Source organism: Dermochelys coriacea, chromosome 10 (assembly GCF_009764565.3).
Source record: "Dermochelys coriacea isolate rDerCor1 chromosome 10, rDerCor1.pri.v4, whole genome shotgun sequence".
Taxonomy (NCBI): domain Eukaryota; kingdom Metazoa; phylum Chordata; order Testudines; family Dermochelyidae; genus Dermochelys; species Dermochelys coriacea.
In genome coordinates, this window is record NC_050077.1 from 30,013,641 (window position 1) to 30,085,729 (window position 72,089).

A 72,089-nucleotide genomic window follows, 5' to 3' on the forward strand; every position below is an offset into this window, starting at 1 on the left:
CACCCTAACAGTGAAAGGGAAACTGAGACATCATCAAAATTAAGCTCCTCCCACCTGGTATTGAAAGGAACAGTATGCGCCTTCTGACAGAGGCTAGCAAACACACAAGGGTTTGGGGATGCAGACATATCTGAAGCCAGATTGCATTGCGTTTCGAGAAGACTACTACTGCAGGAAGCATTCAGTCTGGATGGTGCATTGCTTCTGCAGAATGCGCAGAGGCCAAGAGAAAATGTTCTTCATATCCATCGTCTTCCTTTGCAGCATGCAATGGTTATTATGATTATTTACTATTTGTGTTACCATATCTCCTACGGAGTCAGGCCTTTAGTCATAGACCAAGACCATTGTGCTAGGCATTGTACAATTGCAGCCAGCATTTTGTCTGTCATATGTGCTAATGATATGCACATCTGAACTTCTACTAAGGCTGTATATTAAAGCCAAAAGCCTTATTTTAAAATATGGGACACATCACATTTATTCCCTGTATATTATAGGACTAAATGATACAGAAAATGTAGAAAAATAGCAAAGAAAAATTTCACAAAATCTAGCCTTGATCTTTATTAATTTTAAGAACTATACTAATAATTGGGATATAGCCGACTACAAATTCCCTGGGGCTACTTAGCTTGTAATGGCCACAGAAAATGACGTTATATATTAACTGTGTAAGTTATCTAATATTTTAGTGATTATTACATGATAGATATATCAGTAAAAACAAAGCAGGCCTATGTTAAATACAGTAACAAAATAATCTTTAAAATCAAAAGTGTGAAGTTTGATCAGAACGATAGGAATTTCTGGCTTTTTTTAAAAAAAAAGGTTATGGAATTGTGTGCATCTTGCTTATATAACTAAGGAGATAGAAGGGATCAAGGTTTGTTTATTTATTGCTTTAAGAGGTCTAGTTCAACACCATAATTTCAAAAGACTGGCTGAGTCAGCTCTCTATCTCTGGTGTGTCTACACTGTAATCAGAGGTGTGACTGCAGGTCAGGTAGTCATACCTGTCTAGCTTTAATCTAGATAGTATAGCTCAAAATAGCTACAGTGGCACAGGCTGTACAAGCCCACCCAGAACCCTGGGAACGTTCTCACATTGCTAGTCCGTATCAGGTTCAATACCACTGTGCCTTCACGGATATTTTTAGCCATGCTACCTAGACTTAAGATAGCAGGGTATGACAACCCATGCTGCAATCACACCTCTGACTGCAGTGCAGACATATTCAAAATTAAACTATATAATTTCGTTAAGGTTCAATTTATCCAGTATTAGAGTTGGATGAAGAGTCATTTTTCCCCTTACAAAAAATTTCAAATGAAAAATTTTTGTTCAACTTTTTTTTTCCAAAATGTTTTGCTATTGTAGGAAATTTTGGAATTAAAACATTCACTTAATTTTCATTTGAATAAAAAAATTCCAGACTTTTTGTTATATTCCAGTTTTTGAAATCTGAAACAAAACCAAAAAGGCAATTGGAAACACAACAAAATGAAAATTACCTGTCACATATTGAGCCAAACACTCCTCTTAGCCAGACCCCCAACAGACGATACAATGTAGTTATCTCCACATGCTCCTCTCTGTTCACCTAATCCTGCAAGCACTTACTTGACTGAATAGACCTTACTTTAGCCTGTCCTGGTAAAGTAACTAGAACTGATGACATGGGAAAATCCAGCTAAAATCAGGGGCTGATATGGAACTGTCACATGGAACTGTCTGCTGCCTTTGGTAGAAGTTTTATCCACTAGATCTATTTGAACATTTTTTTTCTTACAGAGGACAGTGGGAAAGGACAATCCTAGTTGCAACATCTTGTGACTCATCCTCCTAAATTTTGTCTTTTCTCTCTTTATGGGTGGTACTTGTGTGTTAATCTCTTTCTGCCCATGCACTTGCTGAGTCAGGAGGACTAGTTAGCTCTGGGAATTAACAATGTGATATGGATCTTTTTCATCTTTACTGCACTAATTAAAACCCCACTCAGGTTTGTAGTGACTGTAAATTGCTTAGATTGTTACAAACTGCATATGGAAATAGTTCAGAAGGTTTACCAGAAAACTTGCTATCCTGGGGACAAAACCTGCAGTGATTGTGCACACAACACTCCCATTGAATACAATTGTTTTGTGCGGTGTTGTTGTAGCCAGGCTGGTCCCAAGGTATTAGAGAGGCAAGGTGGGTGAGGTAATATCTTTTAATGGACCATGCTGGTCCCAACGTATTAGAGAGGCAAGGTGGGTGAGGTAATATGTTTTAATGGACCAACTTCTGTGGGTGAGAGAGACAAGCTTTCGAGCTTACACAGAGCTCTTCTTCAGGTCCTTGTCTTATGGAATACGACAGCTGTGTGCACAGTGGTTGCTGGATCATGCTCATATTTGGTGATGATGTCAGCTCTCAACAAATGTACTGACTTTGGAGACTGACTAAATCACATCCTCTCAGGGCAGGGCTGAGACAAGAGGAGGGGAATGACCACTGCTGCTTGTGTTACACCTTGTCTGTAGCTGTGCAGAAGACTTCTGTCTCCCGCAGTGTTAATATGGTAGACTTCAATTCAGTTTTGGGGGGAGAGGGTGAAATATAATGTTTCATTGGTATTGTGACAGTGCACTCTGTGATGTTATTGACATGAACTGTGACTGTGTAGATCATTGTTGCAACCAAGGTCCTATAGTTGCACCAAATTTTGTACAAAGGAGGTCAAGTTAGGTGTCTGTGGAAAGGTTGTAATTTGCAGGTTATGACTGTGCTGTCTGTATGTGTATCATTTTTGTATCTGAAGTTATGAATATTAGCTATGTATTTGTATCTCAATGTGTTTGATTCTACGTAGCCTCAGTGACACATTTGTTCATGTTCTTGAGAAAGGACTATTCTCAGTAAGTGCCCAATCAAGAAAAACTTAACTGACAATGGATTTTGAGAGATGCCAACCCACATCTGAGCTTTCCTGGGAACGTTCAAACTAACATGTAAACAATGGTGTCAGCCTGCAAAAAGCTGAATCATTCATGAACATGTGACTTGCACAGGTGACTACAAACTCCATCTTGTTGCTGTGATTTTGCACAGGAGAACAAAGGGGTTTCCACCCACAAGAGAGAGAATATAAAAGGCCCTGGAAGCCCCTCCATTTTGTCTTCAGCTGGCTCAAGAGATGGCCTCTCCGCCCCGAAGAGATGCCTGAAAGAAACTGGAACAAAGATCTGTAACTATGGGGGTGTGAGTGATTTCTGGACCCAGGCCATAAGCCACAATGTTGATCTGAAAAGGATTGAGTCCAGACTAGGAAGGAGTCTAGTCTGTGAAAGAAGCTCATTGAGACGTCTCTGAGGGTGAGAATAACCTGTATTCAGTTTCCTACTGTGTTAGGCTTAGACTTGCATGTTTTGTTTTGTTTTTCTTGGTAACTTACTTTGTTCTATTTGTTATTACTTGGAACTGTTTAAATCCTACTTTTTATAGTTAATAAAATCACTTTTGTTTATTATTGAACCCAGAGTAAGTAATTAATATCTGGGGGAGCAACCAGCTGTGCACATCTCTCTATCAGTGTTATAGAGGGTGGACAATTTATGAGTTTACCCATTCTACAGAGTAAAATATAAGCTTTATACAAAGTAAAATAGATTTATTTGGGGTTTGGATCCCACTGGGAGCTGAGTGTCTGGGTGCTAGAGACAGGATCACTTGCTAAGCCATTTTCAGTTAAGTCTGCAGCTTGCAGGCATGAGTCAGACCCTGAGTCTGAGTTGCAGCAGATTAATCTATCTGGCTCAACAAGGCAGGGTTCTGGAGTCCCAAGCTGGCAGGGAAAATGGGCTCAGAAGTAATTTCAGTATGTCAGGTGACAGTCCCAAGGGGATCTCTGTGACCGAACCCATCAGAGGTATATCCTCTTAACTGAATTATTATCTGTGTAATCTTCTGTGTCTAGTATAATTCTCATGAGTCTAATAAATTGGAGGCACTTATGTTTCCAATGAAAATTCCCCTATCTTTTAAGTGTGTGTGTGTGTGTGTGTGTGTGTGTGTGTGTGTTTATTCCATTTCAAAAAAAAAGGGCCAAAATCTACTGTCAGTTTCACCCATGTTTCCATTTATGAAATTATATTTGGTAAAATTATACAAAAACAAAGGCTTCTATGAAGAAAGCATGTGTATGTAAAATTTTGTGCAGAATGTCCAGTAGCCACTAAAACAGGCTGTTAACTCTTCATAGAAACTGGGAGTGAGGAAAAGGGGGGAACCTTAAGTCAAAACTGCCATAGTTAAACTTACCTTAAGACAAGTTCCATTGCAACATGCTGCCCATAGGTAACTCACATCGTGATCAGCTTCAGCAATGGAACCCTAAGACAATTATATACAAGAAACCCAGAGATCACCACAGCAATCTTCACAGATCCAGTACCCTCCCCAAAACACACCAAGAAATCTGTTATCAACAGCTAGGCACTCAGATATGATGGAAATTGCTCTGAGGAGAAAGTCCAAGATATACCCAGGGGAGGGCAAACTATAGCCCGCGGGCCACATCCAGCCCATCAGGGCTTTCAATCTGGCCCACAGGATTACTAGCCACGTGGCACAGCAGAGGCTAAGGAAGGCTCCCTGCCTGCCCTGGCCTCACACTGCTCCCAGAAGAGGCCAGCACCACGTCCCTGCGGCACCTGGGGAAGGGCAGGGAGGCAGAGGGCTCCATGTGCTGCCCTTGCCTGCAGGCCTTGCCCCCGCAGCTCCCATTGGCCGGGAACAGGGAACCGTGGCCAATTTGAGCTTTGGGGATGGTACCCACAAGTGAGGGCAGCACGTGGCAGAGCTGCCTGCCTCACCCCACCCCCAGGAGCCACTGCCAGACATGCTGGCCACTTCCAGGAGCAGTGCAGGGCCAGGGCAGGCAGGGAGCCTGCCTTAGCCCTGCTGCATACCACTGCCAACCTGGAGCCACTCTAGGTAAACAGCGCCGGGCCAGAGCCCGCACCCCTAACCCTTCCTGCACCCACCTCCCTGCCCTGAGCCCCTAGCCCCCTGCCTTGAGCCCCCTGCTGCACCCCCTCCTGCACTCCAAACCCCCTGCCCTGAGCCCCCTCCCACACTCTGCACCCCCTCTTGCACCCTAACCCCTTGCCCTGAGCTCCCTCTTGCACCCCAACCCCTTGCCCTGAGCCCCTTCTTGCACATTACACCCCCTCCCGCACCCCAACCCCCTGCCCCAGCCCTACATTCAATTTCCCCACACAGATGTGGCCCTTGGGTCAAAAAGTTTGCTCACCACAATATACACCTTAAAACACTTACAACTGCCTTCACCAAACAAGGGACATTCCACCACACGATGGCATATATCACATTGGTAGATGTTCAGATGAACGAGCCTTTGATAGTGTGGCTGATGTGATTAGACCTTATGATGGTGTCCCCTGAATAGATATGTGGACACAGTTGGCAATGGGCTTTGTTGCAAGGATAGGTTCCTGGGTTAGTGTTTTTGTTGTGTGGTGTGTGGTTGCTAGTGAGTATTTGCTTCAGATTGGGGGGCTGTCTGTAAGCAAGGACTGGCCTGTCTTCCAAGACCTGTGAGAGTGATGGGTCGTCCTTCAGGATAGGTTGTAGATCCTTGATAATGCGCTGGAGAGGTTTTAATTGGGGATTGAAGGTGAAGGCTAGTGGCGTTCTGTTATTTTCTTTCCTATACCGGAAACCTACTGACTGCTATACTTACCTACATGCCTCCAGCTTTCATCCAGACCACACCACACGATCCATTGTCAACACCAAAGCTCTACGGTACAACCACATTTGCTCCAACCCCTCAGACAGAGCAAACACCTACAAGATCTCTATCAAGCGTTCTTACAACTACGATACCCACCTGCTAAAGTGAAGAAAAAGATTGACAGAGCCAGAAGAGTACCCAGAAGTCACCTACTACAGGACAGGCCCAACAAAGAAAATAACAGAACACCACTAGACATCACCTTCAGCCCTCAACTAAAACCAGGCTCCAAGGAATATTAGAACTGAATGATCTACAATAATACAATGCTTTGTGTGATAATACAAATACTGTAAAAATATATCTACTGAGTGTAAAGTCTTAGCCTTTTAGTGTTAAATTGTGAATCACACTATACTAACAAGCCATAGTCTACAAAATATTGTGGAATAGAAAATAGAAGAAAAAACTGCTATTTATAGCCATTGTGTGTATTTACTATTAATAAATGTTAATAGGAGCCGGTGTGACTTGAAGTTTGTTTGAAATTGTCTATATCATGCACTCCCTTAAGGGTTAATGGGAATTCTGAAGGGAAGTTAAAAAAAACCCAGCCCAACAACTGATGAAGTTAAAGGTGCCTTTGGAAGTAGATCAGACCTTAAATGTGGAGACAAAATTAGAGTTGCCTTAAGGGGTAGAATTGTATCCAAGAAAAGGACATAAATAATGATAAGCATGGAATTACTACAAATCTTGTGGCATTTGGTAGTACAAGGAATAAATAATTCTCTATGAATAAATTTAATCAATGAATTTTGCCCTTTTAAAAAAAATTCCATTTAGAAGTTATCCACAAGCTGATTGCAAAAGTTCTCAAATTCCAATTGTTTGTGAATTTCTTCACTGGATGATTCTTAGTCTGCAACTCCTTGAAACTGCTAAGATTACAGTTAATTGCACCATTTGCAATTCCCCCCCTCTAGCCATATGCAAATGGCCTACGTAACTTATCAATTAACTTGTATAACTTACTCAATTAAGCAACCCAGTATGAATTCTGAACTGTATACACAGCTGTAATAGCCACACTTTGCCCTGTGGCCAATAGTTATACATAACATCCTATCAGGAAACAGAAAAAAATATCTTATGATCTTCTCAATTAATCTGTACAGTGCAAACTGTGTATGCTACAATCAAACATGCATGTCACAAAACATTGACAGGGGAGCAGTAGGGTTGCAGTACCAGGGTTCCCTTAGTTTCCTTGGGTGCTTTTGAAAATAGCCTGCAAGTACAAACTAAAAGTGAAGAGCTCACAGGATGGTGGAATTTATGTCATCACTTATGAACGACACTTAAACATATTGCACCAGGATTCTCAGCCTGGGAAGTCAACAACTTAAATAGAACTATATCAGAGCTACAAAGCTACTGGCTTCGGCCATGTGTTCATTGCTGCCTAATGAATCAACTACTGTACACAGGACAATACGCACTTCTGCTGCTGCTGCATGTACCAGTCTGTCATCATGAAAATTTAGAACACATCAGTGGCCTAAGGCAAGATGAAACAGGTTGAATGCTGTGGGACTTTTAACAAGCCCCAGTTCTGTGACTGTGCCATCACCCTAGCAATCCACATGCAGACTTGAGGCCACATATATCTGGTGGATGCAGGTAACTGTAATCTGTTCTTGCTGAAACAACAGCAGAACAAAGCAGCACAGATACTGCAGGAAGTGGTTCCCCTTCCTAAAAGAGTTTACTCTCTAGAGCAGGAGCCTGGATTGGACCCATTTCACTTCCCAAAAAAATGTTATGGAGCCTATATTGTTTAAGTAGGACTGAAACTCTCTGGAATACTGTTCTCATGCCCTTACTTCATGGAGAAATCCACTACCTACTCTATCCTTCTCCTAAATGAATTCATCTACCACAAGTGGAAATATAGCTCCCACAGGCAGTAACATCAGTGTGAGTATCTGCCTTGAATTCAAGCCAGTAGCATCATAAAACCATGTATCCTTTCAGAAGCTTCCCACCTGTATTTTAAACATTTTTAACCTTTAATCTGTAACAAATAAAAGCATTAAGCCTGTTATAAGATTTACGAGTCTGATGTTTGAATTAAAAAAAAATCTGACTGTATTCAAAGAAGTCCATCACATTTATGAAAGCTGAAAATGGGCTGCAATTTAGAAAATAATATTAAAACAACAACAGCATTTGTAGTCAGGAATGCTTCGAACTGGAGGGCTCTGGTGGTTGTTAACATTCTACTGTGATGTGCGAGCCTTGGCAAAACATAAAGAATTTTTAAAGACTGATTATACATTCTTTTTTATTGGTGCCATGTTTGTAATATTTGTTTGTCCCCAGCTGGTGCCACAGTCGGTGATATAAAAAGATGCATGAATAATTTATAAAAGTAGTCAAAGAACATTGCTCTAATGATGTAGTACACAAGAAGGTCTTGGATAATGGATTACAGTCAGAGATATTAAAGGGAAACGTTTTGGTTTGTGTTTTTTATCATTACTTTTTTAAGTCTGGGCACTTCAGTAGGCTTAAAATGTGAAGAGAAATTTTCTCTCTCCTAGTCAACTGGGAAGCATCCTTAAAAGTCTTTAAATTGTCCAGGACCCTGTAGAACAATGGGCTTTCTGATAGAGAAAGATCAATGATTTCACAGTACCTGCTGTCCTAAAGGGCTCTGTGTATTTTACTCCAAGTTATGCTCACCATCCAAGATCTTTAGATAGCATGGCCAAAAAGGAGTAAATCTTGTATGTAAGTCAATATCATCTGTGGGTTAGCAATGATAATTCATAGTGGAACAGGTTGGAGCTGGTTCTTTTTTCATCTGCCTTACCAGTTTAATTTAAAAAAGGAGATTCAAACAAAATATCATGTTGGGCTCAGTTCTGCATCTTGATGCTAGTAATTCCATTGAACCAAATTCTGGTCTCATTCAAACCAATGACCATGAGGACTGTGTTTGGCTTTTGGCTTACCGACAATAATAGAAATGCTGCTCAACATAAGGGCTGCAGAATCTGGCTGTATGTAGATCTACCCTGTGTTGTAGTAAAGAGGGTCAGAAGTTCTATAGCACTGCAGTCCTGCTTCCATTTCACACAATGAAATACAGCCGCATGCCCACATGTGCAAATACACATACAGCCTACTAGTATATTCACCATTTCATAATCTAGAGTACCAGAAAGGTAGTCCTAGCAATATGATTTACCAACAGGAACTGCATTTTAAAAACCTTTTATTCAAGTCAGACACATCCAGAAGATGCATTTTAAAAAGACGCTAATATATAGCAGCATGACAGCTTTGGTTACACAGTCATTTTCCCCTGAATGCATCCGATGAAGTGAGCTGTAGTTCATGAAAGCTTATGCTCAAATAAATTTGTTAGTATGTAAGGTGCCACAAGTACTCCTTTTCTTTTTGCGAATACAGACTAACATGGCTGCTACTCTGAAACCAGTCATTTTAAGTAGGTGACACTGATGAATTGCTAATATTGCATAGAGATACTACATGCATACCATTCCCCAAATGCATTCCTGCAGGACATATACCTGAGGCTGTGATATTCCTCTATCAGAACATACTGTTGGCCTGATTTGAAAAACAAGTGGAGTGTGTCCAACTCCTGAAATCAAGAGGAGCTGTGAACCCTCATTACTTCTGCAATCAGGCCCACATGGGTCTGTTACACTCTGAAGTAGAAGCTATAGGTTGCCACAGGAAGCACATTGCAATATGTAGGTAGGGCCTTATTTTCCCTCTGTTACTCCAGTTTCACATTAGTGTAACGCCACTAAAAATCAGTAGAAATCAATGAATGAAAGCAATGGCGCTTCACCACTGTGGTGTATCAAACCTATAGCGTTTTGGCCATTAATTTACAATTATTCCATTTCATGCAAGAATAATAGATACTTGCCCATGCAATTCAGTCTTCCAAATATTACAATTCTGTCTGCTTTAAACGCATTATCTTGAGATACAGTGCAAAATATTAAAAGACAAAGCACTCTCCCCCCACAAACTCTTCAATGTGTTTGTTTTAAGATTTAATTATGAGTTTCTGATGCTTTTATTTTAATTCAGTTTTCAAAATAATGTGCTATTTCTTCCTAGAGCTATTGGTCTAAAAGCAGAACCTCAAATGGCAGAAGCTGGCATAGTTTCACTGTCTACTTCTAATATTTCCCTCCCAAAAAGACAACACCCCACATTGAGAGAGCATCCTCATTGCCATATTTGACATGTATTTTTTCTGTCATGGGCCAAAAAACTGGCTGGGACAGGGAAAATAGTTGATCTGCTTCAATATCTCCCGATGGAGAAAGAGCTGGTCATAGATGGGTGTGGAAGCGGTCTGAAGGTAGGGGGAACCTTAGCGGCCAGCCAGCTGTGAAGGTGATCTCAGAAAAGACCTCACTCCTTGTACTATATTGTGATTGAAGTATGTACGTAATCAGTAGTAGAGATGGCAAAAAAACCGACCTTTTTAAATTTATATTTATTTTTACTTTTTTAAATTTATTTATTTTAAAAAAATGGCTTTTTCAACTAAAATACACATTTTCACATTGGCCAAAATACCAAATACCTAATCATTTTTGGTATAATCTTTTGTTTTCATTTTTACCAAAAAAACATTTTCAAACGTTCATAACATTTTTCAAAGAACCCAAAGTTGTTTAGAAAGGTTCCTGCCCCCCGGCCAAAAAAACAACCATTCAACCAGCTCTAGTGTCTTTATTCAAAGAGTGGTTCTACTCTGAAAATCTCTAAGGTATCTGGCCATTGATGCCAATGGACCTATGGCAATTTACACCACCTGAGGAGCTTCTAAATGTTTCCTCATGTTTCTAAATATTTTTCTTGCTTTCTGGTTCCTCACTTGAGTCAGTTGTTTCAGCTTCTCTCCCACTAATACGGACTGCTTGGGGTAGCTAAATTTGTCCTTTGAATATGCAGCAAACCACTCATTTAGTTGCTTCAGTGAGAATTTTGTTTCTAAAGTGCTGGGCTCCCCAGATTGGACGTCACAACACAAATCCAAAAGGAATTGCAAGAGGATTCCATTAGTCCTGTATAACTTTTCCCAAAATGATCTAAGAAAACATGGTCTAAGTCCACTATTTCCTCAAAAGCCCGCAATCTCTCATTTCTGCCAGCTTAGAGATTTGTTTTTCTCTGACCCTTGGTACATCATTTTATAGCAACAGTCTCCTTTGAGTCTCACTGAATTGAAGCTATCAGCCCATTTCCAGAGAGCTGGCCATTGTTCTCCAGAGAGTTCTTTACCACTAGTTTCCTCATATAATCACATTTCTGCCCCTCATATCCCATGGTTAACACAGTAAGTTACAAAGCTGAGAAGTCAACCTCTTAAAGCAGCTTTGCTTTGTCTGAGATTTTCAAGTTTTGTGATATCTCTCTTGAGCATTTCAGTACATTTCCCTTCTCCCTGAAGCAAAATATGTGGTTGGAAGATAGCAGAGCAATGAAATCTTCATTTCAGGGGAACTTTCCCACAGTTCCTCTGAAGGAAGCACCACAGCTGGCCTCAACTAGGGCCCAATCCTGCAAGGTGCCATGAACCCTCATTTTTTCTTGCAGCACAACAAATAATGGTTTTGAGAGCAATGAAAAAGGGTGCATTTCTAATCACTTGTGCTAAATGGGGGAGAAAAATAAATAAAGCATGTTTGCAATACACTGAAGAAATTGCTTAACAATTAATTCATTCCAAAATAGAACTCTTGTAACGTTGCCACAGATAACAGTACCTAGAGTGATCTGCTGGATAAATTCACAGTCGGGCCAGTCAAAGCTGCCCAGAGGCAAATTTAACTTCTGCATACCTCAAAATTTCAAACACATTTTGCAGAAAGAATACCTGTGGATTGCTTGGATAGTTCACATCTCATCTTCTATTGCAATTTGAATATGTGCTTCAAGTTACGAACGTCCTTAAGTACCTTGCCTGCATGTTCAATCTTTCCTCTCAACTAGGCAATTCTTCTCAAACTGAACTCCCACTGCTGCTCTAAATTCAGCTGATATTTAAGGAAGCCTCTTATGCAGCCCTTTCCCTTTCAGACCACAAGGAGTAGCTGAGTTATGCAAAGCCCAAGATGACTGGACAATTCCATTCTTTAAAGTCTGTTCAGATTTGTTGTTGTGGATGGTGAGGCTGTGGGGAGATTTCTTTCCACCAGCTATAGCTCTGTATTTTCAGAGGAAAAATACAATCCCTTCATTAATGATTTAATGTGGCTACAGCTATTTTGAAATAAATCAATGATCTTTGAAAAGTGACATTTGGGCCCTTAAATTCAGGCAATGCTCAAAGTTAAGTTAAGGTTGTCTTACTGCTTTCATTCAACAAATATTAAGGAAATTAGCAGACTCCTTGAATGGAAGCAGGAGACAGAACTATATTTTAAACTTTATAAGGTCAGTCCCACTAACTTGAGAACAGGAACTAAGCATTATATTGCCCATGCACTCTCTCTTTCTCCTGCGCAAATATAATAAGAGCAAATTATGGATTCTTATGAACCTGCTGCTAAAAATTTATTTTTATCAGCATTTTTCTAAGGCATCTACTTGAAGCATAGTGATCTTCATCTCACTGGGGTGAGCTAGATTATATACATGACTAGTTGGCACCAAAACAGCTTGTATACATTACTGTCACCTTGTCCTCCTCCCATATCCTCACCCCTTTATTTCGTCCATCTCTTGCGTCTTATTAACTAACTTTATATGTTCTTTGGAGCAGGGAGTTGCCTGATGGTGGAGAGCCACTATAACTGGCTGATAAACCTGTGTAGGGGGTATATACTGGACAGAGAGGAGTGAGTGCTGATGAAACGTATTGCACTGCGGCTGTCCCCAGATGGCTTTGTGGGAGCCATTAACAGCTGGTGGAACTCAGCACAGCCTTCAGCTGCTCTAAACTTTGCTAAGGCCTGCAAAAAGCCAACCTAAGGGTCCAGGAGCTGTAACCAAATCCAAGACAGCCACTCCCCTCCTCACAGCACCCACTGGTGATGAGCTGCATCAGAAAACCTTGGCCAACATTTTTTAGAGATGAGCAGCTGGGGATCCACCTTAGCAGCAGTGTTCTGGCCTAATCCCCAGCAGCACTGGCAGCAGCCCCATGTTCAGGAAAAGAAAACCACTTTAAGGGGTTGTTGTTGTTGGTACTACAGTGATGAGCACAGTACAAGAACCTATACAACATAGAATAGTTACTGTATTGCGTTGATCTGGAGGAACAGGGGTGCTGGAACAATTTGTGTAGTGGGGGTGCTGTGAGCCTTTGAACCAAACTGTAAATCCTGCATATAATGGAAACCACTTCAAATTGGGGGTGCTGCAGCACCCCCTGCAACCCTAGTTCCAGCACCTATGGATGGGTCCAGGTATTTTAGTATATTTTTAAAAAATCATCAAGGCACCCAGAGCATTAGTTGGGCTGTTCTTGTTTCACTTTTATAAATCTAAATAAATAACTATCCCTTCCTTATCTATAGCCATATTATTGATATTTGCATATTGATATTTTAATTAACAGGTTGTAAATAGACACTGGACTATCAAGAAAAATGACTCCAATTTTTACTGCATTTTCAGACTCAGCACTTCCTTAGCACTTGAGATATAAATAGACAGGTTTTATTTACAGATACTCAAGACAACTTCTCAAGATAAACAGAAATTATTCCCTTTACCTTTTTATTAATGTTTAACACTCTTATTAGAGACACTACAGTATCCTGCAGCAATCATCCCAAACTTGCAATAGTATTGCTGTCATATTGGAGAAAACTGCCAGAAAAAAATTCTACTGGATTTTTTTAACAAAAAGTTACTGAGATATATAAAATCTATTCTCAGTGATTTGACATGGCAATGCTAACTTAAAAGATTATTCCATCTTCCATGCAAACTATGAGCAATCCTGAAGAGCTGGAAACCTTTCAAAGGAAATTACAGAGAGCCACAAAATAATGCCGGTGCAAGACTCTTGAAGTTACATTGCCATGTTTGAATTGTGATGTCACATCAACATCACCCTATTGCGATGCAGCACCCACGATAAAAATGGTAATGCAACATTTGCATTTAAGGCTTGATCTAAAGCCCACCGAAGTCAATAGATACTGTCCTTTTCCTCTCTGTTTACCCTTCTTCTGCTTCTTTCCCCTATGCACCCCAACTTCCTGGCTGCTTGAGGATGGGGAATGAACTTGGATCACTTTCATCCACTGACATCATTTAGATATGTCTACACTGGCACTAGAAGTGTAATTTTCAGCTGGCACTGTGGAAAACAGCCATAAGGCTGCCCCCCTCCCAAGGACCACCTCACAAGCCCTGGTACAGAGGGCACATAAGGGGCAGGACTAAGGCCAGGAGGAGCATGTTGAGGGAAGGGCTGCAGTACAAATACTGCGAAAGATTCCAGGCAATGCTGTGACCCATAGTGCAGCCACAGAAAGCTGTTGTGATGTAGACAGGTGGCCAGGGTTATGTTACACCACGGCCTCTTGCACCGCTGGAGCAGCCTAGGAGCGGGAGGGCTCCAAAGTAGCTTAAAGTCACCCTAGCTTCTCCTTCCTCAGGGCTGAGAGTTTTCTGCTGCCCCAGTATTGTGTGCACAGTACAGAATCTCACCCCAGAGCATCATAAACTCCAATCAGGTCCATGGATGCCATAATGAGGGGCCCCAAAATGCCACAAGCTGAATATCATGGCTAGAAATAGGGGCCTTTAAAAAAAGGCACAGGAGAAGCCCTTCCTAAATTGCAGCTGGGTTTGTGTCACCCTGCTTAGGTTTCTTCCAAGCAATATTATTCCAAACACATCTCTGATTCAGCTAACAGAGTCCAGCCCTTAATTGTGAGAATCATTCATAACCCATGGTGATGCTTCATTTTACTCTTTTGTGCCACCTCTGTCCTGTCAACAAAGCATGGCGTGTTCTGCATTCTGCCTGACAGTGATGTATCAACAGCCCTATTTCAGTTGAGGCGGAGGGCTAATGTTGACAGATACTTGAAAGCAATTTCAGAATGCAAAACTCATTTGGATACAATGTGCAGGGAACTTCTCTGCTCCCTCATGCCCAATGTCATGCATTCATTGGAAATTGAAGCCCATTAGATTGAGGCTGCATGATTCTTTACTCCAACTTACCCTACTCATTTTTCAATTAATAGACCATTTTAACAGCAGCTATGGACCCATGGTCTTTCTACTCACATTTGGCTCTAGGTTTCTCATCTCTACCTTGCTCAAGTGCAGTTGCAAGGCTGCATCATCCTTCCCTCGCTCTCTGAGAGAGAGAGAGAGAGAGAGAGGCTGGTACCACTACAGTAGGGAACAGGGGCATTGCAGAGGCTGGGGATGCAAGGGAAAATTTCTCCCAAACTGATGGTTCCCCAGCCGTTCTTGCAGGGGTCCCTTTCCCATCCCATTCAAGCCCCTTCCCCATTAATGCCATCGTGGCTGATCTACATGCCAGGCTGGTATTAGTTCTCATAACTCTTTTCATCTATTCCCCGCCAATATGTCCCTGTGTGACAGAGAGGGAGACTTAACGCAGACACATTTGCTGCACTAACTGTGACAGTCTCTCCCAGAGGCAAGCCTCATAGAGCAGCTGCTTGCAAATTCCCCCACCCACTTTCATTTTGAGACATTGTAAAACTGAAGTCCCCCACAACTGATCTGGAAAAGATGCTGGGACTAAGGCTGGATGAATAATTCATAATGAATGCTTTATCCAACCATTTTACAGCTGTTGTTTGCAATTGGCCCACAAGCAGATGTCAATTTTCTTGAATTTATTTGCTGAATCACCTCCACAAATAATTCTTGTTTTGAGGATTATATACAAGCAGTTCAAGGGTAGTTGAAATTCAGGCTTGTTTTTTGCTGGACATGCAAGTCACATAGTGCATTCCTGTTCCCTGATTGGACAAGCAGAACTCTTAAATTCAGGTTTCCTCTGTGTGCTTATGACTCCAGACTTTGCTTTCTGGGAATATTCATGACAAGGAGCTGCTTCTACAGGCATTCCTGCCATACAGCTCGCTAGCTAGAATATTAGAAGCAAGCAACATGAAGAGGAACACCCTCACAGCTGAAGCCAATTGGTTTAAAAATTCAAACCAGTATTCACAGGGAATTGATCACAGTATTCACCTCTGTGAATATGTATTCAGCTCTGTGCAATGGGGGAATAGATACTATTTGGCTGTATTTCCTCCCTTTATACACTCCCCTTTCCCATGGCACCTTTTACACCAGATGTATTGTGTGTTTGTCCCTCCAGGCTTTGTAAACTAGAGAGAACTATAGGGGCCTCATTTAGCTATGGTGCTTGAGCTCTTATTTTTAGACTGAAAAGGCCTACTGCTTTAAGTCCATCACCCTGACAGTTCAGAGCTTTCATAGCAATTGGCCTCTGAAGATGGAGCTCTCAGGATAGATCAGGACTACTACAAGACTTGGCACCTTCAGAGTAAAATGCAAACCTCACTTTGCCAACCTCACAATCCCACAAAAACATAAAAGAAGGAAAACTCAAATGAAACCAAGTCCTTGCAGCCTGGAGAGATGAGAAAAATAAATCTTTATTTATGTGCATGCTTCATAATTTGGAGAAGTGCTCAGGTACCATAATGATGGATGCAATAAGACCCTAGATAGATAGAATCCTGCATTTGTAATATCAGAATCATTTCCTCCTTCACTGACCATGCTTTCACAAAAAGAAGATAACAGGTCAAACTCTCCCTTGTTTGACCTCACTGCAGTTCCAATGCTATAAATGAAAGGCTGATGTGAAATCATGGGTTTTGGGTGATGGTAGTAGCAAAAATAGGTGAACTTTTGGAAAACAAACATTCTGTTTCCATGCCAATGTCCCAAGAAATTATTTATTTTAACTGAGAGATGAAGAAGAAAAGGGAACATCATTTATAAGAATTGTCCTTTAGCTGAATGTTTATCTAAGTTTTCTGAACATCAGAAAGTTTTTAGTGGCTGCTGCACCTGCATTAAATATTCCAGAGCATGTTTACTTCTTGTCTGCTAGTCTTATTTTCCTTACAAAGTGTTCTGGATTCCCCTTCTCCAACCATACAGACACTTCCCCCACTCCTCTCCCTACCTGTGCAAAATCTATACAGGTGAGTTTGTTAAAGGGAGCTGGTAAATACGGTCTCCCCAATTTTTATTTTTTCAAATACATTTCTCTTCTCCACCTTAAGATCCTTTTTCAGATAAGAATACAGGCTTATTAGCTGTCCAGGAGAACATATAAGTGAATAGCAATGATAAAATTAGTCTCATTGCCAGATTGACTAAAGTCCTTTAACTCACTCGCTCTCTCTGCTTAACCAGATTCTTGTGACTAGTTCTGTGGGGCTTAGATTCTCAACACACTTGCCCCTCACCAACTCAGTCTCAGTTAAAACTTTAGACTCTGAAGGAAAGAAGGAAGTACTAAGTATCTGTTCTGCATCACTAATTTCATCAAAGATTTCTCATTATTCATTGCTGGCAGTTTCATTTTTTTCCTCTCTCCTTTCCTAGAACAGCCACAGCTTTAATTACTGACCTTCTCATCTTCTGAGAACTATGGTTTTCCTCCCTGGCTGGGCTCTCCTGAAGACTCACTCAGCATATTATTACTGTGGCTAGTCAGTTATTGGAAGGTAAAGTTAATCTGAGAATCCAAATCTAATGGCAAAAACAAGGGATCAAATTCTCAAAGGGCTTGTAAAAACATCCCTGTGCTATTTGTTAGTGTATTCCTTTGGGGGCGCAAAAGCTGAGAGTATCTTATGTTTGGGGACTTCTGTTGCAGAGTGCTCCCACTACATTTTGTAATACACAGGCCCCAGGAGGGTATTATGTAACCAAGAGAACCTGGCTAACATAAAGTCCTTGGGTTACCACAGAGGGGAAACTGACGCAGGCCACCACAGGGCCACCCCAGGCCATGAAGGAGTGCTTAGGAAGTGGCCAACCCTGCTACAGGGCCTGGTTTTCAGAAAGTGCTGAACACACGTCCTATGAAAACCAGTCCCCTTTTTAAGAAACTTAGTCAGCTACCCAGTGAACTGAGGCACTTCAGAATCACTAATCACTTCAGAAAACCTTCGCCCAGATGGTTTACTTTAATAAATCCATACGCTGTCAAGGATACAGCTTTGAACAGGTTTATCTGGCTTGAACTTTGTTCTCATCAACCACCGATAAGAAAGGAAGAAAAGCAGGAGCAAAAACCTGGGCATGTTATTTCTGTGCTTTGAGCTCTCTCAGCATGAAGGCCCTTCGTTCTCTTTTGCTTCTGCTCATCCTCCTGAAGCCGTTCACCTGCCATCCAGCTGGCAGGAATGAGAAGGAAAAGGGCTCTAACAAACTCCTTCTGGTTTCTTTTGATGGATTCCGTTGGAATTATGACCAGGATGTCGATACCCCAAACATGGATCTCCTGGTGAAGCAGGGAGTGAAGGCTGAGTACATCACACCGCCTTTCGTGACCATGACTTCCCCATCGCATTTCACAACCATCACCGGTAGGTCCCATTCTGCCAGTGCAATCTGCGTTCTCTTCTCTGCTGTTATGCGTAGCAGTGAGAAAGTCAGATATAAGCAGCTTGAAGGCATTGTAAGGTTTCATTAAAAAAATTTTGAACAAGGCTTTAATGTTTAATTGTGTTAGAAAAATGCACTTCCCAGCGCCACCCCTGCACACGGCCCATTAGAGAAGGCATTCCCACAGAATCTAAGGAATTTTCACTTATTTTTCACTGTGCAGGAATTGCATTTACTTCTGGAATAAGCTACAGTTACATTTAGTAACATCTATCAGCTGATTTTCGTATTTTAATTTTATTTTTGGAGCATTCTTTAGCACAAGCTAAACATTTTAATTATGTGTTCATTTCACTTGCACTCATAAGGTTTAAGAACTTGGCAGCTGAGGGAAGTAGGACTTTTATCTCTATGTAAGAACAAACCGACTCCTTCATTTTCATTCGCTCTCTCTAATTCAGTCCCTGGGACACTAATCTTTTCTGACCGAGGGTGATCATTGTGAGCCAAATGCTGCAGTTCTCTTAAACAATGTCCCACTGTTCCATCAACGTCCAAGTGCATTCATGTACCGTTGAGGTAGAAAAGAGACCATTGCATTATCTGATCGAGATAATTTTGAGTGGCAGAATATCACCAAAAGGTGATACTTGAAAACAATCAAGCCCAATTGTGATTTTTATTAGCTCTATTTTAGTTGCACCTGTAGGCTGGATTTAAGCATGGCTGCACTGTTGTCCACATAGTAAGAGTAGTCTCTGACCCAAAACTGATTACAATCTAAATTCTGCCCTCAGTAATACAGCCATGCAGCCCTCATTAAACTCCGCCGGCACTGGATGGGCTCAAAGGAGGACAGAATTGTACCTTATTAAATTAACAAGCACCAAGAAATAGAAGAAAAGACTGAGAACTGAAGATTCTAGAAAGCAGCATAAATATCACAGACTGAGGTTTTCTAATCAGTTTACAGGATTTAGACATACTCTTCATTACTGTTATTTACAATCAACCATCTTCCTTCACTATGGCTGCAGATTTTCATAGCAGTCTAGGGTTGTAGACGGCTAACTGCCCTGAAATTTAACAGAATTCACCCAAAAACTAAAATACTTAGCCTTGTGCACCTGTTGATCTACATTTCCTTTTAATATTACATTAAAGTTTCTGAAGCCTTGGACTTTTGTCCAGGTACCAATTTTTTTAAATTAATAAGTTACTTGTATTTCTGCAATAAGATAATGATGATGGAAAGCTTATCAGAATTCACTGTTATGTATGCTGCGAACAGACAGTAACATGACCCGGCTGATCCAAATGTGATAAAGAATATCTATGACTGGAAAATAATAAAATAAAAATATTGGCAGTGCCTTTATCCAGAGGATATTCCTGATATAAACCACCATAAAATTTGCTCTTTAGAGTCAATTACTAATTAACAGATTTGCTTACAGTGAACCTTCAGACGTGTAAAAAGAGAGGACAAAGATGGGATTGAAGGGAGATTGTATTTTGGCTCCAATCCTACACCAGGTTCTGCTAGTGCTGACCCTTGTGCATTGACCTTAGCTGGGATCTGCCTTAGTGCAGAAGAGATGCTAGTGAAGGATGGGGGGGATTATTAATGACCAATACTTCTCACCGATGAGTTAGATAATACAGAGCAATATTGCAAATCCACAGTGATTCCTGTGTGAATAAGGACCATAATAATGTCATTATTTTCTACTATGAAAGGCCAAATTAGCCTGTTCCTGAGACACAAATAATCACAACTAACATATGTCTCACTTTCAACATCCAAAGTGCTCTACATGCTGATATGCTAGTTACCCGCAGAGACCTCTTCAACCACCACTGCACTGTCGTCACCTCTGCAGTGAAATGGAGGCAACTGTGGGCTCCAGGTTGTCAACGCCTCAGTGGCAGGCATTTTGCAGCACTGAGCACATCACTGATGTTGAATAAATAATATATAATAAAACTCTTAATAGGCACAATTCATAGGTCAGGGAATGAAGAATATGATACCAGATGCAACTAAACTGCCAGGGCAGTTTTATGACACCAGAAGAGAATTAACCCACATTGGAATTTGGCCAAGACATCAGAGATCCTACTCTTAACTCTTGCCCCGCACTGGACAGTCATGGCGTGTGAGGAAGGGGAAACTCTCCCAAGAGCCCGCAGGGCGTCATAGCCACCCCCCAGCCTCGTCATCTCCCATGTCCCGGAGAGGGTGAGCGCACCCGCGCCTCAGCCAGACCTGCCCAGCCTCGTGGGGGGCGCACGCCCCGTCCGCGGGCTGCAGTTCCAAAGCAGCGCCTGCCCCGAGCCGCAAGCGCTTGGCTGCGCCTATTCCAATGGAGCCGCCTCACGGGCTCAGCCCGGCGAGCTGCAGCGCCCCATCCAGCCCCCCGCGATAGGCAACCCGCCCGGCAGCCTCCGGCACCGCCATGTCTCCGGGGAGCACGGGGCCCGGCTGCCAACTCTCCGCCCACCTCCCGGGGGCTGGGGGCGGCCGCCCCAGGGTGCCACTGGCCGGAGGCTCCCACACCTGCGCTGAGTTTGCATGAAATATGTTCATTAAAGAGAACATCATCAGAGTGAACACATCACCCAGGAACTGATTTAATTAGTATTAATTTGTGATCAATTAATTATATTTAATACAAATTACTTTCATCCTGTGGCAAAGTGCAATCTATTGGTTAGATGAGATTTAGGCTTCCTCGCTCCTATTCTCTGCTCTGCCATTGATTCTCTGTGTACCCGATACTGAAATCCTCATCCAGGCAAAAACTCTTATTGGCTTGTACTTGATTGGCTTATACTTGATTTATGCAATGTTTGTGCAGTGCTTCAAAATCTTTGCTGTAAGCGTGCAATCTTCTTCTTCTAGAATGGAGAAAATAGTAACAACTTCAATTTCTAATTTTCTGTAATAAGTGTGATACTCTATACTACTGGGGATCTCCTTGAACTAAGGAACTGATATTCAGTACGAGCTATGAAAACTGGGTTTCCTGGATCAAATCTGATCCATGCAGCACTGACTAAATCTCCAAAGTCCATTTCCAGCCAATACTGGCCTAAATGTAAAATCTGGGATGGATTCGCTGGGGACAGTCATTGGAATATAGAAATTATCACTACAATGGTATATCTAGTAAAGGTCTGCTCAGACCTAATTTTAAAACCTGACATGAATCCAACTAGACCACAGCCAATCCAAACCTGATCCAAGACCTTGTATTGCGTGGTTTTCATCCTGCACCCAAACCTGACACTTGTTGAGTGTTAGTTTTCCTTGGGAAGCTAGGAGTAGACACATGGAGGTCACTGCAGGCTCAGGTGGGGGCATCTATGCCCAGAGAATCAATGTTTTTTGCCCTCATGGAAGCTCAGGACCCACAGGTGTTGATGAGCTGGGCCCCACTCACTGAGGAAGCCAACCCTTCCTCAGGGACCAGGGGGCCGGCAATGGTTCACTCAGACGCCCCTTCTTTGGGATAAGGCCAAGCAGCTTCCCCACCTCTCCCGGAGCATCTAGTACCCAGCCATGTGAGCACCAGGGTCAGAGCAGAGTGTTTGGGCCTGGGGGGCTATCACTGCCATCCCAAGCAGAGGCACAAAAGGGAGATGGGACACCCACACCAGACCATCCCTGCAGCTGGCTCAACCTGCCAGCAGCCCCGGGGTGCTGCCAGCTCCCTGGGCAATGGCAGCACCACTACAGCTACCACTCCCCTTCAAATCAACCCCAGTCCCACTGCTGGGAGCTTGAATCCTACAGCTCCACCAGAGTCATTCCTGCTTAGGGTACCGCATTACCAGAGGCCAGACTCTGTGGTCCTCAAGGGGTCAGATGGGCTAGGGAGCGAGGACGGTGCTGGTGGGAGGGGAAAAGGTATGGGGAGGGAATGGAGGACTGTAGGGCAAGGGGGAAACAGTGAAGGGAGCAGGGTTGGAGACACTTGTAGTCAGGTCCGATCAGATTCAAGTAGAGCTGGACCAACTGCTTAAGAGGAAGGTGGAAGAAACCCTGAAAGCAACATTTATGGGATAACCTATCCTTAGGGAAACTTTTCCTCACTAAACCCCATCCATTAGAGATTGTCTTCTGGCCTGAAGCAGGGAGTCTCTTCTTCAGTTGTTCCAAAGTCCCAGTCAAAAATCTGGAGGGATATTCCCCAGGACATTATTACAGTAAGTATTTATTTAATTAAATGAAGGGGAAATGAATTCAAAGGGACAGATTACAGATCCAAGACCACTGTATTATCTGACACTCTTCTCTACTATATGAATACCATTCAGACTCCTCCTGACTGCAAATCAATTCTCTGTACGTCAGCCTTATTTTAAGTATAATATATCCTTGATCTTACTCCCCACAACCCCCTCATGGAGAAGTAGTTACTGGTCCATCACCAGTAATGACAATGAACATTTTTTGCAATCTCAGTTTTTCTTATAAAATGATTGAATAGCAGTAAGGATAAGTTATGCTGTGATGCTAAGAAAATCCTGTCAAGTAAATGGTGTGTGAATGGAAAGTTCTAATGGAGTGTCATATATTTTCTCCCCGAATGAATCAACTGGAAATAAGAAGCTATTGCAGCAGAGTTTTGGACAAAAGCTATCAAAAGTATCACGCCTGATATTATAATTTTGTCAATTACATCTTTCAAGATTGAGCTGAATAGACAAGAAAGTAGACAGGTGAAGAGGGGAACATTATTATATATATATATATATATATATATATATATATAAGGCAGACTTCAGCAAAAAGTAAGTGTGAGGGGATTTTGTCCCCTCTAGGATATACTTCCCCCACCTCTCAATTTCAGATTTTCTGCTTCCACAGAATACACACACTGGGTGGTGTCGGCAGAACAAGGGCTGCACCTAGTGGCTGATTATCAAGCCATCCCAGGCAGGATCCACAGCTGCTTGCAAGACTCCCTCCAGAGTCTCATTGTAGGATTGTTTCCATCTGGGCTTGCATCTTGCAAGCCTTTGCATAGTATGCAGGGCTGTTGATCCCAAGTGCTTGTGTGGGGTGGAAAGAAAGAGGGTTCAGAGCTAAGCATGGATTTCCACACTGTGCGATATGCTCCCTCCCCTACTCTCAAGGGCAAAAGTATAAAACGGCAGAGAGTGGGAGGAGAATGTACATATCTGAGGTGGAATTATGGGTTTCTGTGTGCTCCCATTGTGTTAACAGGACATTCCCTCTCTTCAGTAATCCTCTCCTGCTACAAGGCAGGAATAGTGAGGTAACATCACTCTTATTATTACAGGATTAGGTTCTCTTGCTCTCCCTCTTCTGCTCACCCCTTTTTTACATGCAGCCCTGCATCTCTGCAGCACAAGATTAAACTCTTAAAACTTTCAGATACCTACATGTCTCCATAAATTATGCATGGATCTCCAGGTGGGGGCTTGTTTGTTTCATAAGTAGACAGGTACAAAATGCCCACTTCCTGCCTTTGCCTGCACTCCCTGCTGCTTCACCTGCTATGTTCAGGTGTCATTCCTAGTAGCTCTGCCACTGTGGCAATGAGTGTCTGAAAATTGTGATCTAGGAGGGAAGGTGTGTGGCAGGGAGGGGAATAGCCAAGGACTGCTACTGAAAGGCAGGTGACTTTCTTATTCCATGTTAGAGCCTGCTGAATGGATCTGCTCACCTATTTCTAGATGCCAAGCACAGAGAAAAGTCTCCATAATCTGACTTCAGTAGACTTAAGATCAGACCCTTCTTATCACCCCAGTAAATTACAGCCTTTCATGCCCATCCTGCATAGTCTTCCATGCTGTCCCCATGTATCATAGGAATGGAAGGGACCTTGAGAGGTCATCTAGTCCAGTCCCCTGCACTGATGACAGGACTAAATATTATCTAAACCATCCCTGACAGGTGTTTATCTGGAGCTTTTTAAGAGCAGGTTAATGATGGAGATTCCACAACCTCCCTTGGCAATTTATTCCAGTGCTTAACCACCCTGACAGTTAGGAAGTTTTTCCTAATGTCCAATTTAAACTGCCCTTGCTGCAATTTAAGCCCATTGTCCTATCCCCACAAGTTAAGGAGAACAATTTTTCTCCCTCCTTGTAACAACCATTTATGTACTTGAAAACTGTTATGTCCCCTCTCAGTTATCTGGTCTCCAGCCTAAACAAACCCAGTTTTTTCAATCTTCCCTCATAGGTCATGTTTTCCAGACCTTTAATTATTTTTGTTGCTCTTCTGTGGACTCTCTCCAATTTGTCCACATCTTTCTTGAAATGTGGCCCCCAGAACTTGACACAGTACTCCAGCTGAGGCCTAACCAGTGCTGAGCAGAACAGAAGAATTACTTCTTCTATTAGCAAGAGTGTTGAAAGCAAGACACATCTGTAGTGATGCCAACTCACTGCTGTGGTGCCTCCTGCTGGGAAATAGCTCTCCAGGGTGCCTTTTACTAGTGGTGTCTCACTCGCCTTTACTTCTACTTCCTTCACCATGAGGACCTGCAGCACTCCTGGACCGTGGCATCCTCTTCGGGACATGGCCTTCTGGCTGTGCCCCAGCTCACTGTCTCCAACAGGTGGTCCTCATTCCTTCCACTTGCCTCAGAGGCCAACTGCAGTCTCTAGTCTAGCCCCTGGCTTCAGGGGTAAACTGCACTCTGGATTTAGGCCACTCCTCATTCACAAATAGAGGTGGGGGAGGGGGAAACCCAGGCCTGCCCACTACTCTGAGTCCCAGCCCATGGACCCTATAGCTGGCAGCCTCTTGCTGTCCCTCCTCCTATTCCCACTGCCTACTTTCCCTGGGGCACTTCCCCCATAGTCCTAGCACCTTCCCAGCCCTTGCTTCAGGGCCTCAGTCTGGCCATGGTCAGCCAAGAGCTCCTCTATTCCTGCCTTGCCTTGCCTTGCCTTGCCTTGCCTTGCCTTGCCTTGCCTTGCCTTGCCTTGCCTTGCCTTGCCTTGCCTTCTCTGGTGCACCTCAGCAGACAGTCCTTACCCTCCAGTGAAAGACTGCCTTTACTCTGCTGAGCAGCCCTTTATATATGGGCTGCTCCAGCAAGCCTTCTCTTGATTGGCTCTCCCAGTGAACCCTTTCTGATTGCCAGGATTCTGCACAGGCTCTCCAAGGCTGCCTTAACCTTTCTTCTGCCGGTGTGGAGCAGCTGTCCCACCACAACATCCCAGAATGATGTTTGCTTTTTTGCAACAGTGTTACACTGTTGACTCATATTTAGCTTGTGATCCCTTCCAGCAATACTCAATATAGGTAGTCATTCCCCATTTTGTGTATGTGCCATTGATTGTTCCTTCCTAAGTGGAATACTTTGCATTTGTCCTTATTGAATTTCATCTGGTTTACTTCAGACCATTTCTCAAGTTTGTCCAGATCATTTTGAATTATAATCCTATCATCCAAAGCACTTGCAACCCCTCCCAGCTTGGTATTGTCCACAAGCTTTGTAAGCGTACTCTCTATGCCATTATCTAAATCATTGATGAAGATATTGAACAGAATGGACCCAGAAATGATCCCTGCAGAACCTAGATATGCCCTTCCAGCTGCACTGTGAACCACTGATAACTACTCTCTGGGAACGGTTTTCCAACCAGTTACACACCCACTTTATAGTAGCTCCATCTAGGTTGTATTTCCCTAGTTTGTTTATGAGAAGGTCATGCGAGACAGTATCAAAAGCCTTACTAAAGTCAGGATATACCACATTTACAGCAAACCTTTGTACCATAGCATCCCCATGGCTGTACCAAGGCCGGACAGTCCAGTGCAAACTATAATGTTCTCCAACTTTCTCAGCCCTGCGCTGATTGGTGGTCTTCTCCAACCCTCCCCCTTCAATTCTCTCCCAGTCTTCACCTCAATTTCACTCCTCCCCTGCCGTCCCCCTCACCCATCTTCCCTTCCCCTTTAGTTGATCTCCTCCTAAGTAAACCACCTGCACCATGACATTTGCCACCATCACACTGTTCACTCTGCTTGTGTGTTCTACCCTTTCCCCCCACCCTATGTCTGTGCTGTGTATTTAAACAACACTGTCTCATTGGTTTCTTTCACTCCCCCATCTGTCTGTATCCATCTGTTGTGTCTTTTCTTAAACTTAGACTGTAAACTCATCTGGGCCTGGGCTGTCTTTTTGCTGTGTTTATACAATGCCTAGTTCAATGGGGTTCTGTAGGAGTCCTAGGGCTCCTAGATTGTATGATCGTACAGATTATTACTAGTAATAACAGTAGTGCATTGTGCGATAGTTGGATGAAAGGTACACATTAAAATTAAATAGCTTTGTACTGTAGAGAGCTAGCCACTGCAAACTGCATGAAGCCATCTAACAGTGCTGAAAATTTCCATACAGTTTTCAAGAAAAAGGTTTAGAAATAAGAACAATCAATAAAGTTTGCGCTGGAAAAATGCTTTCTATTGTTGTACCAAGGTTGATAACTTTTTCCTTGAGTGAGTCAGTTCAAATGTTCAAAGAAAGACTTTTAAAGCATACAAAACTGAGGATAAAAGAATAAAGGAATCAAGCAGAATTATGCCAGAAAAAATTTGGGCCCATTTAGTTCTCATTATATCATGAGAAACTTGGGAACATAGGCATTTTCAGTCAGCCTCAGACTGATGGTCCACCTAGTCCAGTATCCTGACTCAGACAGTGGCCAATATCAGGTGCCTCAAAGAAAGGTGCAGGACAGGAGGCAACTGTAGGGTCATCTTCCCCCCCACTGAGGTATCATCCTTGGGAATTTGCACCCTTACCTCCATCCTTGAATTTTGCTTAGTTTTTGTTCCAGTGTAGTTTATGGGCATCCACATCTCCCACTGAAGTTAATTAGAGATTTGGGTCCATGAAGACTGCATGGCTGGGCCTGTAATTGGGCACAAATCAGAAACCCAAATTTGAAAACTCCCAGGCTTTCCAGAAACTTTGATCCACATCTTAATCCAGTTGTGGCAGCTGTGGCCCATTTCTGCTTGGCTGACCAATTCTTCTTGCTATACTTATCTGTTTATTAATTTAGGGTAACTACAAAGCGCCCGTCACTTTTGCTATCTAAAGTCCTGATCCAAAGCCCCTGGAAATTAATTGACTCTCACTGACTGCAGTGGACTTTGGATTGGGTCCTAAGTGCTTTAAATGTTATCATGAATGTAACTGATAGGTGAAATGGGAACTAGAGACTGTGTTCCCTCACTAAGTTTGGTCAATGTAACCACAGCTCACACCTTTAAGAAGTTCCACTCCATGGCCGATTTTTGAACCCACTGTGTTTAAATGGGTTGGAAGTTGTCCAAAATGACTTCTTCCAACATGGAGCAAATATCAATGAGCAGACAACTAGCTCTGAGCTCAGTCAGTGTAGACCAGCAGGGAGGCTAGCACAGAGGAGAAGACAATGCTTCCTCATACTAGAATGACCAACTGATAGCACACATACACTGTGTGGGTCAAAGGAGCCTCAAATTTAAAAAAAAAAACAAGTGAAAACAAAAACTCAAGTAGCTGCAGCAGACACCGGCAACAAGGGAATTTTCCGCTACTGCTGGCAAATCCAATTAAAGCCACAGCAGATGGTTTTTAGAATCCTAGTTAGACAGGGCTGTAAAAAGCACTCAGATAGCACACTCCTGCAGGAGCAGCTCATTGCAACTGAAAAATTCCTGAAATTAAATGAAGATCAAAAAAATGCCAAGTGAAGACTGTAATGAAAAATATGCTATCACTGACACAAAGAAGAACAAAGGAATACTGGTTATTCCCTCTCCATAATATATCCCATATTCAAGTGGAACTAGTAGTGAAGCAATAAAGTCCTAGAGCAGCAAATAATACCAAAATAATAAAATAATAATAATAATCATCATCTTTATTCTGAAGAGAGAAGGGATCCATAGAGCCCATTCTCTGAAAATCTAAGAGCCACATGAGCAATTACATGCGTGCATGGGTCCCTGAAAACATCTTTAGGCAGAACAAGTTAAACTATGTAGAGCAGGACAGGCCAAGCTGGAGCATTTACATCAGGGCGCACACATAGCCACTGCTGGCTAGGCAACTAGCATAATAGCTAATAAATCCTAGAGCGTGCCCAGCCGGAGAATGAGATTTGGAAGGAGCAGGGTTGTAAGTAGAAAGAGGTGGCTTATTAACTAAATATATAAACAGATTCATTGTCTAGAACAATGATAATAACTAGCAGGCTAAGTACTACCAACACCACCATCATAGCTGTGTGCAAAACAAAACAGAAGTGTACAAGATTTGGCAATGGGTTTGAAAGGAGCCTATGTGCAGAAATGCTGGTCCCTGAGTGAAGGTCTGTGTCAGGTTCAACCTTGAAAATAATGCATTACTCCCTCCTTTAGAAATCTAGAAATGTGTGACTCACCACCAAAAAGCAAGCAAGCAAGGCAGCCTTTACACTTTTTACAGTAGGAGAGCACAAAACAAGGGGAAGCAATGGCCAATGACAAGCAATCAGTCACCAAGTCCCAAAACTGGGACATTTTCAAAGAACCACTCAACCAGATATACATCTCCTCAAACTGCTGGTGATCCATCATCACTATGCTACGTCTCAATTCACGAAGGAGGAACAAAGGCAAGCCAGGGCCCTTTTAGAATATGCAAAAGATGTTCAGGGTTCACACACATGTTCCCAGAACTAAAACAAGGAACTTTATGCCTCTTTTAGACTCTAGAAACTGCTGAGTGGTCAGCTCCACCAGAAAAGATTTACCTGTGCCATGGATTGGTGTACGGGTACCCTCTCATATCACCTTGCTCCTTACCCCAACATAACCGCCATCATCTCTTTTCTTGACTGTTTTCTCTCATCTCTCCTTTTCTGACTGGTTCTTTCACCCACTTCTTCTCAGCTTTTCCTCTTCTCCCTTTATCCTTTATTTGGCTCTTTTTTGCCATCTTGCTTTGTGACACCCTGGTCCTTACTTCCCTTGCTTTGAATTGGGGCTTTTCACTGGTGGTTGCATGAGGCTGGTTGACTATGGTCCTGCAGCTTAGCACAGTTCAATGAGTGTGGTTTATGGGCTCCTCTCTGACTCTTCAGCCCTGCTCATGTAAGGCTACACTAGTGGCTGTCTGCATACCAGGGGCACTGTGGAAAAAGGAGAGAAGGTGAGCAAGATTTATGGAGCCATCCACTGCACTTTCCATAGCCACAGGCACGCATGTGCCTTGGGGACAGTCCAGAGCCATGTAACTTTCTCCCCAATCTTCCCCATTGTTCTTCTCTGACCCACACCTTTTCTGCACTAGTCTGGGACTTCCCCACCCAAAGCCAGGCTGATAAAGACTGCATTTGGCTCTCCATTGTCCTGCACCTTGGGCAGTCATTCACACCAGTTTGAGTCTAGCACTATTTGACTCAAAAGGCAGGATTCGTCCCCCACATGAAGGATACAAATATTTGGAAGCAGTCATTATTTGAAGGAGAGGAGGAGTCCGAGAGGAGGCAGGGTCAGCTAGTGGTCAGGACAGAGGACTGGGAGCCAGGATAGCTGAGTTCTGTTCCCAACTCTGTCCTGCCATGTGACCTTGTGCAGGTCACTGATCTCTGTTGGGGCCTCTTGGTTCTACTCTCACACAGCATTAAATGGGGCTGCATTTCCCTGTATTGTACCATAGTGAACAATGAACTAAAGCCTTTCAGGACAAATGCTTTTTTCCCCTAATGGCACCCCAAGCAAGTCTGACAGTGGTTGATCAGCACAACCCCACCACCACCACCCAAATTAAAGAAAGGAAAATGGACAGAAAATGAGAGCTAACGTAGTGGTGATAGGAACCAGAAACCAAAGTGACCCAATCTTTACCGAAGGCTATGCAAAAGGACTGCCAAATGTCAACATCCATATAAACAGCATACCCAATGGCCAGATGGAATTCAGTTGTGACTGTCTGTTCCCATCTACTTGAAAGGATAACTCTTCCAAGTCATCCAGTAGATGGATGAGTGGGCAGAGAGAAACATGCTTCTTTCTCTGCGCATTAGCCATCCTTAGCAAATGTCACCAGAGGCCTCCGTAGGGGTAGATGATCAGGGCAGCCACCTTGAGCACCAACACCTTATCGCATTTGGAAGCACCAAGTTCCCATTTTGGAAGGGGGAGGGATTGTTTTGTTGTTTATGTCTTTTGGGTTGGGGGACTGAAAATGTTCTCCACCTTGGGTGACACGATAGCTAGGGCTGGCCCTGGTTATTTCTTTCAAAGGACAATTTGATATCTATCAGCTGTTATGATAACAGAGCATCTTTACATTTCTCCAACTCTGGATTAACTGTGGGCAGGAGATATTTGGACACTTGGCTATTTTAGAAATGGATTCTCTGCTTCCTTTAGAATAGGGCTGCTCTTATGGGATAGTCACTTGAGGTGGCAGCCCATAAGACTTCAGTCAATGTATTGTTCCCTTGCTCTTTATCTAGAGGTACATTTTCATTCTCATCTGTTATTTGGGCTCCTAGCTGATGGCTTCGTTCTGTGCATCCTCGTACTAGCACATGTCAGCTTCTGTGCCTGTGCAGAGCCCCACTGAAGTCAACTTGCACAAATCAGACCTTAGTGCCTGTTTTCAGAATTGATGCAGCTGCACTGAGCAACAGCACAATGCCAGCACAAGTGTAGATCAGACACAGGTGTTTCATACTGTCAAGTTACATAGTCCTGCCAGGACATGATGCTGTAAATACCCAAGTTCTGTCTAGTCTTGCACCGATACTGAAGAGCAGACACTACATTTACTGGTGTGAGAGCTTCATCTTGTAAGGTTCTGAATGCCCTGAACTCTCGTTATCTTCACTGGGATTAGACAGCGCTCAGCACCTTGCAGGAGCCCCTCAGCAGCTCAAAGGATCAGTCTCTCGGGTCACTAGCAACTTGGCCTATCACATTGCAAACTCATACGTAGTCTTCTGTCTAGATCTGCTTTAGCATTACTGACTTTTAGTTTTCCTCCTCCCATTGAACTCTTTGTTTCGGAATATTTTTTTTACTCATGCATTAGGCAGTATTTTTCCGAAACTGAATGTCCTTTGATTCTTTCCTGATCGCATTTCTAAGCCCATTGTGTATCATTATTATACTACTCCTCCATTCTCATTGCTGTTAATGATGCCTCTCAGTTTAATATCGACTGAGAATTTCGCCGACGTGCTATTCACTTATTCTAAGTAGCTGCATCACAGTAAGACCTGGTCTACACTAGGACTTTACTTATATCAGTATAGCTACAACTCTCAGGGGTGTAAAGAATCCTCACCACAAAGGATGTAGCTATATGGACCTAACCCCCAGTATAGACAGCACTAGATCTATGGAAGAATTCTAGCTACTGCCTCTCAGGGAGGTGGATTCCCAATGTCAATGGGCGAACCCCTCTCATCAAGGTAGGTAGTGTCTACATTAAACAATGCAGCTGCAGTGCTGTAGTGTTTGAAGTGTAGATGTACCCCCAAAAAGTGCTAAAGTAACTTCTTGATATCTACCTTGTTCATTAATCCACTAGACCCTGGGGATACAATTTTGTTCTTTGGGAGCGATAAGCTGATAGACAATTCCTCAGTCACCCTGCACCCAATAAAAGGAGAAGCAACAGAAATGAAGCAGCAGCTCAGAGTTGAGTTTGATGTGCCATAGCCTGGAAGCCACAGGATACACAACAGCAGCTGTGGCTAGCTTTTCCTTTTGTGCTTTCTCCATTTCCTTTGTGACTGAATATGGAGTCAGAGATTTTGGTCCCAGGTGTACAGATTTTGTACAGCACATTATTTGTTTGGGAGGCAGTTGTGCTCTTTTATCTTGAGCTGTTAATATTTTATGATTTGCCTGCACTTTCAATGATTGGATTCTCAAGTACATGTTTACAGTATTTTGATGTGAGATCCTTTTGCCATGCCACTTGGGCTGCACACTCTCTGAAGAATTAGCTCATCATCTGTATATTTTGAGTCTTCTAGTTCATTGCATTGCTGGAAGTTGAAAGGATGAAGGACACAGATGCTTGAAAGAAGATGTAAAACTGTTTCTTTGTCACTGAATGGATGTTGGAATTGAATGCTTACTCAGATGTTCGGCATATCCTCATTTATCATAGATTTTAGTATATAGATTACTGGGTTCTACTGGTCTGACTCGCATCTCTTGATGTCTCACTGCAACACAACAGTATCAGTTTAATGATGGAAAGACTAATACTCATTTACACTATGTCCTCTTTACTTTGCCACAATAAGAACCACATTCTACCACCCTTACTCACACTGAGTAATCCCTTAATCCAGGAATAGTCCAATTGAATCTGGCCCTAAATAAATCCACCATCCAAGCTAATTGCTGCACAATGCACTGCTTATTATCCTTTTAATAGGACTGTCTTCTAAACAAGACAATGTCAATGGAAGCCTTGGGTGGGCATGGGGGAAAAGAGTTCTCTTGTCTTTCATATCTTACTCTTTTTTGGAAAATCTAGGTCAGATCTTCACCTTGTAATGAGTATTTCAGAAACTCGGAGCCCCATCCTGCCAGCTGCTGAGTGTATCCTGCAAGATGGCACTGAGATCTATGGGAACGGAGCACTCCCAGCAACACACAGGAGGCCCTCAGCACCTCACAGGATCAGGCCCTCCATCCATCAAAATGGCCTAGCTTTAGGATGACTAATTTCCACATACAAGATGGAAAATTAGAGAATTGCTTTGCCTTTTTCCCCAATTCTTCTCCATTTTTTTCTCTCTTAACAGAAAAACTAGGCAGGAACAGACCTGTCTCCTGATCTCTGTTGAAGTGCAGCATTACATAAGCAAATACAATTTGGCAGTTGTCTGATATAATTACCACAGATATAGATGCCCACCGTATATTTTCCAGACAGCAAACAAATCTATAAAAAAAACCCAAATATTACAGCCTGACAGTTCTGAGAATATGGAACAACAAACTCCCTGTTACCTAAACTCAGAATGCCCAGATGAAATTGGAATAGTTAAATGGCTTGTCGCTGATTTCTGGTTCACCTAGCTTGTTCCTTGAGCTACCTTTCCCATTAAGTGCTGCAGCTTATGCTTTGCCCTGTTTTCTCTTATCCCAATATCTACACCCAGACAGTCAAGATGGGATGAAAGTGCTCCACAATTCTGTTGACAGATCTTGTTCAAGCAAGAATAAAAGCAATTTAGGCTTACTGTATGTACATGTAAGGTCATTGTTAACACAACACCTTGCAAACCAAAGAGCTTTTATGAATTTAACTGATCATGCGAGAGCTATACGTAGGGGACACAGGAATCACTTTGCCCCTCACTGAAATATAACAACTCCTGGGGTGAAGCACAGGAGCAGTTTATCTGCACACAGCAACACTACAAAACAGGTTAGAATAAGGAATGAAGAAACTGTTCAAGGGAACTACTTGAACTGTTCATTGTCACTGTTCAAGGGAACTACACCTTTATTTATTGTGGTCCAGCAAGGGCACCCACTGTCAGGTTTCTGGCTTCCCAGCAGTCACCTGTCTTGGGCAGAGACATGCATCTCTCTCCCTCCTGACCAAGGTATTTCCAGGCTGCACATCTCCCGGCTATACTGTGAATTCACCAGCACTGAATATGATGAAGATTTGACCCTTTGGAAACTCAAGCCATTCATAGCTAGCTTCATCTTTGTGATTTTTGTGATTTTTTGTAATAGTGGTAAACCATCCAGGGAGGTCTACCCCTGCCCTATCTTTTCCTTATACTTCTTCCCAGTTAGCTGGAACAGTTGAATCCATTTATCTGGAAAGAGCTTGTTCAATGATTGCATTGTGTTTCCACGATCTGCAACATCACACCTATGTGACATCCTTATTTGTTTCCTTTCAGAGACATTCTCCATTTTTATCTCTTGTCTCATCCTCTTTTGCATTCCAGGTCGTTGGATTGAAGATCATGGAGTGATTCACAATCTGATGTTTAACCCAGAGACCCTGAGGAAGTTCTCTCATAAGGCAACCCAAAACAAGACAGAGTGGTGGGACAATGGGGTATTGCCATTATGGATCACAGCTCAGAACCAGGTACCATAGAAAGTCTTGACGCTATGTAATGATACCTGCACTTAGGTTTTCATTTTAGTAACTTAATCCCTTTGCTTGAATGGAACATGTACAGAACTACATCAAGCAACACTGAAGCTATGTTTGCTAAGCAGTGGCTATATCAGTGGCTTATTTCACACATCATGGCTAAGTACAGGTGGCACATTCAAAGAAATCTATAAGGCCACCAAAGTCAATGGGAGTTCTTCCATTGATTTCAGTGGGGTTTGAATCAGGCTCAACATCCTCCTAGAATACAAAACCAAAAGGAAAAAGGAACATTACAATGTGCATGTAGCCTTTGCCCTTGCAAAAGCCATATTTGCATATGCAAACAGGATAACTGTCTGCTTATCTATTCATGTATGCAATTACCACCTAATAGGTAGTTGTGTTTGCAACAGCGAATTTATACAGCATAGTGCTCCACATGCATTTTGACAGGCATTTGTTTTGTGTTAGGCTTCAATAATATGGCCCTAAAGATTTTTATCTTCCACTGGGGGTGCATATTATAGGATTTGGGCTGTAGTTCCTCTGGTGTTTGCAATTTGTGTCCGATTCCTTGTGTTTGTCTGATGCCAATTACACTTGCAAATTTGTTCTTCTCCACCCCCATCACTCATAATCTGAGCTTTTTTTTGTGCTCTCCCTTTCCTCTGAGTTTGTAAATGATTGTTCAGCAAGCTCATGTAATGAAGAACACGACAGACATCTGAATTGATGACTCATCACTCATCTGGCAGGTAAATGTTAAATTGCTGCATCCAGTTCTTAACTCCACAGTTACCCTATAGCAGACTGCAAGCATTCTTCCACAAACCAAAGAACTTTGGTTTACAATTACAGCAACTTGATTGCTGCAGGCCAACTATCTCAACATTAAAACTCTATTCATCAAAATTTTACTTGCATGGGCTGCCTGGGACATGGTCTTGGACAGAATTCAACATCAAGAAATCCATTGCACTCCTTGGTCCATTATGGCAAGTTTTGTGGAGATTGATGAATTAACCTTTAGTAAAGCTAAAATGTTTTCTTTCTATCAAAGTGATTTTGCCAACATTCTTTCACAATGCAGGATAATTGGCATGCTTTCAGTGGAGGTTATCAGAGCAATGGTTGTTTTGTTTTGTTTTTTTTCCAACCGCCTTTTGTGAAAGAGTCCCATTAAGTGCACCTACACTGGAGCACCAATTCACAATTGCCACAAGATCCCTCAGCATAGCCTAACCAAAATGAGAGGTTTGGGGACTCCTGAACCAAGAAATTTATTCAGAAAGGAGATTTATCTTTTCAATAAATATACTAGGATTTAATGTGGCTGAACAGATTTCTGTTAAGTGCAGGGTTATTCATTCAAGTCCAAGCTTCTTGTCCTCACCTTCAAGGTCCTTTTCAACTCTAACACTGTTCACTCTTCTCTCTCCTCATTGCAGAGAGACTATGTGAGTGCTTACAGTTAAGCACATGCTTAAGTGCTTTGGTGAATCAAGGCCTAAGAAGTATTCTTGATAGAAATGGTTGAGAATTAAGGCAAGTAGATTGCATTGATATTCAGTATGAGGGATCGGCAGGAATGCCACTGACCTGGCATCCGTTGAGCCAAGAGATTGCCTCTCTCTGTTTCTGATCTGGGTCACTCTGTCAGTCACAGAGCTGAAACTTTCCATGACCAGCAGTTAGATGTTATCACTGTAGGGACTTTACTTTGGAGCCTGCTCCTTCCAGCATTCCTAGTGAGTTTCAATACACCGTGCATTGATTTGGCTGGTCTTTGTAAACTGTTCTTATTGGTGTCAGGTTCAGTGGGAGCCTTGGGAAAGGGAGACCCAGTAAAATTTCTAAACAAATTAATGTCAAGCTCTATTCTTCCACTCTTTATGAATGGTGCTGGATTGAAAGCAGGAGGGAATGAAATGGCTTAGAACCTTTCTTACTGAGAGAACACCTGTCAACCTCCCTGTCAGAGAGCCTGGCTGCCTTGTACCACCCACTTCTGGCCACGTGTGGCATGGTCAGTGATCTCTGCCTCAGTTTTCCGCTCCCCCGCCCCCTTGTGGGTCTCCTCAGCTCTCTAAGACACTGGTCTGTGCTGGAGATTTGGCTTGGCTTTCTGGTCAAGTCACATACAAAACGTAATCCCTTCCAGCAAGAGTCCAACTAAGAAGTCCCAACAAACAAAAAGCTTCTACTGCCCTTCAGGAGCTACTCTGAGCCCTGTTCCTAGCCACTTTTGAGAGTCTTTCTGGCTTTAGGATAGAGCACCAAGCACCCAAGCTCATTCCCCTGGAGTTCTGTCCTCAGCCTCTGCTGGGCTCTGTTCCTTGTGTCTTTCCTAGTTCTGGACACAGAACAAATTGCAAACAGGGCTCAGGGCTTTCACAGGAGCCTACCCACTCCCTGAGGCTCCTCTCCAAACTGATCTCACTCAGCCCTTTTATGAAGCCCAGGTGTCCATTAAGCTATCACCTGACCCCCTTAGCCCTTCCCCTTTGAGCTAGGAAGCAGCTAATTGATTATGGCACAGATGTGGATCACTCCCCACTCCCTGTCCTCTTAAAGAGGCCAGTCACTCTGTGACACTCCCCCATACCATACTGTTTAGCTTGAAGATCTACCTGGAGCCCTATTGGTCCTCTGTGGATTTCACTCCTCCTGCCTTGGGCTGAAATAGTCTGGATTGGATGGTTTTATGATTTAAGATGGAGTCCATCCGTTTTCCCCAAGAATTTGAAAAGTGGGGAGGATTGCGAGGATGATTAATTGTTGGAAGAAGAAGATGGTTTAAGTTTCAATTTGCCTGGCTTGGTGGTTGGGGTTTACAGAGGAGAGGTAAAGTGACAATGGAGTTTTGACATTGGTAGTTTAAAATTTCGTAGAGTTTAAGGGCCAAAAGAGACCATCAGATCATCTAGTCGCGTCTCCTGTATGTCATGGATCATTAAGTTTCACCCACATACCCCTACAGGAAGACTTGAGTTAGATCAAAGCTTTTCAGAGCTAAGACGACTAATCAGGGATGCAACAAGTAAGACCAAGGGGCCACCAGCACTCCAGGGCCCTCCAATGGCAGGGAATTATCAAGAGCAGCTAGAATGTATGGACTGCACTTCTGTGTGTGTGTAAATGTAAATAAATACAAGTCTGCAGCATATGTGTAAATTTGTTCTTCCAAGGTGACAGAACCCTCCCTCCCCCCCAATCTGGTGGGATCCCCATTGGAGGTGGGAGGATGCAAAAGCAGAAGTGAAGCACAAACAACCTTTGGCCACTACCTGTCTTGGCTGACTTTAAGCTTTTAACCTTGAGGCAAAAGATTTAATATGCCATTACTGATCCCCCCCAGTCACCTAGCTCCCTGCTAAAGTCTGGTCTAATCAATGTCAGCAATGAACACAATTTTCTAGTGATTAGAATCAGGGATTGGCAGTCAGTATTTCTGTGCTGCATTCTCTCCTCTCCACTAACATACTGGCTGACCTTGGGCAAATTTGTAATTGGGAGGAATGGGGGTGGGCAGGGAGAGTTTGAGCATCCAATAACGTGCTAGGTGGCATACAATAGCATGATGAGAGATGGTCTCTGCCCAGAGACTGTACACAAGCTGAATGCAATAAGGCATAAGAGAGCAACAAACACATACAGAGGTCATTTATACATCCCGTGCCTCAGTTTCCCAATTTGTAAATGGCATATGGTTAAGACTCATCAGTTCACAGGGATCTTTGGAATCTTATTTCATTAGTGTCCACAGAACAATTTGAGGTTCCCAGATCAAAGTCCCTCATTCCTATTTTAGCCTAACTCAGTGCCTAGATGAATACAAAGAACTTTTACAGGCCACTGTTTTAAAATATTAAACCATCTGTGCATGTCTGGACTGTTGGTAATTAAATTAAATGTTGACAAATGTCAACTCATCAATATTAGATTTTAGAGTAATAAACAAGATTTAAAATATTAATAAAATCGATCCACTGTTAAAGGACCTTAAAGGGAAATTTGAGTAAAGATTTATTTCCCTGGAGGTATGTTGAAAAGGCTGAGAGGGGTGGGGAGGGGGGGGAAATCAATGGAATGGTAGAATGAGGAGCTAGAGCATTGAACCATAATACTGAAGGAGGATGACTCTCTAGAATGCCCTTATGTGGCCTTGCTTGAATGACATTACCTCAGATATTTCTGTTCTGATCATTCTGTTTCCCATGGGAAATGTAGCTTTTTTTTTCTTTAAACAAAGAAATTCACCCTTACACAGCAAGAGAGCTGATACTAATTTGACACTAACGTGGAACAGTAATAAAGCCCAAACTGGTGTTCAAGGTTCAATTCAATGGATTTTGTACTGAAAGCAGAGTGCAAAGGAAAGTGCAAAAGTAGCACAGAGAGTCCCAAACTCCTTATACTAGGGAAACAGACTACAAAAAGTCATCATGCTGTAAGCACAAGCATTTTCAAGATTAATAAGCATAACAGTAATAGCTGTGATCATTGTAATAAAGGAATGCAACAGTAACAGAAAATAATGGTCTTAATAAAACCAACAATATTGTAAATTGATTGCTGCTAATAAAGTTGATTATGTTACTGAAATGGGGGAAAGAACAGTAAATACCCACTTGTTTGAACATGATATTTTCATAGTGTTTTATTAAACTGTTTGTTGGAATTAGAGATGTGAGGAATTCCCCTAAAAGGATTTGGCCACAACATCATTTCAGCCTCTTAGGTTGCAGAGAATTGCATTCAGAACATTCACAAAAAAGTATATGAAGCCAGTTAGTCACATGATTATCATCCACTCTAAGGCAAGTTGGGAGGTAGTGAGATCTATGACAGTGGTTCTCAACCAGTGGCTCAAGATCCCCACAGGTGTCACAAAAAGCAACCAGGTGGGTCATGAGGTGTTAAAATTGCATTACCATAAAAAGCAAAAAGAAAAGGAGTACTTGTGGCACCTTAGAGACTAACAAATTTATTTGAGCATAAGCTTTCGTGAGCTACAGCTCACTTCATTGGATGCTTTCCGATGAAGTGAGCTGTAGCTCACGAAAGCTTATGCTCAAATAAATTTGTTAGTCTCTAAGGTGCCACAAGTACTCCTTTTCTTTTTGCAAATACAGACTAACTCGGCCACTACTCTGAAACCTGTCATAAAAAGCAAAGAAAATCTCACTCCCCTACTCCCTGCATCCTTCTACCCTTCAAAGTCAACTATTCTATGTCAGCTTCTAAAAACAAAAACACACAAATGAATTAGCATTGCAACATTGTTCACTTGTACTTTTATAATAAATGTGAAGGGGGGAAAATTGTGAAAAATCTTTTGATTTTGGATAAAAGGATGGACAAGCTGAGAAACACTGTCATGCTGGACAGGGCAGTAAACTGGGAGCCAGGACACCTGAGTTCTATCCCCATCTCTGCTGTGACCAGGGACAAGTTACTTCCTCTCTCTTTGCTTCTGTTTCCCCTCCCTTTTCTCCTGTCATATCTTTTTAGATTGAGAGCTCTTTAGGCAGAGACTGGCTCTTGGTGTGTGTGTACAGTGACCAGCAAAGTGGGGTCACCCATTTCAGGGCCTTTAAACATGATTATAGTACAAGAACAACTTCCAAATTCTTGAAGCCAGTATAAGCAACTTGAAGAAGAGCTGTATGCATGACTGATTTTTTGGTTCCTGGCTGATCTGAAAAGAAAAATAATGCGGGGGGGGGAAATTGTTTTGGGCTGACCTAAAACAACGATTTTTCAAATTTTGAGACAAATCAAAAAGTTGGGATGGGGGAGATCATTTAAGGTCAAGTGAAATATTTTGTTTCATTTTTGTTTTTTTAATAACATTTAAGTAAGTTTTGAAACAAAGTTATTTTGAATTTAAAAAAAAGATTTCATTCTGTCAGTGTCAAAACAAAACATTTTGATTGGTTTAAAATTTGGATGGGGAGGAGAGTGAAATAAATTCACTGAATTTGACACTTTCATAAATATAAAGGGAAGGGTAAAATCCCTTCTGGCCAGAGGAAAAGCCCTTTCACCTGTAAAGGGTTAAGAAGCTAGGATAACCTTGCTGGCACCTGACCAAAATGACCAATGAAGAGACAAGATACTTTCAAAGCTGGAGGGGGGAGAAACAAAGGGTCTGGGAGCTGTCTGTGTGATGCTTTTGCCGGGGACAGAACAGGAATGGAGTCTTAGAACTTAGTAAGTAATCTAGCTAGATATGCATTAGATTATGATTTCTTTAAATGGCTAAGAAAATAAGCTGTGCTGAATGGAATGGATGTTCCCATCTTTGTGTCTTTTTGTAACTTTTGTCTAGAGGGATTCTCTATGTTTTGAATCTTATTACCCTGTAAGATATTTACCATCCTGATTTTACAGAGGTGATTCTTTTTACTTTTTCTTCTATTAAAATTCTTCTTGTAAGAAATTGAATGTTTTTTTCATTGTTCTTAAGATCCAAGGTTTTGGGTCTGTGGTCACCTATGCAAATTGGTGAGGATTTTGGGGGGAAAGACATTTCCAAACAACTCTTTCCCAATAATAAACCCGGTTAGACGTTAGGTGGTGGCAGCGAAAGTCCAAGGGCAAAAGGTAAAATAGTTTGTACCTTGGGGAAGTTTTAACCTAAGCTGGTAAAAGTAAGCTTAGGAGGTTTTCATGCAGGTCCCCACATCTGTACCCTAGAGTTCAGAGTGGGGAAGGAACCGTGACAGACACAAATTCGCAAAACATTATGGCCAACCCAAATCTGCATTTTTCAGTGAAAAAAAAAGTTTCAGCCAAAATAGTTTACCCATTGCTTCCTCAGTTGATTTTTCTGGTCCTAAACAGGACATAAAGCCTCCTGGAATCTGGCTTTGGAGCTGGTACTGTATTGATCATACTTTCTGCTATTATTTCTGCAATATTCTTTCATTAATGATATTACTAACTAGGATGTGTCTTCTGCCTTCTGTGGTGTTTCCCTTTGTAACATTAACTTTGAAGTTATATTTGACCTTTCAATAATCCTAAATGATGTAGAAAAGAATGTCACCAGAAACAATTTTTTTCAGATTTATGAGCCTCAGGCGAATAATCTATAATTAAAGTCAATGGAGAAAAAAAGTAAGGGTTAGTTTGAAAGTCATTTAATTAAATCAAAATACTATAAATTATTTACAGGGGTAGATTTCCCCCCCTAACTTCTGTGTAGGAGAAGGAAAGAGAATTTACAACAGCCCTGAGAGATAACTGACTCCTCATTGCGGCCTCTTTCATACCACCTACTCTCAAAATCTCAATGTTTTGACCACAGAAACTCAGTCACTGGGCATGTTAAGTAACCTGTTCAAGGTCACAGTCACAGAGCCCACTGGCCCTGATTGCCAGCTCCTGCTCTAACTGCTAAACAGTCTTCTATGCTTGGGAACAGTAACTAAACCTGGCTCTCCATCCTCATGGTGGAGAATCCCAGGTGACCCTTTTTTATTAACATTTTATTCCTCAGTCCATATTCCCTCTTTCTCTGTCTCTGACATGGTTCAATAAAACTGGTGTCAAGGAGGCTGATTTTGGAGGCTAGGTAAGCTAGTCTGGTGGGACCTTAGTGGTAGTTCTGTGTACTGTCATATGCTGCCAGACAGTAACAGATTCAGTTCTCAAAGCCTGTGACTAACAGAGAAAGTGCCTGGATGTTGTTTTTAGGAATATTGGGTTTAATTTGTTTTTTCCCCTATTCAAATTTGCATTGTTGCCTGGCCAAATGCATAGAATTCAATCAAAGGAGGCCGTAAAGGGGAGTTGTTAAGGAATCCAGGAAAGGTAAAACAATGGCAGTCTCTCAGGTACCTGCTTCAAAAGAGTTTAAATGGCTGAGCCATCAATTGGGAGGGAAGAATCATCCAAAATAAGAGGTTTTTCTCTTCCCAGCCTCAGGCTGAAATCAAAAAAACCCGAGGGGTTAAAAGGGTGCCCTTGGCCGAAGGGAAAGGGGAAGGTGGTCAGCTCAGCTGGAAGCTGACAAAGACACAGAGTCAGCATGCAAGAGAGGCTAACTTGAGAGCCAGCCTCTGCAGCAAGCAAGCTATAACTCAGTGCCCAGAGAGAACAAGGGACACCCAGATTAAGTCATGCCTACCTAGGGGAATGCAAAGCATAGGTAAGACAATATGCAGATAGGTCTTTGTTAGCTTTAAATCTACTTCATCAAGATCTTCTATGTTGAGGCAGCCAGGAGCTCTTCCTCACTGCCCTGGTCCCTGCTGGCAGTGAGCTGTCCGTGGTGCTGCAGTTCCTTTTGGCCAGCCAGGAGCACGATATGCACTCCTCTGGCTACAGCAAGGAACTGCCTGTCTCTGGCTCTACATCTCCCTTTTATATGGCCCTCCTGGGTCCTGACTGGCTGCTCCCTGTAGCCTCTCTGGTTGGCTAGCTCTTTGCAGCCCCTCTAGGCCACTTGGAGGACTTATCTGCACTGTTCCTTTTCTGGGATGGGTGTGGCAGGACCATGAGGCCTCCTACAGGAGGCCTATGGGTCTAGTCACAGATCCAAACTCAGTTACATCCATAGAACTGCAGCTACTCCACAGGAGTGTAAATGAGAAAAATTTGATCTGCGATCATTTTCTTTCAGTTGTGCCACTACCAGTCCTGTCTCCAGATTGCTATAAGCCCTCTGCCTTTCTCCCCACTGCTAAAAAGACTAAGAGGGGATAAGGTTATAAAGCAATGATCTCATAGAAAACCAATACCCTATTATAGCAGTTCTGTAAGGTTCTGTACATCACAAAATTTTACATTTCCTCATAGGCTTAATAGACATTTTCTAGTTCATACGGTCTCTCATACCAGAAGTCTCTTTAAAATAACAGACAAGATCCAAAGGCTGAAAAGCTTAGATCAGCAAATTTCAAAATGGGACTAAAATGTGCATTTTTCCACAATGAAGGTAATTGGAGCAGTTTACCAAGGGATACAGTGGATTACCCATCATTTGAAGTCTTCTAGTATGATCTCTTTCTCAAAGATATTCTCTAATTTAACCACAAATTGATGGACTCAGTTCAGGAATCATTGGGTAAAATTCTATTGCCTGTGTAGGTGCAGGAGATCAGACTAAATGATCACGGTCTTCTGACCATAAAATCTATGATCCAAAGGTCACTGAAGTAAGTAGGATCCTTTCCACTGACTTCAATGCACTTTGGATCAGGCCTGAGAATATCAAACCCACTTACCAGATGAGTGGCAGGCAACTGGCAAACATTCAGAGAACTGTTCCTCCTCTTTCAATAGCAGAAAGAATGCTCTGTCATAGCTCAACAATTTAGACATGCTGTTCCTCCTGCCCAGTGAGAATTAACTTCATAGGTGGCTTATGATGTGCTAGTCTAATCCAAAATAGCCTACAGGTAAGCCAGAGATATGGATTAAGGCAGTAATGCAAAGGCCCACATGTGTTGAGCTGTAAAGACAGTAGCTTAGCCAAACTGAGCCTTGGTCTACATGACAAACTTATGGTGCTATAACTACATTGCTTATGGGTGTGGAGAATCCACACCCCTGAGCAACGCAGTTATACCAACTTAACTCCTGGGGTATATAGTGCTATGTCAATGGGATGGCTTCTTCCATCGACATAGTTGGAGCCCCTCAGAGAGGTAGTACCTATGCCAACAGGAGAAGCTCTCCAATTGGCATAGGTAACATCTTCAGTATGCACTACAGCGACACAGTAAGTGTAGACAAGCCCTAACTAAGGCATAAGCCCCCAAAAGCCTTAGCATATTCAGCTAACCAGGAGTAACCCTAGATCTTAAGGTATCACTGGTTAGCTACTTATTCAAAGGCTTTTGGGGGCTTATGCCTTAGTTAGTGTGGTTAAGATAGTGTCTTTACAAGCTCGATACATGTAAGCCTTTGTATTACTACCTTAATCCATACCTATGACTTATGTACCTATACCTATAGGCTACACCTCAAAAATGAGATATTAACACTGCATTTAATAGAAAAACACTTTAAAATAGACACTTATCTTTCTTTAAAAGAATCTTGATTTCAGCAGCTTTCCAGGATGTTAATTATATCAGAATATCGCATTATGAACATGCTCAATGGAATAAGTACAAGATCTTGTGTGACTTCTCTCCAGTATAATCTGAGAGTTTGTATAAGACTGTGAATCAGAGAGTGGCAGAAACAAAAGACTATTTCACATTTTGGGTCGGGGTTCTTTAAAATCAACAAGGGAATTACCAGGCCAATGGTGACCTCCAAGCAAGTAGGAAAATCTGAAGCACAGAGAAATGTGTCAGATAAATTGCAGGGATCAAAGGTCTTTATTTATATAACAATGAAAATATACTTCATGTGCCATGTGAAAAAATGAAATCTGAGCCCTTTGGCAGTGCAATTTTGATAAAATTCTTATTTAATATGTGCTGCTTGCTTTTTGTTCCCCCTTCAGTTGATATTTTCTGCATAATTAAAGCCATATTTTCCACCTCTTCTCATCCCCTGATTTTTGGGACCTAGAAATATTATGGCTAATTTCAACTTTCATAACAAACCAGTGAGCCTGATTTTCCACTTTATTTGAGCATAAGCTTTCGTGAGCTACAGCTCACTTCATCGGATGCATTTGGTGGAAAATACAGAGGGGAGATTTATATACACACACACAGAGAACATGTGTGTGTATATAAATCTCCCCTCTGTATTTTCCACCAAATGCATCCGATGAAGTGAGCTGTAGCTCACGAAAGCTTATGCTCAAATAAATTTGTTAGTCTCTAAGGTGCCACAAGTACTCCTTTTCTTTTTGCGAATACAGACTAACACGGCTGCTATTCTGAAACCTGATTTTCCAGTGTGTAGCTCCATTTTACATCTTTACATCACTAGTGATTTCAAGAAGTTACACAGGTGACAACTGGAGTAACTACATGGAGAATATGGAGCAGTATGTTTCTGGCCTTTTGCTTACAAAGAAGAGTACCTTGGGATGGTAAACTAATTGAAAGGGATGCAAATTTTTGACTATGACTTTTCCAGAAGCCATAGTTCCTCACAACTCTCTTCCCTAACAGTGGTCCATGACAGACTTTTCAGTGTGTGAAACATATGACCCCAAGGTCCCTTGAATTCTGGTTGAGCCTCAAACCAATTCAAAAAAGAAGCCAGGGATGCTGCAAGCTGCTTCCAGCAGGCTTCCCTGCTGAGCAGCCATTGTGACCCCTGGCTATGTGGTAACCTGCATGGAACTAGAAGGAAGGAGCACAGATTGCAGAAGAAAAGAGTTTGGAAGAGGTACAAGGAAGTCAGTCTGTGTGCACATGGCTAGAATGGTAGCTGCAGTTGCAGCAGCTCTTTAAACAGTTCTGTTAATAAAGAACCAGTTTAGTTTTACAAGCATAGAGTCCTTTCATGTTATTATCCAGCATGCAATACATGAAACAGGCTAAAAGCTTTGGAGGCAGCATGGGCCAGTGGACTCTACTAATTGAAAGGCAAGAGACTCACTTGCATTTTAATCCTAGTTCTTGGTCATGATCTTGACATTTAATGTCTCTGCCTGGTGTGTAAATTTGAGATAATACCATGTATTGATCAACTGCTCATGTGATTAATTAGTTACGCTCTGTAAAGCATTTTTAAAGTGCTGAAACTCACTATAATGCACATAGAACCCATCAGTGACTGGGACCTTAATAGCTCTGAGGCCTCCATCTTATTTGGACAATAGCCCAATGGATAATAAATGAAATGCTGACAATGTGCTGATCCCAGCACAAGAGGTTGGCTCCCACTTCTCTTACAGCAACAGGCAGGTGGTGACCTGATGATTTCCCTCCCCCCACCCCACCACTTCCCATGTGCCATGTGTCTGCCTCTCCACCTTCTAATCCCTCCTTAACACCCACTTCTTTCACTTAGCCCTTCATTGCAGATCGCTGTTGACTCTGCTCCTGATCTTACCTCATTGAAGTCAATGCGACTCTTGCCACTGATTTCAGTGGCATGAGTGGGAGTTCAAAATCAGGGAGTTTTAGAGCAGGGCTCACCCTTTACATGTGTATAATGCATCTGCTCAGATTAAATTGCATGCCCCTCAGGTGAGGGGCCATGTTTACTGGAGATAAGAAAACACTATGTACAGAAAGCACCTTCACCTCTCAGAACCCACCCCTGCACACATGCCTCACCTTATAATCATTTAAATTTATCTCACACTGTAATTTAAAACATAAAAAAGAAATCCAATGACCTGAGCTAATCAGACAGTGGCCAAATATACCACACAATCCCTTTGCTTATTTGTACTTCCCTTCCTCCTTCTTTTGTCTGTATTCTTCCCATTTGTATTGTAAGTTCCTTGAGTGGGGGGGAAACATGTTTTCTTAGATGTCTATAAAGCAGAATGCCCACCAACAGCATCAATACAAATAATCCATGGTGCCATATAATAAACTTGAAAAGATTTGGAAAAATTGGTATTGTCACAAAAATTCAAAATTTTATGCAGCAGTATGGAAAGGAACAGTCAGAATGAGTTGATCTTATCAATTTCTAAGTACATGCCTGCGGAAGATGTTCAGAGTCCATTGGAAAGAGTTTCTTGCAACAACAGAAATTCTAAGTAGAACAAACTAATCTAAAGCACCCAATATGGTAAGATGATTATAGTGTCCATATTTAAGACAGATTTTAAGAATGCCACCAACATAACTTCCATGGCAAGTGATAATATGGACACCACTTGGAAAAAGAAAAAGTAGGTAACCTAGAGAAATATTATGCAGGATAGAGAGAGAAGCCAAATTCATCAACATGACACTCAAGCCCGAACAGACCAGCACAAGCACCAAATAAGTGGCAAAAAACATGGACACTCTATGCCTTAAGGCTATGGGAGGAGAAAGAAAGAATATATAATATGGTTTCAGACAGGCCACCAACCAAAGTTCATATTCACAGTGTCGTGTCTCTCATGTTATCCTGGGCTTTCCTTAAAGCCTCATCTTCTGGAATCATGTTATTTCATGATGATCTCTGTTTTCATTAAAGATTCAATTTCTAGCCCTCAAAGTGGCAGAGGAAAGCTGGAAAACATGAATTGCTTCAGAACCACAAGGCAAATGAAAAGAACCCAACATTACTTATGATTTTTATTAGTCCCATGGTTTTGGGAGGCCAGACTCATGAATGTTGAATATTTGGGGTTGACCTTCCTGGATCCAGTTGTGTGACGCAGGCTTATCATTATAAAAGGGCAAACTGGTAATCCTGGATGTAAATCTCTCTGAACTTGGCATAAACTCCAAGATGGATCTGGATTCAGTTCCAAAGTCAGCAGTTTAGGCCTTTTCCTAATTATAATTCTCAACTCCCAGTCTCACTCTGCCTGTGTCAATGTTTCTGCACAACCCAATCCAAATTCTCACTCTCCCTTCCTGTTTTGTTCTTCAATATTTCTAGTTTCCTTGAATTGCAAACACTAATATTCTACCATCCAGATGTGCACAGAATTCACTAAAGATGTATTTCATGCCATAACATTTTTTCAGTCAATATGGCTCCAGCTGTACAGCCTGAAATCTTCCTCATTGCAGCATGAGCTTCTTTCACGATGCACAGCCAACATGCTTCAATCCTTTTTTGGATGGGGTAACTCTGGATAAAGGGAGTGAGAGAGAAGGTAGTTGGTTTTCCATGTAACTATACCTTTTCATAGTGAGTCTACCACCAACATGCCAATGGTATCTTTAGCAGTGATATTTTGGGGAGGATCTGGGGAGACAGCTAGAGAGGAAGTAGGGCTGAGAGTGGATATATACATCCAATCTATACATCATTCATCCCTTAAGAACTAAGATGAGTGAGTTTATTTCACATATGCCATCAAATTATGTTAAATGTTATTTTTAAGATATATGCTTTGTATTCATCCTAAGAGCTATGTTCACCTGCATTTTCTTGAATTTTATATGCCGATCATACACTACACTTAGCTCTCATGTTTTGAGATCTGTTTAATACACAGGTGTGGTACACAGCTGTCAAAAGTAATTGACTTTATAGATTTTGCCCTGTTATTAAACACAGTACATATATCACCTTCCATCTATTCAATTTTTCAGGGGAAAAAAACAGCCTCGTTCCATTATCCTGGCGGTGGTGCCACTTACAAGGGGCAGTCAGTCGACAGAACTCTAGTAGAGTCATTTGATCATCCTGACAGCAATGAGACAGAGTGGAGAGAAAACATCGACATGGTTATGAGCTGGTTTACCAAAGAGAACTTTGATTTTGTCACACTTTACTATGGAGAACCCGATCAAGTGGGGCACAGAAAGGGCCCTGAAACAGAAGACAGGAAGATGATAATTCAACAGATTGATAGGACCATTGGCTACCTTGTAGAAGCTATTGAGAAACATAGCCTGAAGGATAAGCTGAATGTCATCATTACATCTGATCATGGTATGACCACAGTAAAGAAGAAACCTGAAGTACAGGAGATCTTACTGTCCAACTATATCAAATTCAGCAAGTTGGTCAAATTTGACATACTGGACTATGGAGGCTTTGGGATGATAACCCCGAAACCAGGAAAAGAAGAGGAAATATATCAGGCACTGAAGAATGCTCATCCTCATCTAAAGGTGTATAAAAAAGAAGAGTTTCCTGAACACTTCCACTATGCGAAAAATGAACGTGTTTTACCAATCCTTGTTTATGGTGATCCCGGTTATAGTGTTAATGGGGTAAGTTCATTACTGAATCTAATACAACAATCAGGTTTCTTGGCAGCCATAGAGTAACCTTTAGAAGATTCCACAGACAAGTCACTTTACAGTATTTTTCACACCTTGTAATTGGTGTTGGTTTTGCTCCATAATAAATTAAGCAATTTCCAGTGCTGGTTGATAAAACATGTATTTTTACCACATCCCGAATAAGGATGTATTAGCTATGGTACTGATTGTAGCTTTTGGGGGCAGGGACTTTTTTGTTAATACGGTGCTTACACAGTGCTTCACGCAATTGGCTGCTGGTCCATGACTGGGATCCTAAGAGCAACTACTATATAAATAAATATGTACATACTATTTTATCCTGTTAATTACAGGAAAATAGCAATTACACCAACAGAACATTTTCATTGCTACCAAGGGATGAGATGGATTCACCGTCTCTTGATGTCTTCCAATCAAGACTGGGTGCCTTTGTAGAAGACATGTTGTAGTCAAACACAAGTAATTGGGCTCAATACAGGAGTAACTGAGTTAAATACCCTGGACTGTGTTGTACAGAGGTCAGACTAGATGATCAAATGGTCCCTTGAAATCTATGAAACTATGGAGCCCATATTAAAAAAATAGACTTACGACCTTACCAAGTGTGCCATCTGAGCTTTGTCATGAAGCCACAGGAGCCCCACACATTTTACTTAATGAATCTTTGAGTTTTAGCAGGCTTTGAGGACTCTGGTTTGGAATTTGGAACAATTCACTTGCCTTAAAACCTCTGACCAATGGAACCTTATGTACAATCAAAACATTAAGCCATTTGGGGGATTTAAAATGCCTGGTCTTTCGAGGTGCTCACTTAGAGAAACAGGATGAAAAGGGAGTCTGAAGGGTTTAAAACAAACAAACAAACAAACAAACACACACAATCCCAAGATCCCAGCATTGATTTCTGTGGGCTTCAGATCAGGCCATAAATGAGTTCCAGTAAGGTTTATATTCAGCCAACATTTTATTCTAGGAAGGCCAGTAAGAATGATATGTTCAATTCATCTTTCCATCTTCATTTTAATAAGTTATGGCATCTGAATGCCATGTCTTCTATCGTACACCTAGAAGAGTAAGAAAGCTGAATCTCAAAAGATAGGCAAATGTAAGTATTCTGGTGAGACACTGTGTTCAGCTCTGGGCCTCAGATTACCAGCTGTGAGTAACTTGTTTTCATTGAACTTTGAAAAATCATGCTCAGAATTCTAGAAAGTAATATCCCCTCCCTGACTCTAGAAAACATACTAAGAGATCAGCTCTTCCCTGTTGCTAAACTAGAGATTCCTTCAGTCGCTGTGCAAAAACACTGTCATTTTCTTCCCCACATGGATACCTCTATGCAATGAGAATCCATTTGCCCATATTGATAGAACGAGTATTTTTTCCCCTCTGTTAGACTGATAGTTACATGACAGATTTGGGGGAGATAAAAAGCTATAGAGCTTGTCCTATAAGTGGTAGGCAAACACTCAGTAGTCTATACTATAACTTCCAGTTTTGTCCTCAGAAGTTTTGGTCAGCTGAATCTGAGCCAAAATAATGAGCCTACAGCTACTTTATGGAGCAACAGGGATATACAGTGGTCAGTTAGGCAGCTCCTAAGGTTTCCTGACTGCTCATTGTTAGAATTTAAATCAGATGGGAGATTTGGATTAGACTATTTAACATTTGTTGTTATCTTTGTGCATTACGGTTCTGGTAAATTGCACTATAACATTTTTGGAGCAATACCTATTTTCTACAATGAATCACTGCAAGTATTTTAACAATGCAAACCTTCTTTTCCTAAGATTTTTCTAGGAAGTCACCCTTTCTGCATATCATGACAAATGGAATCAGGCTAAAGCCATAAATCCGGTAACAGAGTGCAAAGCTTTGGTGGAATCATACTCACACTACTGTTATTTTTGGCAATTACATGTCCTGCATTATCACAATCCCCTAATATAAAAACAAGTTAGCTCATCTTGGGCTTTCCCATGAGCCTCCAGCAGGAAGCAGAGCATTATTGTGTTGCTCCAGGAGCACTTCAGGAAGCAGATTGTGACTTTCAGAGTCACAATTTGCCTCCCAATTCCCCAGCTGTGCAGATACTTCCCCTGCAGATGGCCTATACCCGCTACAGAATATTTTCCCCATTGTACCAGCATAGCTATGCAAGCCAGTGCATTGTGGGGGCAGGATTCAAAGGCTCTACCCACTCCTACAGCTAGGTAGAAGCTACATAGCAGCCCCATCGAGACAGCGGTCCTTCCCATGACCTGGGTAACCAGCACAAGGGAGCATAAGGTGCTCCTTGCTTCCTTGCCCTGCTGCATAAATCAAGGCAAAATCTGGCCTTAGCATCCAGAGGGGAATCAGGTGTATTGACCATTGTCAGAGTTACAATGACATTTTGGCTCCATATTTTAATAAAACAAAAAGTGGATGTACTTTTGAGGTATTATCTGGAAAATCTAAACGAGACACATGAGCTCAAATTGTCAAAGCTCAGTGTTACGCCAACCTAATGCATCAATTAGCAAACATGAAAGCACATTCTTGAATCTAATGCTTTTCTTCACACATTTCTTACTGAAATTGCCTTCCACCTCCCTCAATTCCCTTGCTGTTTCAGCTGGATACTGAATTTTCCTTCACTGCCTCATTTATTTGTATTGGTGTGTGCTATTATAGAGCAGTTGTATTTCACCCCAGAAGCAGAAGCATCTTCAGGTAGGACTAGTGACTAAGTGACTGGTGTATAAGAAGTTAAATTTGAAGGTGCCTTTGGGATGAAAGGCACTAGATAAAGCTAAAATTGATTGTTGGTTGTTGTTTTTCCCCCCCCCAGAGGTTTATATTATATGTTAACAAAGGAGATCATGGATTTGACAATGAGGATATGGACATGAAGACAATATTCAGAGCTTTTGGTCCCGATTTCAAAGAGAATTACTTAGCTGAGCCCTTTGACAGTATCCACATTTATCCACTGATGTGTAAACTCCTGGGCATCAATCCACAGCCCAATAATGGATCTTTAGCATTTACACAGAAAATGCTCATTGATACTTCACAGCCAGAGTTGATCCTGCTTGCTGCTATCATTTTAAGTGCCATAGCAGTGATACTTGTGCTAATATTCATCACATCGGTGACCCACACTGCCGTCCAACGAAAGAAGGGGTAAGTAAAGTTTTCTTTAGGGCTTGGATAGTTACACCAGGGGAAAGCACTGGAAGGAGGGAGATGGGAATTATGGGTTTGGGGCTCAGATATTACAATGCTTGGGACCATGTACATACACAGACAAAAAGGAGAAATAAATCTTGGGGCTGACACAGAATCTAGGACCCTGAATAAGCCATTTAACTTGTCACTCAGCATTCCCATCAGTAAAAATGGTTACCAATAGTTACTATACAAGGTACTCGGTATAGTAATGGGCATCCCCATTTTACAAATGGCAAATGGGGCAAAAAGAAACCAGGTGACTTGCCCAAGATCACACAGGAAAGCGGTGGGTGGTGAAGCAAAGAATTGAATTCAAGTCTCAGGTCAGCACCCTGACCACTGGGCAATCCTTTACCCTCTAAAAATAGGGAAAGCCCTACAAGCCTACCCTGAGGTCTGAAAGTCCAGTCAGATGTCCCTGCCTTCCCTGCAAATGAGCGCCAGTAATAAAGAGGATGTCATGAATCTTTATTTATTAGGCCCAGATGACTTTTAAGATGCATGTGTGAAAGGTGCTACATCAGCACTGAGCTCTTGTGCCTTAAGCTCATGCCTTAACTTGTAGTGTTGAGTCTCAGAGCCAGGTACCATGCAGTAGACCTGACTCTCCATGTCTTGCACCTTGTGGAGCCATTGACACTAGTGTGAAGCTGGTATGCAACGTTACTGTTCTGATTCAGTAGCATTTTATACCCACTTCACACAGTAGGAAATGGCTACACAAGGTGCAAGACAGTGGAGAGTCAGGCTCTACTCTCTTAGGGCTTGTCGGCACAGTAGGGTAAGTCACTTTCCACTGTCATAGAGTTCATTACTGAAGCACGCTAATGTTTTGTGTGCTAATTGTCTGTGTAGACCCTGCTGGTGCTATGAAATGTATTTGAAATAGCACTATGTTAAGGCACACTAGAGAACTTTCGTGTGCACCAGCAGGGTCTACAGGGACCAATTAACATGCAATAGGTTATAGAAATTATACCGTTGTAAAGCATATTATGTGACCGTGTGAACAAGCCCCTATTTGTCTCCCCACAAAACAAAGCAGTCTGCCTTTTTGGGCCTGATTCTCCGCTCTCTCACTCCTGGCAATCAGGAATAACTCCACTGAGGCCAGAGTTACAGAAGTTTAAGACCGGAACTTGACCCTTTATGGGTATGGGTTCTACAGCAGCAAATGCAACTGTAATTAAAGGCAAATATCCAGTTAGAAAATTATTTTCTGTTCAGATGATCATTTTGCACATGTTCTGGAGGAGTGACAGCAATATACATTGTCATAATGAGCTTTTCATAAAACATTGTCTGATGACCTCCTGAGGTCCCTTCCGGCCCTGATATTCTATGATTTTAATGCAAAAAGGAAACTTCTGTATCCTTTCCCTCTTAAGCTTCCATAATATAACCTTTTTCCTCAAAGCTACTTTATGACAACAATAATAGTCTATCTTGTTTTAGTTTGATATGAGACTGTGCCATAAATCCCTAAGCTTTCATTACTGATTAATTAATATTTATCTGTGCTAAGGAATGGAATGCAATGTTTTTGCACTTGGAAAAAAAAGAGAATCAGCAAATATGAGATTTATTTTAAGAGGCACCAAGTTGTTCATTGCAAATCATGTTTTATTCACGCATTTAAAATATACAAGACACCAAAAATTGCATTTTCACTCTTTGAAATCTCAATAAAACATTGGTTCAATCATTTTCCAGTCATATTTCACACACACATTGATTATTCTGGATGAAATATATATGTGAGCATTATTACATTCAATGGAAACATTCTAGTAAACAGCATGCATCTATGGAATGCTTCATTATTTAGGATTCTCTCAGCCAGCAATTATGAGGACCATTTTTCTTGTAACAATATAGAAGATGTCAAGGAATTTTAATTTTATTTAAAAGGGGACTGCAGTAGCATTAACTATAGTACAGAGGGGTCCAATTCAGGGCAAGTAAATAGGAAAAAGTTACCTATTTAACTTTATTATGTTGGAGCCTGCTAGAAAGTCACAATACTTGAGTCCAGGGGCCACTCAGGCTCACACTTCCAAATGGTGTAACAACCTCAAATTTCACAGGCGTTTTCTACATCCAGCTTTGGATTGCAAGACTATTCAGGCTGGATTTTCGAAGTGCTGAATTCTTACACCACCAACTGAAGTCAGTGGGAAAGTGAAGGGCTCATAACCTCTGGAAACCAGGCCCTTGAGGGTAGATCTACACTGCAAAGAAAAACCCACAGCACTGTCTCAGAGCTCAGGTCAACTGACTTGGGCTCATCGGGCTAAAAATAGCAGCAGAGATGGTCGGCCTCAGCTTGGGGCTCAGGTTCTGAAGCCCAGCACAGAGGGGTGGATCTCAGAGCCCAGACTCAAGCCTGAGCAGGAACATCTACACTGCTATTTTTAGCCCTGCAGCCTGAGCCCAAGTCAATTAAGACAGGCTCTGAGACTTCGTGCCATGGGTTTTTCTTTGCAATGTAGATGTATCCTTAGGGTCTTGAATTTATTTCAGCCTCTCCATGGCAGCAGTGTCATTCTGAGTCAGATCCATTGATGTCAATGAGAATCTTTCCAGACCCTGTGTCTTCATCTGATATTGGATCAGTACATAATACTGCACCACAAAGCGATGACATCTTCATGGGAACATGCAATTGTCATACAACACTAAGACCAGTGTGGTTGCACACACTCATAAGTGATCTGGAAAAAGGGGTGAACAGGGAGGTGACCAAGTTCACAGACCATACAAAGTTACTCAAAATAGTTAAGTCCAAAGCTGACTGCAAAGAGTTACAAAGGGATCTAACAAAACTGAGTGAGCGGGGAACAAAATACCAGATGGAATTCAATGTTGATAAATGCAAAGTAATGCATATTGAAAATGTAATCTCAACTATACACACAAAATGATGGGGTCTAAATTAGCTGTTAGCACTCAAGAAAGATCTAGGAGTCATTGTGGATAGTTCTCTGAAAACATCTGCTCAGTGTGCAACAGCAGTCAAAAACACTAATAGAATGTTAGGAACCATTAGGAAAGGGACAGATATATACAGAGGCATTATGATATTTTCTGTCTAAGTCCATGGCATGCCCACACCTTTAATACTGCATGCCTTTCTGGTCACACCATCTCAAAAAAAGATACTAGAATTGGAAAAGCTGCAGAGAAGGACAACAAAAATGATGAGGGGTATGGAGCAGATTCCATAGGAGGAGAGATTTAAAAGACTGGGACTTTTCAGCTTGGAAAAGAGATAACTAAGGGGGGGGAGAGGGGGGATATGATAGAGATCTATAAAACCATGACTGGTGTGGAGAAAAAGTGTTGTTTACTCCTTCTCATAACACAAGACCCATGGGTCACCCCAATTAAATTAATAGGCAGCAGGTTTAAAACAAAAGGAAATACTTCTTCACACAATGCACAGCAACCTGTGGAACTTGTTACCAGAGGATGCTGAGAAGGTCAAAACTATAAAGGGGTTTTTAAAATGAACTAAATAAGTTCACGGAGGATAGGTCTATCAATGGCTATTAGCCAAGGGATGCAACCCCATGCTTTGGGTGTCTCTAGCCTCCGTTTGCCAGAAGCTGGGAGTGGATGAAAGGGGATGGATCACCTGTTCTATTCACTCTCTCTGAAGTATTTGGCACTGGTCACTGTTCGAATACAGGTTGCTGGGCTAGATGGACCAGGTGGTCTGACCCAGTACAGCAGTTATTATCTTGGTTTTATAAGTATTATTCTTGTGCAGCAGCACAAAGCCAAACCCACTGGAGTCAAAGATAGAGAGGCAACGAGATGAAATCTGTACAACTGATACACTGAATAGTGTTTTTTCTGGACAGCATACTACTACCAGGAAGGCAGATTGTCAAAGCAAGTGCCTCAGTGAGAGGAGCCCATGTCAAAGCCATGCTGATGGTGCTGTGGGTCAATTAGCTAGCAGTTGTGGATCACACCCAACCCCTTCATCAGAATGAGTTAGCACAATAACTTAATTTTTTGGGAAAATTTTGCAGGAAACACACATATTAAGTAGATTTAAGCAGGAAAGAGAACGACGATGTCTGGTTCTTTTCCTGTGCTACCAGCAATCATATCCCTCTCCCCATTTACAGCATCCTCTTCAACCATGTTAATCACTTCCACTCATACAGAATGCTAAACTAGACAGCACTTCATGTCATCATTATGTTCTTGATCCAGTGCCCACTGACGTCAACAGAAAGATTCTCATTGCCTCCAAGGGGGCCACACCCCTTGTCCTCAGGGTCCACACAGGACCATGCCAAATATTTTGGCTACAAGAGCAACCTGTCTCATCTTTTACTCTTAAACAATCAGCAATAGTACCACAGCAGTGCCATCACTGTACCCATAAAGTTCTGTGAAAAATTAGAGCTGGAAAGAATGTTAAATAAAGTTACATTATAAAAATCCTCCTTCCCTCCACCCTTCCCCCATTGAGGGATGGGTGGGAGCAGGGAAGGTTTAACGTATCCATTGTTTAGAAAGATATCAGCTCAAGATAAAAAAAAAGTGCTTGCAATTCATGTTGTGGTTGAATATTAAGGATGAGAATACAACTCATAATACATACTCCTGTTAATGCACATATGCAGGAGGCACTGCTTCTGCTGCCTTCTGTCCTCTGAATACCCAGGTTTTTGTGAAATGTAAACTGCAATTTACTCTTAACCAGTTCAGTGACATGTTAAAAAAATAAATAAAAACAGATTCTGCATCAAGTTCAAATAACAATTCACCTCAGAATAAGTCTGTTGTAAGAGTTGAACCTGACATAGCAATGTGTATTGCAGTAACACTGATGCCTACAAAAAGCAACAAGATAGAGAAATCCAAAATAATGAGCAGTATAGAAAAGATAGAAAAAGGTCAACAGGATCTCCCAATAATATTAGAGCAAGGGAATGGCTTATGAAATTTAGAACAGCACCAAATTTAAAATAAAATAGAAGAAATACCATTTCTACCAATGCATAAAATAACCTGTGGAACTCACTGCTTTGAGGTACCATTAAAGTTATGTACTTTGCAGGATTCAAAAGAATATTATTCCCATAAATGTCTAATAAGCCATATTCAGGGAATAACCATCTAGGGTTAGGGAGAAATTTCCCTAAGGACAGGTTATCCCATACTTGTTCCTTATAGGGTGACTTGCATCTTTCTCTGAAGCATCTTGTACTGGCCATTCTCAGAGAAAAACACTGAGCTAGATGGGGTGTCTATTTGAGCCAATAGGCCTATTCCTACTTTCCTGCATTTGAAAGTTGGACTGTGCACGTATAGGAAACGTCTCGATTTGGTTTTTCTATGCTTAAGGTATTGAGCTCAAAATGTTTGGATGAAGGAAACCCATTAAGTGTAATGTAAGATGACATATACGATATATATCTATAACTTGAAATAAGTAGGTGTTCCATCCTCCCCCACCCTACACAAAAAGCATTTTCAGTTTCTAATTAACTGTAACATACCAGATGTTTTGTTAGCTATATCATCTGCCTCTGGGTAAAGACACTAGAAATGGCTTGAACAATCTGTTATAAGCAGCAATGATCTGTAGGAACAATGGTGAAATGCACTCACGCAAAATACAGTTGCCACGGCTTCTCTTTTAGTCTGAGCATATGTTTTCCTCTGGTTTTGTCGAGTGTGAAATGTGAAACCACTAGACTCCTCAGAAACCTCTTACCTACCATGAGATTCTAAACTGCCAAAATGAGCAAAATTTAATCACCTGTGATAGCTGTAGTCATGGTGAGAGCAGTACTTTAACTGGATTTAGAAGTGAAGAGTAATAGTCTTTCACATTCATGGAAGCTACCCAGGATAACAGGAAGAACAGCCACATAAGCTGGTTCTAGGTATTAGTAATAGTTGACGAAGTGGGTATTCACCCACAAAAGCTTATGCTCCAAAATGTCTGTTAATCTATAAGGTGCCACAGGACTCTTTGCCGCTATCACAACATCTGTTATTCATATTTGTTGAGAATAGGAAAGATATGACCCTTTTTTGATGCAAGTGGAAAAGTGCCCAGATTAGTAGAAGGCCACTTAGTGACATTTGTTTATGTGATCTGTAATTATAAATCTGTCTCATTGCCTGCATTCCACACCTTTACATCTGTAAGAACAATCCCTGTGTACAGATTTCAGCTGACATATTGTCCTCAGAGTTGCGCAAACTGTAATGGATGAGACACACACACACACACACACACACACACACACACACAGCTCTCTTGGAGACTTGACTTCTGTTCTCTCTTTAATCTAAAATAGGTCATTATAGACAGAGCCTGAGATGCACAAAACCCAGACGGTTCCCAATGAAATTAATGGAAATTGTTGGGTGTCTAAATCTCCTGCTTTGAAAATCTCAGTCTGGAGGTTTGCATTTTATGGCCTATGAAAACTTAGCATCACTGCATATACCTCTATTACATATTAGTTCCAAGTGGACAGCAGTGGGTGATCTGTAAGTAGGAGTATATCATATGCAATACAGACCCGTGGTACAGCTTAGAGAGGAGAATTTTGCCCCAAATGTTTTTTGCAGTATTTATTGTAACTTAATGAACAAGAGCTTCCAATCTATTTAACAAGTATTTTCTCATCCCACTTACAGGCTAAAGAAGGATCATCACAAAGCAAAGAAGAACCCACCTTTATCATCAACAACGTTGTGAACCATTTTCATTTTGAGAGAATATATACAGCATTTGAAAAACCAAGTCTGCATCTTGTTCTTTCTGGTTCTATTTGCTGTGTCTGCTACCAGAAACTGGTAGAAAGCTAGATGAAATGATCATTTTACATGTTTTGTTTTTTTTAAACTTTTGGCTTGATTCATTACAATACAGGTCCTAAAAAAATCCTTGGTCTCAAAACAGCGAGGATAGTAACATGTTATCATTTTAGAACAAGAGAGCATCAGCATGTGCAACAAAAAGCTGTACAATGAAAGTGAGTGAGCATGTGTGTGTGTGTATGTATATGTATGTATGTATATTGCCATTCCTGTTACAAGGCTTGTCCCCCACTCTGGACAGTCCATTGCAAGTGGCCCCAAATGCTGGATCCCACACGCTCCTAAACTAACCTGTTCTGGGCAGAGTCAGGTCACTGTTCCTAGCTCTGGGTTTCTAAGGCATACTCCAAGGTGCTGATCTCATGTCTGCCACCCTTCTTGGGATGTGGGCTCCACAGCCACCTTAAACTCCACAATTTAGTGCCTTAGCCTCCTCAAGCCCCTCATTTGCTTATTTATATTCCCTAAGTGCATCACTGTGCTGTGGGAAATCTCAGCTACTGTCCTTTCAGGGACAACATGGCATGCAAATAAGGAATACAGGCTTAGCAAAGGAATTCCTTAACTAGTCACTTTTATTCTTGAAAACACAAGAGAGTTACAGATCCTAAACATCCCCAGTTAGCATGATCTTACTCCTCCTGTGAATCCTGTATTTGGTCTGCATTCTTAAACTAGACAGCCCTTTTTGCCTTCTCTCTCCTTTTTCCTCCCAAAAGATATCTGCAAATTAAGCATGAACTAAAGTGATATAATAGCCAGTTTCAGACCTTCACTTTGCTGTTTTGGACAATGTTCAAACATTCCATGCACCAATTTTACATTTGCCATCCACATGCAGTATACTCTCTTGCAAGGTTACATTGGTCATTTTCACCTAGCAGCATTTTGACCATTTCAGTTCTAAGGACAACTGACCAGACAGTCAATTGACCTCATGTGGTTGGCTTCAGTATTAACACCCTCATGACATGAATGTACCAACCTCAGAAGGCCACTGGACTATTTATCCTCTATCTCCACCAAGTTTGCCCACAGGTTTATTAGAGTACCTAGATTCAGCTGAGTGTTCTCTATTTGTCTAAACATCACTGTTGAAATGTTTATAGCTGTACAATGTAAATTTGAACAAAAACATTCAACAGCCCTGCAGTCATGCCTCCTTGGACTGCCATCCCATTACATGTCATAAAACAAGCAATGCTGGGTTTGATAAACACTCAGGGACCTCTCCAAGAAAAATCCAGGGTTATACAGGAAGTTGTTATGGTGAGTCAGTATTTCTTGCTGAATTAAATACCTCAGCCATGTTACAGTCACTGTGTAGTACAAGGTGCCATCTTTCAGTTTTGATGTAAACTCACTGACATCCCAGGGCATTTTTTAGCCATACCAAAAAGTAATATGCTGAACAAATTTCAACTGAGTTATTACATCTTGTCTACTAAAGTTCCCTCTTCAAATTTTCTTCTTCACTTCTTGTTGTACACTAGCATGCAGTGTTGTGTATTGTTTAAACAGTGCTCATCTTTTACCTCAGAAGTGGGTACATTTGAATGACTAATGAAAAGACTGGTTATCTATTAATAGTGCAGCTCTTAGTACAAGACACGTGAAGGGTGCTAAAAACAGCAGGAGCCTGTGAAAGTGCCTAGCATAAAGATCTGTTTCTCTGAAACAGATCTCAAATACTTCACTTGGAATCCTTTTTTCTATGCCGAGAATCTGTGCACCAAACAGGTCATTCAAGTAGGAGATTCAAGGTGCCACTTATGATTTTTTGAAAGAATGCCATTGTAACAGATTGTATCGTGCACTCACTCAGATTCTCTACAAGTTCATTCCTCAAGAAAGGAAACAAAGCTGACAAAAACCTGCTTCAAGAGAGCCAGGAAACTGCATTAGAAAGATGGCAGGTATTCACAAGGCACAGGTAAGGGGTGTCCCGGTGTCTTTTGTGAGGGAAGACAAGAGGTGATAAAGAACAGGACAATTTCCATCATCATTCAGAGTATAACACATAGTGTTCAGGTGAGTTTTACATATGAAGAGTGCCTTTAAACAGCAAGTGTAAATGAATAATACAACCAATATCACTGTTACCCTCATCCTTCCTCTCTGCCTTCACAATTTGTTAGTCTCTAAGGTGCCACAAGTACTCCTTTTCTTTTTTGCGAATACAGACTAACACGCTGCTACTCTGAAACTCTATTGCTTGTTACACCTTCAGTACCTGTGGTTCCAATCTAGATTGCAAGTTCTTTGGGGTATAGACTGTGTCTTCCTATATATTTCTATACCACCTAGTATCATAAGGCTGTGTTCCTGTCTTGGACCTTTGGGAGCTCCCACAACACAAAAAATAAAATAGGAAAAACTAATTATAGTCCAACCATCTCACCCATATAATTATGTCTGGAGGAGAAGCCTCTTTCATAAATGACCAGTCCTCCATTTTGAATCCTGTCTAGAAAAAGGCAGCTCTTGATGGAGACAGCAGCAAAGAGCTGATATGTTATAAAAGGAAAGGAAATAAAAGGATGAACACAGAGAGGTGAAAGGAGGTGTGTACCTTCTGTTTTGTCTCTGAATAACAATGTTGCCAACTCCTGTGATTTTACTGTGTCTCATGATTTTTTTAAAGCCCCAGCTTCTGGAGTCAAGTGATTATGTCAAAATCAGACCTTTCATTTTTAAAGAAGAGTATGTTTCTTCATGACTGCAGAGAAAAGTTTGAAAACTTGATCCAAAAACAGCCAAAGGCTCGGAAAACAGAAGGCATATATAACTACCCTCTCCCAAAAATTTACTATTTAAAAAAAAAAAACCTCATGATTTTTGAGACCTGGCTTTTGATTTTTGAGGCTTGGAGGTGGCAAAACTGACATTAAAAAGAAAAGGGCAGAAAGGGAAAAAATAAAACTTCCTGGATGTACTGAGAGCTGCAGCTTTCCAGCCTCCCTGTCACAGAGGCTTTGCTTTGATTATCTTATAAACTTTATTCCTCTCCACTGGCTAGTCAAGAGGAAATTGATGATTACTTAAAAGACTCATTTGTTTGCATTAGAGGGACCCTGAGGTAAGCTTAGAATAACTCAGTTCTGTACATGGAATTAAAAATGCTATGAAATAACAGAAAGCTAATAAAATGCCAGTCACCAATGGCTCCAATGTAACAACATCTTTACAAATATAGAATAAAGGGGGGAAATCTCTTTTTACCCTGAAATACCCCAGAATTATAAATTCTGGGCCCCACTCCTAAAAATTACATTCTAGAGCAATATTACTTTTATACAGAGACAAGAGAAACCTACAAAGACCCATCTCTCTACTAAATAATATTGTAAAGCTGAGAAATGTATTCGGTACAATGTCAGAGTATGAAACAAATTACCAAAAAAATCTCAAGATCTCTAGAGCAATACAGACTATCAGATGATACCCTCTTTCCCCTTCATATGAAAAACTAAAATAAGCAAATTTTAGGTGGGAACATTCACCAAAGCCAATGGAGTTTTAAATATTAAGCTGTTTTTTTTTAACCTGCAAATTGAGGAGTTTTAAAAATAAAAAAGTAATGGCCCAAAAGGGCCTCTGTTATAACTTGCAGAGGAGGAGGTGTTGTGCAAATTGAAATCACTTGGCTGATAGGAATTTATTCCCAACTCCTTATGCTCCTAGATAGAAGCCCAATAAAATTATTAGTGCTATATGGAGAATAAAATTGCTACTATCTTTCCATTGGGTAAAAAGAAAAAAATTACATTTCAGCTGTTTCAGAATAAGGAGAACAGATTCCCAGATTTTCATTGGTATTCTTTGGCAGCTTGCCTGAGACAGTTGTCAGACAAGCCAGCAAAGAATACCAGCGTGGTCTGCTATAGGACAGTGGTTCTCAACCAGGGATCTAGGGCCCCCTGGGGGGCTACGAGCAGGGCCATCATGATACTCACTGGGGCCCAGGTCAGAAAGCTGAAGCCCCTCCGCATGGGGCTGAAGCCCGAAGCTTTGAGCCCCCACTCAGGGCTGAAGCCAAAGCCTGAGCTGTTTAGCTTCACGGGGGGCCACTGTGGCATGGGGCCCCAGGTAATTGCCCTGCTTGCTACTCCCTAACGCAGGCCCTGGCTTTTATATGCAGGAAACCACTTGTTGTGCAACAGGTGGGCCTTGGAGTTTTTATAGCATGTTGGGGGGGGGGGGGCTCAGAAAGAAAAAGGTTGAGAACCCCTGCTGTGGGATACTGACTCTGCCAATTTCACTGGAAAGGAATGGAAGACCATGGACCAGGTCTTTCCCTTTTCCAGAACTTAGGACAAAACTCCCCACTCAAATCTTCCCTGGGATTAGTCACATGAATAAAGCTACATACTTAAACTTTTTTAGGATGGGGAGCCAAGCTGCTCGTATGTAGGTTTCACAGTATTATTTACTCTGCGGTAGTGCCTAGCAACCCATCATATACCAGGGCTCATTGTGCTAGGCCAGGGTTGGCCAACCTGAGCCTGAGAAGGAGCCAGAATTTACCAATGTACATTGCCAAAGAGCCACGGTAATATGTCATCAGCTCCTCCCGACCCAGCTCCCAGAGCCTCCCACCCACAGGCAGCCCGCCAATCAGTGCACATCCCTCCCTGCACCTCCTGATTCACCTCCAGATATACAAGCTGTTTCATGGCGTGCAAGAGGTTCGGAGAGGGAGGGGGAGGAGCGAGGACATGGTAGGCTCAGGGGAGGGGGCAGGAAGGGGTGGAGTGGGGGCAGGGCCTGTGGGAGAGCCAGGGGTTGAGCAATGAGCACCCTCCGGCACATTAGAAAGTTGGCACCTGTAGTTCCAGCCTGAGAGTCGGTGCCTATACAAGGAGCCACATATTAACTTCTGAAGAGCCGCATGTGGCTGCGGAGCCACCGGTTGGCCACCCCGTGCTAGGCACTGTACAAATACAATGAAAAAAAAAAGGATACATGCTCCCAAATAGCTTACAATCAAGTAAGAGAAGAGACAACTGGTGGAGACAGATGGGGGAGCATAAGGAAAAAATGAGTCAATATTGGTCGGCATGACAGGCAGCATTCACAGCACACCAGCTGTCTGACTTTTGTGAAGTTTTTGTTTTAACGAGGGATTTTAATATATTACTTTGCACTTTTATAGCACTTTCTACTGTCCAAGGATTTCAAATTTAAAAATAAAACACTAAACATTAATGAACTGAGTCTCACGGGCTAGGTCAGGGGTGGGAACCTATGGCCCGCAGGCCGCATCCAGCCCGTCAGACCTTTTAATCTGGCCCTCGAACTCCCACCAGAGAGTGAGGTTGGGAGCTTTCCCCACTTCGGTACTCCAGCCAGGGAGTGGGGTCGGGGCCTTGCCTTGTTCCGCTCCACGCATGCAGCAGCTCCACGTGGCTCCCAGAAGCAGGGGCAGCCAGGGGGCTCCACACGCTGCCCCCACCCCACGCACCAGCTCTGCAGCTCCCATTGGCTGGGCATCGCGGCCAATGGGAGCTGCGGGGTGTGGTGCCTGCAGACGGGCCAGTGCGCATAGTGGTATGGCCCTGCCTCCACGTGGGAGTTGGAGGGGGGATGGGCCACCATTTCCAGGAGCCACTTCAGATAAGCGTTGCCTGCATCCTGCACCCCTGAGCCCCACCCACAACCCAACCTCCTTCCCCCACCCTCCAAACCATTTGATCCCAACCCAGAGCACCCACCTGCACCCCAAACTCCTCATCCTCTGCCCCCCCCGAGAGTCTACACCCCCAGCCAGAGCCCTCATCCTCCCATGTGCCCCAATCCCCTGCCCCAGTTGACCCGCCATACAATTTCCATACTGTGATGTCGCCCTCACACCAAAAAGTTTGCCCACCCCTGGGCTAGGTACTATTATCCAAACCTCATCCACCTTCCACTCTAAGTACAAGGCATACTTTTTTGACCTTGCCTTTGCTAATATAAACTATGAATGTGTAATATATTTTCTAAAATCCACTAACTAAACACTACACTGCACACACAATTTTTCCTCTGGGAAGAAGGTGAGAGACAGAATGGTGCACACATGAACAGATGTTAGTTATACTGCTTAATGTACTACTGGAAAACATTCAGAGATACTGCTGTGATGTGGGTGTTACAAGAATCTGAACAAAACAGAATCCTCATTTTACAGCTGAGAAAAGAGAGGCATGGAGAGATTATGTGACTTGCCTGATGTCACACAGTAAGTCTCTGTCAGAGACAGGAAAGGTAATCAGAGCACCTGAAAGTCTTGTTCTGTGGTCACAAGACCACCCTTTCCCTGCATGCCTGCTTGAAATAACTCATATGGAAAGGAAAACAAAAATGATGGGAAAGGATTTATCTATAATCAAACTTTTCATGCAAGTGTATTCTTCTGTACCTCCTTTTGCCACAAGAGCTTTCATTTACTAGCCCACTATTCTTTTTCCTATGTCTACAGATCCAGACTTTTAATATTATTAAGGATATGGAATCTAGGGTGATTAGAAGAGCATTAGACTGATTAAAGAACTTAGAAAGACAGCTTTTTGTTGGTATGTATAAGAATGAAAAAAGGAAGGAAATAGAACTATTCAGTACCACAAAACAGTTCCATCTTAGAAAATGACTTAGGCCCTGATCCTGCAAACACTGAAGTACGTATATAACTTCATGCATGGGAGTATTCTAACTGACTTCAACAAGATTATTCGTGTGAATAAATGTATGCATGTTTAAGTATTTGCAGGACTGGACTCTTAGCACAAAATTCTGGCAATTACAGATTCTTTACAGTAACTAAGATAAAAGTTTCAGAGTAGCAGCCGTGTTAGTCTGTATTCGCAAAAAGAAAAGGAGTACTTGTGGCACCTTAGAGACTAACAAATTTATTAGAGCATAAGCTTTCGTGAGCTACAGCTCACTTTCAATGCATCCGATGAAGTGAGCTGTAGCTCACGAAAGCTTATGCTCTAATAAATTTGTTAGTCTCTAAGGTGCCACAAGTACTCCTTTTCTTTTTAAGATAAAAGTTGTAGTTTGAACAATACAGAGACAAGCTGAGCATGGGATGGCATCTGTGAAAAATCCTGTTATCCTGAGGTCCATTCTATGGATGCAATTCTTTTTGGGTCACTTGAAAATTTCTCCCCAAAGGATATGAGAAACTCCCAAAACTCCTGCCTTTTTTTCAAAACGTGCTGAAGGTTGGAAATTTATCCCAACAAGCAGTTCTGAGGTGAGACATGACACATGGCAATGCCTTTGAGCATTTATATAACACAGATAGCAGTGCTCAGTTATTTCTCCTCCCCACCCCACCCCCCACTGTTCCTCAGATGTTCTTGTTAATCTCTGGTAATAGCCTACCTTGCTTGTCACCATAAAAGGTTTTCCTCCTCCCCCCCTCCCCCCCCCCCGCTGCTGGTGATGGCTCATCTTAAGTGATCACTCTCCTCATAGTGTTTCTTTCAGCTGAACAATGTCCTCTTTTGCCAACTATTGTTTATTGTTTATCCTTCAGCCTATTTTCATTGACCAAGCTGAATGTACTGAAAAAAGAAAAAGCATGAAAATTGAAAACTATGTTTTTACTTCTTTGTTTTATTTAATCTCTGTTCTTGTTTCAGTAATCCATGTTATTTTTAGTAACCAAGGGTGCTATTAATGATACTAATTAATGTATTAATTTTGTACCTGAGTGTCCCTTCGTTAAGGCCTGATCCTGCAAAGTGCTTCACCTGGACTTCTAAGGGGCTCCTCTCAGGAGCAAAGGTCCTTCATGCAGAGCTCCCTGCAGATCTGGGCCTGAAGTTATAGGGGCAACCACGCAATGACTCCCAGCCATGATTTAACCCCCAGCAACCTCTTCAGAATTTGGTATGGAATGTTAACATGCGGTACCATAATGGTTCATCCCCAAATTCACAGGAGAGCTCCTTTTTCTCAGATGTTCCCAGTGTGTTGCAGAATAATTAGACAGTCCTAAATTTAATGTTCTCCTCCAATTTTTCCAGTAATTAATAAACCTCAAATCCTCTCTCTCATTAACTTGTGTTAGGTGACACGTTTGTCTCTCCTGCCAGGAGTCCCACGCACTCAGCTGTGACAGATGCTTTTACGTGGAATCCAGATATCGCTCACTGTGTGGAGATATTATGATGTGGGGCCATAAGCATTGGCCTGTGATGTAGATACCATGACATGGGATCCCAGAAACAGATAAAGTCACGTAGGAATGCAGGCAGCAGCCATGAATGTGTGACATGGGAACATGGGTGCTGTGCAAAAAGACACAGAACCATGCAGGGATGCAGGTGCCAGGCCATAACTTGTGACATGGAAATATGGAAGCCATGCCACAAGAACACAGAGCCACGCAGGGATGCAGGCACCAGGCCATCAAGTGTGACATGTGAACACTAGCATACAGTCATGCAGGAATACACGTGTAATGGCGACAGACTCCAGTCGTCAACGGGCGGGATTCCAGAGCTTAGTGCATAAGCCTCTACAGCATGAGCTAAAAGCCAACTGGCGGTTATTGAGTCTGCTCTACAGCCTTAGCTCTCTCTCTCTCATATCTTGGTGCCACTAGATGGGACAGAACACCACACCAAGGTGGTGTGTGGGTTATATACTTCCCCTAGCTGAGGAAGCATGTCCCGAGGTTCAAAGACTTCCCAGCTGAAATCCAGGACGAGCCCCCACTTGCAACACCAACAGACTGTGGTCGTCAGTGGGCAAGACTGAACACCACTAGATGGGACAGAAGACCACACCCAGGAGATATGTGGGTTACACAGGCACCAGGCCGTCACGTGTGACATGGGAACAGGAGGAGACAGAGCCATGCAGGGATGCAGGTGCCATGCTGGGATATGTGACAAAGGAACAAGACACAGAGCCACGCAGGGATCCAGGCCCCAGGCATCACGCATTACATGGGAACAGGAGGAAACAGAACCATGCAGGGATGCAGGTGCCAGGCATTATATGTGACATAGAAACACGAGGACAGACCAACGCAGGGATGCACGCTCAAGGCATCACACAGGAACACGAGCACACAGAGCCATGCAGGGATGAAGGCTCCAGGCGTCACACGTGACGTGGAAACACGAAGACACAGAGCCACACAGGAACGAAGGCTCCAGGCGCCACACGTGACATGGGAATACAAGGACACAGAGCCACACAGGGATGCAGACACCAGGCGTGACATAAGGAACACGAGGACACAGAGCCACGCAGGGACGCAGGTGCCAGGCGTGACATGGGAACACGAGGACACAGAGCCAAGGAGGGAGGCAGGCGCCCGGCATGACATGGGAACACGAGGACACAGAGCCACGCAGGGACGCTGGCGCCAGGCGTGACATGGGAACACGAGGACACAGAGCCACGCTGGGACGCAGGCACCGGGCGTGACATGGGAACACGAGGACACAGACCCACGCAGGCGCCAGGCAGAACATGGCAACACGAGGACACAGAGCCATGCAGGCTCCAGGCGTGACATGGGAACACGAGGACACAGAGCCATGCAGGCTCCAGGCGTGACATGGAAACATGAGGACACAGAGCCAAGGAGGGACGCAGGTGCCAGGCGTGACATGGGAACACGAGGACACAGAGCCAAGGAGGGAGGCAGGCGCCCGGCATGACATGGGAACACGAGGACACAGAGCCATGCAGGGACGCTGGCGCCAGGCGTGACATGGGAACACGAGGACACAGAGCCACGCTGGGACGCAGGCACCGGGCGTGACATGGGAACACGAGGACACAGACCCACGCAGGCGCCAGGCAGAACATGGGAACACAAGGACACAGAGCCATGCAGGCTCCAGGCGTGACATGGGAACACGAGGACACAGAGCCATGCAGGCTCCAGGTGTGACATGGAAACACGAGGACACAGAGCCAAGGAGGGACGCAGGTGCCAGGCGTGACATGGGAACATGAGGACCCAGAGCCACGCAGGAACATAGGCGCCGGGTGTGACAGGGGAATACGAGGACACAGACCCATGCAGGCTCCAGGCGTGACATGGGAACCCGAGGACACACAGCCACGCAGGAATGCAGGCGCCCGGCGTGACATGGGAACACGAGGACACAGAGCCATGCTGGGACGCAGGCGCCAGGTGTGACATGGGAACCCGAGGACACAGAGCCAAGGAGGGAGGCAGGCTCCAGGCGTGACATGGGAACACAAGGACACAGAGCCACGCAGGCGCCTGGCGTGACATGGGAACACGAGGACACAGAGCCACGCAGGTGCCAGGCGTGACATGGGAACCCGAGGACACAGAGCCAAGGAGGGACGCAGGTGCCAGGCGTGACATGGGAACATGAGGACCCAGAGCCACGCAGGAACATAGGCGCCGGGTGTGACAGGGGAATACGAGGACACAGACCCATGCAGGCTCCAGGCGTGACATGGGAACCCGAGGACACACAGCCACGCAGGAATGCAGGCGCCCGGCGTGACATGGGAACACGAGGACACAGAGCCATGCTGGGACGCAGGCGCCAGGTGTGACATGGGAACCCGAGGACACAGAGCCAAGGAGGGAGGCAGGCTCCAGGCGTGACATGGGAACACAAGGACACAGAGCCACGCAGGCGCTCGGCGTGACATGGGAACCCGAGGACACAGAGCCAAGGAGGGAGGCAGGCTCCAGGCGTGACATGGGAACCCGAGGACACAGAGCCAAGGAGGGAGGCAGGCGCCCGGCGTGACATGGGAACATGAGGACCCAGAGCCATGCTGGGACGCAGGCGCCAGGTGTGACATGGGAACCCGAGGACACAGAGCCAAGGAGGGAGGCAGGCTCCAGGCGTGACATGGGAACCCGAGGACACAGAGCCAAGGAGGGAGGCAGGCGCCCGGCGTGACATGGGAACCCGAGGACACAGAGCCAAGGAGGGAGGCAGGCTCCAGGCGTGACATGGGAACCCGAGGACACAGAGCCAAGGAGGGAGGCAGGCGCCCGGCGTGACATGGGAACCCGAGGACACAGAGCCAAGGAGGGAGGCAGGCTCCAGGCGTGACATGGGAACCCGAGGACACAGAGCCAAGGAGGGAGGCAGGCTCCAGGCGTGACATGGGAACACAAGGACACAGAGCCACGCAGGCGCCCGGCGTGACATGGGAACCCGAGGACACAGAGCCAAGGAGGGACGCAGGTGCCAGGCGTGACATGGGAACCCGAGGACACAGAACCAAGGAGGGAGGCAGGCGCCCGGCGTGACAGAGCCAAGGAGGGAGGCAGGCTCCAGGCGTGACATGGGAACACAAGGACACAGAGCCACGCAGGCGCCCGGCGTGACATGGGAACCCGAGGACACAGAGCCAAGGAGGGAGGCAGGCGCCCGGCGTGACAGAGCCAAGGAGGGAGGCAGGCTCCAGGCGTGACATGGGAACACAAGGACACAGAGCCACGCAGGCGCCCGGCGTGACATGGGAACCCGAGGACACAGAGCCAAGGAGGGAGGCAGGCGCCCGGCGTGACATGGGAACCCGAGGACACAGAGCCAAGGAGGGAGGCAGGCTCCAGGCGTGACATGGGAACACAAGGACACAGAGCCACGCAGGCGCCCGGCGTGACATGGGAACCCGAGGACACAGAGCCAAGGAGGGACGCAGGTGCCAGGCGTGACATGGGAACATGAGGACCCAGAGCCATGCAGGAACATAGGCACCGGGTGTGACACGGGAATACGAGGACACAGACCCATGCAGGCTCCAGGCGTGACATGGGAACCCGAGGACACAGAGCCAAGGAGGGACGCAGGCGCCAGGTGTGACATGGGAACCCGAGGACACAGAGCCAAGGAGGGAGGCAGGCGCCCGGCGTGACATGGGAACCCGAGGACACAGAGCCAAGGAGGGAGGCAGGCTCCAGGCGTGACATGGGAACACAAGGACACAGAGCCACGCAGGCGCCCGGCGTGACATGGGAACCCGAGGACACAGAGCCAAGGAGGGACGCAGGTGCCAGGCGTGACATGGGAACATGAGGACCCAGAGCCATGCTGGGACGCAGGCGCCAGGTGTGACATGGGAACCCGAGGACACAGAGCCAAGGAGGGAGGCAGGCTCCAGGCGTGACATGGGAACCCGAGGACACAGAGCCAAGGAGGGAGGCAGGCGCCCGGCGTGACATGGGAACCCGAGGACACAGAGCCAAGGAGGGAGGCAGGCTCCAGGCGTGACATGGGAACCCGAGGACACAGAGCCAAGGAGGGAGGCAGGCGCCCGGCGTGACATGGGAACCCGAGGACACAGAGCCAAGGAGGGAGGCAGGCTCCAGGCGTGACATGGGAACCCGAGGACACAGAGCCAAGGAGGGAGGCAGGCTCCAGGCGTGACATGGGAACACAAGGACACAGAGCCACGCAGGCGCCCGGCGTGACATGGGAACCCGAGGACACAGAGCCAAGGAGGGACGCAGGTGCCAGGCGTGACATGGGAACATGAGGACCCAGAGCCACGCAGGAACATAGGCGCCGGGTGTGACACGGGAATACGAGGACACAGACCCATGCAGGCTCCAGGCGTGACATGGGAACCCGAGGACACACAGCCACGCAGGAATGCAGGCGCCCGGCGTGACATGGGAACCCGAGGACACAGAGCCAAGGAGGGAGGCAGGCGCCCGGCGTGACATG

The 72,089-nt window shown here is 43.2% G+C and overlaps 1 protein-coding gene across 1 annotated transcript; it reads left to right on the plus strand.

Moving 5' to 3' along the window:
• Positions 1-18,129: 18,129 nt before the first annotated feature.
• Positions 18,130-59,287, plus strand: LOC119862469 (ectonucleotide pyrophosphatase/phosphodiesterase family member 7-like). Its single transcript, XM_038419212.2, has 5 exons — positions 18,130-18,385; positions 34,374-34,519; positions 48,673-49,299; positions 52,166-52,500; positions 59,227-59,287. Exons 1-5 carry the CDS (start codon positions 18,130-18,132, stop codon positions 59,285-59,287), a joined length of 1,425 nt encoding a protein of 474 aa, XP_038275140.2.
• Positions 59,288-72,089: the final 12,802 nt, after the last annotated feature.

Coding starts and splice junctions, on each gene's coding strand:
- LOC119862469 (XM_038419212.2), top strand. CDS start 18,130: ATGAAGGCCCTTCGTTCTCTTTTGCTTCTGCTCATCCTCCTGAAGCCG. Junction 18,386..34,373: donor GCATTTCACAACCATCACCG/GTAGGTCCCATT, acceptor TTTGCATTCCAG/GTCGTTGGATTGAAGATCAT. Junction 49,300..52,165: donor CCGGTTATAGTGTTAATGGG/GTAAGTTCATTA, acceptor TCCCCCCCCCAG/AGGTTTATATTATATGTTAA.